Genomic DNA, 72,089 nt, shown 5'->3' with positions numbered 1-72,089 from the left:
TCATTTGACCATTTCCATTTTCCCAATTCCTTCTCAACAAATACAATATAAAAAGTAGAAATTCATATTAAGTAAGTGATGATTTATTTGACTGATTATTATACCAATTTATCAACACATATACCAATCCAAACATTAAACGTCTGACAAAACAGAAAGGATCATAAACGATCCCAAAATCAGGAAAAGGGGAGGGGGTTGGGGAAAATGAATTTACGACCAGTTATTGAGATTGACAAAAGTCTTTTTGTCCCTGGCGTTCCAACGACCCAATTCTATTTACATGTGTATCGCGTTAATGTATGATATGTTTCCTCTTTACAGTGAGAAATATCAAATATAATCATGGAAATATATCACGATAATGATGATAGATTTCTTTTGAAATAGTTTGCTGCTTTACAATGCGAAAGATCATAATCATATTATAATAACAGAAGTTTCTTTCGAAATAATGTATTGCCTTAGTAAAGAAGCTTTAAATAATCTATGTCAACATTAGACCGGGGGTATTATTGTGTTTGCCCATGTAAAGGTATTTTTCTCTTTTTTTCTAAGTACCTTCATCATTGAAAAATAAAAAAATTCCCTATTCCTCTTATTGCACCATGTGTTGCATCGATGGTATAGGTCCAATAAAGGGGATTCCCGTTATGTTATTTTGACCTGTAATTCAGACAGGGGTTTTCCCCGTTGAAGAATTTCAGATTTTTCAGATATTATTGGAGAGCAAAAAAAATGCAAGATATTAATCACCAATTCACCACTTTCACTTACCATCACTGCCCATTATACAATTTGAAATAAGAGTAAAACCGAAAAAATATAGGCCTATGCTCCCTTCCATACAGTGCCACAATTATGACTACTGTGTTGTTCTATTTTTAACATAGGACATTTTCTTGCTCTAACAGACATGCAAAATATGTTTCATAAGTTTTTGCACACATATCAATATTCACTGAAATGTCTCATTCTCTACCGTATTTCGCTGGAAAAAAAAGTCATCCCAATACCCCCATTTAAACCGTTTGTGTGCCCAAACTCCATTGCGCAGTATATATGCGATGGTAAAATATTACATTTTCTACTAAGTTGCTAGCTACCTCGCAACCAATCGTTCTTCAGGCTTCATTGTCTCTCATTGTATGATCAGCTGTTGGGGGTTCAAAGGTTATGTTTAACTGATGGAAATATACAAGCAAATTTCAATCAATGCTATATTTTCATTCCACGGTGTGAGCTCAAAATGTTCAGTTTCACTGGAGTAAATAGCTTATTTCCTTGCTCGTATGCCAACATGATCTGTCATGAATTCAATTGAAGAGATTCGAGAAGCATTTCATGAAAACAAAAATTGTCAGTTGTTTTATCCGACAAAGTATTTTGCATCTGACAGTACCATAAGAACTGCGCTTTCTAACCAATCAAAATCAAGGAAAGGTGCCGGAGCTGACAGCTTTGTTAAACGACAAATGTTGATATTACTGCTCTCCAAACTTTTTTTTTAGAAAAACACCGAAAATTATTTTTTTTTACAATTCATGACAGTCTGGCCTCATTTACCGCAAAGATTATGATATCGCAACTTCCTCAATTGCAAAGTGCTAGAAATAAACGGGGGTTTCCCTGATGTAATACATACAATGTATATACTGTATATGCCTTATACGGTTTTTTGTTTTGTTTGTTGTTGTTTTTACATTATGGAGGGGTGGGTATTTGCTATGGCATAATTTTCGCCCTCCATCAGAGTAAAGAGATACCCCAGCCATCATGTACTTGGATTTACCGAGGACCCGAGCCGAGACAAATCGTTGTAACACAGCATTTGTTCGATTTTGTGGTAGGTCTATGTAGCCCTTCGACTAAAGAGTGAGCATCACCTTCACGACTTAGTTTGATGTCATATCTTGCCGGAAGAAAAATGGTATGAGATACCTTGTTTCAATAGAATCCATTTTCTTCTATCAACCATGCTTGTTCACTTCCAGCTCGGTGTAAGCCAAGGTAAGAATCTCGTAAATTATTTAACAGTCGGCAGCTGACATTATTTTTGTTGAATGCGAAACCGCACCGCACATGCTATGTCCATGATGTCCGCGTAACATCCTTGCTGTAAAAGCAGTGATCATGCAGAGTTTATTTTGAGCGCAGATGTACTCCGTTTGGCGCCGGACGGGTTGCCACTACGTCTTCGCTACGTCCGAGCTGATCGCGACTCTTCATACCTACGTTTTCGTTATCAGTATTATGATCCTTATTATATTTGGTCAACTATCTGTTCACTCATACTTTACAGCGAGAACGTTGCGCGGATATTTTCAGCATCATTTTACGTGTAATATTTTTTATGATATTGAACTTATCGCTTTATATGAACCTTGTGTGTATATTTTGTTAACAAATGACATTAATGAATATCAGTCCGACCGATAAAAATGGTAGAAAGCAACTAAACTTCTGGGAGATTCTTTGTCAGTTGGGTACATATTCACTATCACCAACATAATAAGTTGACACTAATCATTTCTTAAGAGTGTAAAGTTTTTAAGATAGAAAAGTTGTACAATATTGTTTCGCGCTAGCGTACCAGTTATTCATAACTTATATCCACAGTGGAGGTGATGTGGCCGAGTGGTTTAAGGCGCCTGGCTATACATGAAAAAGACCGGGGTTCGATCCCCGGCCGCGGCAGCTATCCCCGTGAGTAAGGCATTTAATCTACAATGCTCTTTTATCCTGCTTTCAAATAAATGAAAATGCTATATGCATTATTGGTAACTAGGTGTGAATTTATTAAAAAGAAAAAAGTTATTCACGCAATTTTACTCCGATGAGTGCGTGTCGAAAAGCTTCAGTATAGCAGAGCGAGACTATAAAGGCGCCGCTTGTACGCGGCGGCGGCGTCAACATTGAAATCTTTACCGACTGTTAGTTTTTTTTTAATTACATCATAACTTAAAAAGTATAGGCCTAGTTCATGAAACTTAGACACAAAATATCGTGCCAGAGTTTCAGGTCACATGACCAAGGTCACAGGTCGTTTAGGTTCAATGAACTTAGACCATGTTGGGGGAATCAACATCAAAATCTTAACCGAAGGTTTAGCTTGTGAAATGTCATCATAACTTGGAAAGTATATAAACCTAGTTCTTGAAAACTTAGACATAAGGGTAATGAAGTATTACTTCATATCCCGCCTGAGTTTCAGGTCACATGATTAATGTCAAAGGTCATTTAGGGTCAATGAACTTTGGCCAAGTTGGGGGTATTTTTTTAATTACCGTCATAACTTTGGAAGTGTATGGATCTATAGTTCATGAAACTTGGACAAAAGAGTAATCATGTATCACTGGACATCCTGTGCGAGTTTCAGGTTACATGACTAAGGTCAAAGGTCATTTAAGCTCAATGAACTTTGGCCAAATTGGGGTAATTGTTGAATTTCCATCATAACTTTGAAAGTTTATGGATATAGGTTATGAAATGTGGACATAGGGGTAATTCAGTATCACTGACAAGTCTTAGGTCACATAATCAAGGTCAAATGTCATTTAGGGTCAATGAACGTATTTATCATTATATGAATGGTGTTTTTGTGAATAAAAATGTTTTCAAATTCAGCACTACTGCTATATTGAATCGGGTACTGCATGCAGGCGAGACTGCCAGAGGCACTCCACTGTCTTGTTGAGGTTATTATACGACACGATTGTTGGTTCACAATATGTGTTTAACGTGTCCTTTTCTGCAAGTCCTATTATATACCAAAGTGATGTGATAGAATTCGATTAGTTACACTTGAATTTTATATAAAAAACATAATAGAGTAAACATCACAATGAATAATGCACCCCTGTAAATAAAATGTTATTTACATTTCTGCCATGCTACAGCCACACTCACACAGGCAAAACCGACTCCTGGGCCCGGTCTTATACAAAAGAGTTGTGACTGATCCGATCAACCTCAACTATATGGAAATCCATCATTGTCATAATTTTCCATACAGGAAATTTGCACAATGTCCTATGTAAAGAATGTGAAACACGCTGAATTATCAAGACAATGGTGAATGTATGAATATACGTCATCTATTAAAAAAATGAACAAAAATGCATTTATAGATGTTTAAGTCGCTGGCTTTCCATAGTTGTGATTCATCGGATCATTCTCAACTCTTTGCAAGACGGGGCTAAGATCGACCAAGGCAGCTATATACGTTATTTCCAATAACATTTAATCGGTCGGTTTTTGGAGTTGGTGAATTAAATGACTGGTTTTGGAGATCTTTGATTAAACGAAGGTAAAGGTCTTTCACCGAAACGTCAACGATATCTTGCTTCCTTGTGCTGCTTCTTAAAAAATATTTATTATACAGTATTTAAAATTGTTCTCTGTTTATAGAGTGTTTTGTAACAGCTAGTATAACCCATCCCATAAATACGCTATAATAAACTAGCTCGTTGTGCATCTCTTCTATTTAGATATAAAGAAAATTTAAACAAAAGTTGGTAATTTATATCATTGTTTTAATCATCAAGTATACAAATTAGGAAAGTTGAAAGAGACGTTCCTTTATATAATTACTATGATTATACACTGTGCAGACTGGTAAAAGCATTATGAAAAAAAAATTATTCCACTGCCATTAACAAATAGCGATTACCTATAAATTTGACATAAATCATTCGGCCAAGTCATTATGCAAATGGTTCATAGACAATGGGGGACATTTTTTTTTCAAACTATGATTATAGCTTTATAGTAGAATTAGGGAGAAGTAGTAGAGGTTAAAGTTACTGTGAAACAATATATTCTAACTTTAATACATTTCCATATCAGATGGGGACTTGATAGGATTTTTTTGTGTTGTTTTAGAAAAAAAGGATTTTTGCCAAATTAATCTTTCGTTTCAAAGAAAAGATATAAACATTTTTGACCAGACACTATTCATTTTTGATAGATATTTTATCAAGTGACCGAATCTTTTTTCATTTGAGTAGTAAAACTGATTGTGTGTATCATAAATTAGAAGGATGGCGTACTTCCTCTAAGTTGGTTGTATTTTAGCCCACCCCAAAATGGCTGGAATGCTTATAACCCCGACCACCATCTAAAAATGATCTAGAATAGTCGTAATTTCATGTGATCATCATGATCATAGCACATGGAATGAAAGGGTCTATTTTGCTAAAATCAAACATTCCAAAAGAATGCTCGTTGCGGTTTTTTTTGCGGGGGATATGTCCCAACTAAAAGACACTGACATCATAACTCAACAGATCTATTCTCATCTGACAAAAACGAACTTTTCTTTTGACTAGACAATAATGCATGACATAGTCTAAACGCAGACATATGAAATACAAATAAATATCATACTCCAGTAATCTGTCGGGGTCAAATAATGAAGAAATCCACTGATAATACACAGTTGTACTACGATTCGTATTTGTTTGATAATCTCGTTTTGGTTTAGGAAATTCTTTGCATGTAGTTCAACTATGACTGTAAATATTAGTTCATTAATAACTGACTTAAACAGAATGTTTGATCAGGATGCTGGATATCACAAAGAAAGGAAAAGAAACATATAATGTAACAGTTCACATAGGGCATAGACCTGGTGGGTGTTTCATAAAGCTGTTCGTAAGATACGAATGACTTTATGCACGACTGGAGGATCTTTTCTTGTGCTAGTTGATATCCCTGTGTAATTGAGTTATGACCTAAGAACATGTCCCAGTCGTGTGTAAAATCGGTCGTAACTTTAAGAACAGCTTTATAAAACACCCACCTGGGGGCCCGTTTCATATAGAGTGACAACTGTTGTAACTTTACCATTATGGCAACTACCATGGAAACCTTGATTCTGATTGGCTGCTGAGCCCTGTTGCCATGGTAGTTGCCATAATGGCAAAGTTACAACAGTTACAAATTCTTTATGAAACGGGGCCCAGGTGGGAGTTTCATAAAGCTGTTGGTAAGTTACGAGCGGCTTTAAGAACGACTGGTGATGCTTTTTTGTGGTAAATGATTAATACGCCTAAATTTAATTAATGTTGATAGCGCCTAAGAAAGGATTTTACCCATGCAGGGTGGATTGTGTTGTCTTTATCATCATATTGATCATGGTATTACACAGGAACTTTTCTTGAGAGTGGGGAGGGAGGGAGGGGGGGCTGTGAAAATGAGCTAAAGCGATCAGGTTGATTATAATGATTACTTCACATTGAAATTTGTAGATATTGTGCAAATTTTGTTACTTTGTGCATTAAGCGCATTGTTGATATTGACAATTAAATAGGAAGTTAAGAAAAAAAAATATATATATATACGAGGGATATTGGAATATGGTTTACGATGCTTTTATTGGTGCAAGATAACCACCGTCTAGTGCATGATTTTTATCAAATGAATCAGTAATTACTTGGATATTCAATCTTTGAAATTATTATCAATCATGCCAATTGAGGGGAATTTAGTTGTTACTCTATCGTTTGAGTGATGTTGATACAAACAAAATGAACAACAGCATAGGGCTCGTTTTCGTGAAAATTAGGGGCGCCCTTCGCCCCTCCTCCTCACCCCTCTCCCCCCCCCTCTGTATGTCTCTCTCTTTATCAGGGCTAGGTATATTCCCATAGATTTTAGAAATCAGTGCAAAAAGGAGGGCAATATTTTGTCAGTTAATGTATATTATTATTCAACCTAATTTGTTTTGCTTTTTAATATATGCATTAATGGCCACATTTTTTATCCGATTTCTTTCATTGCTACCGAATTTCTTAAATCAATGTGTTCTTGTCCTAATTAAGGCTTGCACAAGGTAATTGTAAAAGAGATCTATATGTTTAATTTACTTAGCGACCTGTTATATAAGGCAAGCATTCAGTATTAGCAACCATTGTACTTTATTAAGTAATATCGATACATATTCTATATACAGGAATCAATAAAATAACTTTTATCCATCTTGGAAAGAAATCCATAAATGAAAAAAAAAGATGACATGACAAAGCACTTATTGGATCACATTCTGATAAAATGTATGATTGCATCATAGTAGATGGTAAGAGAAGTGGCGGATCCGGGGGGGGGGGCATCCGGCCCGTACACCCTTTTAAGAGACATAGTCAATATTTTCAATGTAATAATAATAAATAAATTTACACCCCCTTAAAAGTTATAGCATACATTTTGATTTATTGAAATTCCTTCCCTTCATGCAGATGAGTTCTTAAAGATTTTTTTAAAGACAAGAAAGGGCCTTAGAGCGATAAAGATTCGTGAACATACATGTATATTTTACTTTTAAAAAATATTGTTTAACACAAGTTATTTAAAGATTAATTTCAATTTTTTACATTTCACATATTTGAATTGCTTCGTTTAGTATATTGATATACAAATGAAATGCTGACGAATATCCCTAAAACATCGCGGAGGTGTAATTCAACCCCCCCCCCCTCGATATTTTCCGCGATCATTCCTCCGCGCATTTTTTTTCGACTGCGTCGCTCACTGACTTTTAATTAAATTTGCTTTGTCCTGGTACACGGGTGGGAAATTATGTAAAAAAAATCATGTCAGACCCAAAATTGATTCAAAACATGATTTTGTGTTGAAAGTCGATGCAAGCTGATGTTTCTCATCTTATTCTTTAGATATATTTCTTTTTTTAACTTTCATTAGCTTAACTGTTTGTAGGATAATCGTACTACCAAAAGGTTCTACATTATTTTTTTTTCGAAAAACCAATGAAAAACAAGGAAATTTTCTATATTCAAAAGCTACCCGAAGACAGAACTGTACAAGCGTTCGTTTGACCTGTGATTTATTCTTTAAAAATACCATTGGTTAGCCCTAAAGAGCCGTAAGAATCTATAGATAAGGATTAAGAGTATGGTTTATGAAATAAAATTATTATCATTGCAGCTTTAACGAGTGAAACAAAACTGCGTTCATCTGCCAGATAAAGGGTTCAGTAATTATCAGGACTTCTCAACGCTGCAATGGACGTACTGATGAAAGACAAAAGTAACAATCAAACAATCACTGGTAACTTCTTCTACAGTCAACAAAAACCGATCTCCGACGACAAGAGCTTAATTAAGAATAGTGAGAAGGTGTGTGACTTTTTTTTTTATTCAGATGTATCTTTCCGCGTTTGAACCTACACTCTAAAAACAAATCAGAAAAAATGACTAGTTAATAGAATCACTGATGGTGCAACTGTTATTCTAGTCGTATTTTACTAGAACAGAGTTACATCTGACTAGAATATATGTCAGAAATGTGACTAGACATATCAGTAGCACCCAGCTGACTACTGGTCGAGTCAACTTGACTGATTTTTTTTAAGAGTGTATAAACGTTATGCTGACTTCCCTTTTAAAACATTCCGACCTTGGGTAGACTCATTACACGCCATACAAAACTTTTCAAGTTTTAACAAAATTACATTATTTAATCATGTCAACGGCATTCAAACGTGAATATCACGACTTTAACAATGATATCAATTACTTAGTGCTAAATCGTTGACAGTATAGGGGTGATTTACATGCTACCCTCCCGAACGAAAAGTTTGGTTCCCACCCCCCCCCCCCCCCCCCCCCCCGCTGGATTTACGCCAGTGTACAAGAAATAATGTCCTCAGAATAAAAATACCTTATACTATTTCTTATCATAAGTTTTGCAGTTTATTGAACACGCTCTAAAAATCAGACTAGAAGATGAATATGGTCAACCGGATGCAAATGTTAGTCGTATATTTTGATATACATATATTTGACTAGAAAAGATTGTAAAGAAATATAAAGACATATCGGCTGCAACCAGCTGACTAATTATATAGTAATTTCAACTCTTTTTTTAAAGTGAGTCCAGTCATCAAGAACAAGTTATATTCGAATTAATTTGTCTTGTTCTTTCTGTAGAGGTTGTCCAACTTGTGTGAGCTGAACTGTGACGATGGCTGTTTATCCATATATGGATCATGTCAGACCAGGCCGATCCTTATCATACCTAAGATAGCCAAGGTGACGAGGCACAGATACGACAAAGAATACTTCTGCTTGGAATACGGCGAAAAACCAGATAGATATAATAGTTTTCTCACTATCACCGACAAGAGGTATGAAACCATGGTATAATCTACATGTACATCTCTAAATGAAAAAGAGCTTGGGCCTGGGATAGATTTTTGAAGAGGGGGACTGTTTTTAAGGGTAAGTTTGACAACCCCCCGCCCCCCCCCCCCCCAAATAAAAATGGTTTTCAATCCCAGCCGAAGGTAATTTTTGTCAAACTCCTCCCCCCAAAGGGATTTGTTACTCTCGCCTACAGGTGTGTTACTTTGGTAAGTGAAGCTTATAATGATATAGCATATCCAAACAAATATCCAGGGGGAGCTGCAAATCCCTAGAAAATGTATTATTTTTATTAATATTATTATAATTATTATTATTATTATATTATCATTATGATTGTTATTATTATTATTATTATTATCATTATTATTATCATTATTATTATCATCATTATTATCATTATTATTATCATCATCATCATTATTATCATTATTATTATTTTACTATATTCATTATACTTATTATCATTATCATTATCATTTTGCTTAATGAAGTAATTAATTCATTGATTTCATTTTTTTGGGGGGAGGGGGTGTTTCAGCACCAAGTACCTCGGTTCCAAGGGCAATGTAACCCATAATCACGCTCCTCTCGGAGTGAGGCGAATGATTAATCCTTTTGGAGTGAATTTGAATCTTTTGAGAGTGGATTTTTAACTATTTTGGAGTGAAAATGTCAGAAAGATGCAAAGTTAATCACCCAGGAGGAAGCAACAGATGCACTCTATATTTTCCTTGAATTACCTCCAAAGAGATTCAGAGAAATGATTATGATTAGGGATCAGGTTAGCTCTTTTGAACTGAGAAAGTTAATTCAAGATTGATTTTTCATTATTGTTTATTTTTTAATCATTGTTAATTTGTTTTATTATTGTTTATCTCAATGATCTAATTTGGATTTTGTGAATTCATTTTAATTGAATTGAATTTCTTCGAACATCATTGGCATCTGCCATACATTCTATTGGAAACAAAAATACAAAGTATTACATAAACAAATATACAATTTGAGGAACATAAGTAAATAAAATACTAAAGACAAAATAACAGTGTTTCATCAAAATTTAGGTATACTTTTAGTAAATTTTTCATGGCAAAGAAAAGAGAGCATGAGAGAGATGGATGGAGAGACTCAGAGGGTGAGAGAGAGAGAGAGGGGGGGGGGAATGGCGAAGGAGAATGAAAATAGTGATATGAAGAAAATGAACGAAAAAATATATCTTCATTTATTTACTTATATTTTTGTCATGTAGAGTAACAATTTTATAAACATTTTCTGGATGTAAGAGTGGGTTAATCCAGCAATTTCACTTCTCTTTTGATTTTTATTTTTAATATACATGTACCTTATATTGTTTTTAACTTTGCGATATGGAAAATAAATACCAATACCAAGATATGAGGAAACATTGCGAGCAGATTTTAGTAAATAATGATGTCGATTCAATTTTTTTTTTGGGGGGGGGGTGGGGACTGCCGGGCTGGTAAGAATATCTTTGCCCCCTCCTGACATGGTTTGCCAGGTAAGTACAATGCGACGGAATGGTGTGGTGAAAAGAAATGACCGAAAAGAGTCGTGACTATTATTCTTCCTACAAAATGGATTTTAATTTGGAATCTTAAATGAATAGTCATCTGACTTATTTTATTACTTTTAATTCAAGCGATGCAGATGATTGGGAATTTAAACTGTGTAAACTCACGGGACAGACTCCACCTCCTGGTCGCCGTAGAATACAGACTGGAGCTAAAAAACCGCGAAGCAATGGAGCGGTGCCTCAATATACATTGTCAACCCCGAGCGCGCCACACGGTTTCGAGGTAGGTCTGTACCAAATAATTGGTCCACACCAACTTGATGGTGTACTTTATGTTTGTTCTCATTCCACAAGATCTTATCCTAGTCCGTAAGAAATCAGTTCAGTTCAAGCTACGGTCACAAAGGTTCGTACGAACGATGCGTTCGTACGAATTCTGGAGTTCGTAGACATTCGTTGATGGGCAATAGATTCTTACGGCCTTCTTACGAGTTCCGTACGAACACCTTTTAATTCCTTAGAACATCTTATGACCTTCTTGAAAAACGAAATGATTTTCGGTAATTTTATGGCCCTAGAATTTGTACGTTTTTCGTAAGAATGCCTTGAGTTATTCTATCGTCAGACTTACGATTTCTGTTTTCGCAAGATATTCGTACGTACAACTCATGGCACTCTCAAATCATCCGTACGAAGTTTTTACGAATTTGTGTATATTTTGTCGGATTGTAATGTATGTCTATTTTTCGTGCTATCTGTGTACGCCTACATGTTTCACTAACCATTAAAATGAAATAAATATTTCCAATAAAATAAAACGCACATTTCTGTGAGGCAAAGGTCCGACTGATTACTAAACCCTTTTTCTTGTATTATAAATTTAGAAATGTAATAAGTAGACCTATCAAAATACAAATAACGGATTTGAAAGGAAGAACTGGACAGAGAAGCGATCACGCGTATAGGGTGGTATTTACATGCGAGAATAAGACTATTTTCAATGCATACAAGAACAATAAAAGGGAAACTTGATTTTATATTCAACATACTCCTACAAGATATTGACCCTTCATTATTTCATGCAAAATATTATGACCATGAGCAGAGTGGACATTGAAATACCCCCGTTTGGCTTTATATCCCCTAAAACTCGACAATAGCCCTTAATAATCCCTTACGAACGGCGTTTATAAGAGCGCCGTACAAACAACCGTCGTGAGACGTTCTTACAAATGCCGTAAGAACACTTTACGAACAACTTAAGGCCTTCTTACGATCATCGTAAAATTAAAAGGCTTCTAGAATAGCATATTGACCACAAAAAAATATTGCGTGGTTCTTACGATGTTCTTACGACGTTCGTACGGCCGTCTTACGAAGATAGGGTTTCGATAGAAGTTAAAAAAATCTTGGACAAGACCATTGACCGCACTGCGAACTTACGAACGGTCTGCGAACGCTATTTTCGTACGTCCTTCTTGAGAACATCTCTCTTTGGTCTACGTTTGCAATCTCGTTCTTGCCCCCCCCCTCTCTCTTTCTGACCCTTTCTCTCCACATAATCTGCATGTGTGTGTGCCTCCCTCTCTATCTGTCTCTCTCCTCCCACTTTATCTTTGCCCTCTCCCTCTCTCGCTCCCCTTTCAGTACTTTATTCCTTCTCTCTCCCCTCTATTCTTCGTCATGTCTTTGTTTTCTTTTTAGTCTTTTGTATCGTCCCGTATCTCTGTCATCTTTTTATCATTTCTCGCTATTACTCACCATCTTATTATTATTTCCAATATTCTATTTTAACTTATTGTATTTACACTTACGAATGAGTCCCATTTTTCAAATGTTTAATATACTATCTTAGGGGATCCACGCTCTACAAGCAATGCATTTTAGTGGATCCCCTCATTTCCATATCAGATTCTGTTAAACCTATATTACAAATGTTTTGGAACTTGTAATTGATTTGTAATCATTGTTATCAAATTTCATTTGTATTTGTCTATATTTATAATGTATGTTTGATTTGTATTTGCTTATAATGTTGATAATGGAAATGGAAAATAAAACTTGAACTTGAACTTACGAAATGGTCTAAAAATCGTTCGTATCAGTTCGTAATGGCATTTGTGACCGAGCCCTAAATTGCAATTTAACCCGATTACCATTAGTCTAATTTCAAGTTCGGGTATTCCCATTTCGTCTCATATTCACTCGGTCATAAACCACTTAGTCTTTACGAGAGATGAACTGGTAATGCAATACGACGTTGGTCGTCGGGTTGTGGTACCTCATGAATACACTCCCATTGTGTTTTAATTGACAGTAGACTGATAAATAAACTCTTGAATTAATTTCATGTATAGGCCAAGACCGATGAAGAAGATGTTGACAAATCCCTTCCCCCTTCTGACATCGACTCTCCCGGCTGAAATCGGACGGGGAATCGGATTCTGATGGGGATGATGACGATGCTGCCGTCTCAACGTCGTCTTCACCCCCTGAGGCTCCTTGACGTACATTCTAACTTTGGGAACAGTGTGTGGTGCGCGTGTCGCACCGTCGCGTCCCCTTGATAGAGCTGACCTTTGTACCCTTTTGTGATTAATGGATTAATTTTTTACTTTAGTCTGCCCACCTGTGCGCTTCCAAACACCCATATAAAGCGCGCTACAAAATTATTAATATTATTATCTTTATTATGATTATTATTGTTGTTGTTGTTGTTGTTACTACTACAGGAGAGTCAAAGAGATGGTCAAAGTTCCCCAGAAGAGAGTCACATAGGAGAGGTGGTAGGATATGACCAAGTCAGTCCAACTCCTGGAAACTCACCAAGCAATAGAATGAGCTATATGGTCGATGAAGAAGCGGGCAATGTCCTCGAAGAGACGAACCGGAAGCTTCACGAGATGAAGGGGCAACAACAAGGAAAAAACGAACAAGAACAGCAACATGAACAGCAAGTGCGACAGAGACATGAAGGAAGACAAGACAGTCCGACTCAATCCTTTGGTGAACTGACATCCACACAATCACTCAACGTGCTCCAAGCCTACCAATGCACGTAAGGATTATACAGTCATGATATGGAGCGATGCAAGAAACTTTCAATCAATAAAAATATTGCAACTCAAATTTTGATTCCTAAATCTAAATTTCTCTCTTTCTAATTTTATATTTACTATCAATAGTTACACATTGATATATTAAAAAAAACTTACTTCTTCGAAAAATGTGTATGTTTCCAATTCAATGCAAGTTAACATTTATCTTTCAATGCAAGTTATATTATTTCTTCTCGTGTCATTTCTTGTTTCTTTCAGGCACATTGGTTTTGAATGCAGTCAAGAAAAGTTGAGAGTGGCCATTAACAAAGAAGACTTCTTAAAAACGGCCGATGTCAATAATGTCTTTGCCTCCTATCTAGGATCTCTGTAGTAAGTACATTGAAGATTCATGAAGTTTAAGTGCGTGTCCACTACTACTATATATCTTTATTATTGGATGAGAATCTTAAAAACCTTTCAACTGATAACTTTATATTTTCAGATAAAACAAATAAAGAATTAACAGTATTCACGTGCTTGATGAAAACATTATTGATTAAAGTTTGGAATTTCGTCGCGTCTTTACATGTTCCACCTACCATGGAATCCTTGATTTTGATTGGCGGTTGAGCATCGTTGTCATGGTAACTGAATTACAAAGTTACCTTAATGTCAACTTTTATACATTTTGGCCCAAAACGGATGAATTGATGAATGTTTTATCGATTGAGGAAACATAAGAAAAGTTTCTTTTGTTGATATGTTGTCGCATTTTTATAAATCACGTTATTCTTTCGCATGGAACTGTGACCAATGCAGGACTGAAAATCAAGGGTAAGTAAAATGTAAAAGGATACCCCTTGCATGATTACCTTGCCATAAATCATACCAAATCACAATAAAAGTGTTCATACACGGTATAATTGTTCTTATTTTAGTTGCTGTTTTGTATTCTATAAGCACGCTAATTATTACCCCTTCGTTGTTTCTGTTAGATGGAATGCATACCAAGCTCAAAGAAATACATTTGGATTTAGATAGTGAACTGCATGTTTTTATTTTGTGAAAACAAGGGCGTTGACATGGTATTTTGATCAGGGGGTAGGGTGGCCTAAAAGGAGATAAATAGAGAGTTATATGCCTCAGGCTTCTCTATTATATGTATTTTTTTCCAGTTCCCTTGTTTGCCTTTCTTACCCTTTTTCATTTTCATCTCTATTTGCTCTGGCTCCTTTCAACTACTTGAAAAAATAGGGGCAGTCCCTCTGTCCCTTTAGTGCCGCCCCTAAGTGAGAATACATTTGATATTGATATGCATGAACTAACATTTAGGTGAATAAGAAAGTATACATTTGTATTTCATTACATTTAGATTTTTTTCATTTTCGTTTCAAAATTAACAAAATATAACCAATCAGTGACATGTAGAATGCCATAATTTATAAAGTTGTTCAGCAACAAACTCATCACAACGTCACCGCTTAATCAAGAGAAAGAATACTTGGTCACATTACCCCCCCCCCCCATCCCCATCCCTCGCTCCCACCAATTTACGCCATATTTTGAAAAATAACATTGATTAATTAATATGAATTATATTTTCCAATTCATAAAAGTTGCTTATGGTATTGCATGATGTTATCAAGAGCTATAGCAGTCATAAGCTCAAAAGTGGACCTTCTTATCTATCTAGTTATGAAATTATGTTATTAAGTTATTCTTGTTCTAAGGTCTTTTCTATTTTTTGATCAGAACGTTAAGTCTTTACTTTGTGCATATTGTTTGATTTAGTTTATGATAAGCACTGTTTCACTAGGCATTTAAATGCATTTGCTGATATAATATACGATTTTTTTTTACATTGGAAGACACGAATTGATATTATTTGTTTATATTCAGGGATTGTTTCAGTGCACTTCGATATGACCGGGTCAAACTTTGAACGATCGCTTCTTTACCTTCCCCTCTCTTGTTTCGTTTTGGGCGTTTACTTTGTTCAAAGATGATAGAGCCAGCATTCTCTTACTCCTTGTATCCTTCAATTACTCCTTTTAGCTCCTCTGTTATTTGACTTTGCTGTGATTTAGCCAATTTTGGTTTCATTATAAAGTTTATTGAAATTGAATAAAAATTTATTCGACAAAAAGTTAAATGATTGCAAATGATAACAAATGCATTATTGGATGAACTATATTTTACTAAATCTGCTCAATTTGAAGAAAAAGGAAACTCTTCAACTTGTCGATTTTCAGTTGTTACTTTCATTTGTCGCTCACAAAACTAATTTTGTCTTTAAATCTGAACCATTTAAGTATTTTATTGTCATTGATTTCTGAGGCTGATTCGAATCTCACACTTCTCCCGTTTTGCATATGTTTGTTTCCCAGTGTAAAGTCGTGTCCAAAAAGTTTACAAAGTAAGCTGTTCATCGGAACACGTATCCTACAAGTGAACAATCAAGAACCTGCCTCCGCTGATAAGGCCATTGACTACATCCAAACCAGTGCAAGTAACACGGTAAAAATAAGAAATAATTATGGCCCCCTTTGATGATGCATAACACCTGACCGTACGAGTTCTAGTTTCCGTCTTTCATATTCATCTCTGCACCCTATTAGGGTGCTTAAAGATCCAGACCGAACCCAAACTGAACGTGAAATTGACAAACCATATAGGCCTATCGAAGGTTTATAAACTACTTAACACAACAATGCAAGCTTTATGCATTTTTACCGCTTACCAGCTGAGTAATTAACTAAGACTTTAATACATATTGTTAATGAAAAAAAAAAGCAATATTGAAATAAAAACAACAATGCATAAATGCATATAGATAAACAATATACAATGCAGGAGCATAAAAATGATAAAGTAATTGAAAGAGGGTGGGTGAGTACGGACGTGTTCTAAAATTCATCACTAAATGGGCTTTCATAAAATTATTTTAATTTAGCAAACGCAAACAGCTAACAACTCTTTTTCATTCCTCATACTTTCTGGAAGATGGTTACAATATTGAGGCAAAACAATAATTTTAAGGTGATTTGCAAAAAAATTTGTTTTGTTTTGGTACTTAAATAATAAGAATAATAAATGATGCACCAATTGCGCCCCGGCTTCATGGAAAGATCCACATGTACCTAGCTTTATGTCGGAGCATTTATCTAGTGTATGCATGGACCCTACCACAAATTCCAAGGTGTACGTAAGCCATGGGCGGGGGGGGGGGGGTCGGGTTTGTTGGGGTGTCTGATTATAATTGATTATGTTTTGTGTCTGATACGTTGCCATAAATATTGATGCTCAGCTCATGTTATCTTCACTTTTCTAGGCTGTCTAATGATCTTCAATATTAAGATTTTCTTCAGTTTTTCATAAGAGTAAACCGTCGATAAAAAGTAAATTTGTGTCTAGGCATGCTAGATACTTAATTCAGTCGTTAAAAGTTATATTGACTGGCTGAACGACTGACATTTATCAACCACACGAATTATGTCATCGTCTTCTTCAAGAGATGTAATTTGTACCACCCAAGGCCAGTCAAAATACAAATAATGCACAGATGTGAGTGCATCAGTAGGTTATGTGAGCATTATGGAACTGTTAAACCGGTTTATAGTTTCCATGGATAATGAATGCTCACTAGTCCTACTGATGCACAAACAATCCTGTGTATCATTTGTTTTATAGAATGGTGGATTTTGGGGGCTAAAAATCTTTTTTAATCATGCATAAGTAATTACCGATGCGTGGTTAGCCATGCATTCGGTAAATTTGCCACGCATGAGTAATTACCGGATGCATGGCTGGCCATACGTCGGTAATTTCTTATGCATGATACCCAATCTATAATATCCCTTTAGCATTATTTTCTATGGATTAAGATTATAATAAATATATATTTTTCACAGGTGAACTTGCTGGTCCAATTATTTCCTTTTGGTGTTCGTGTCCGATTACTCATCCCGTCTTTTGCCGCTCTGGGCATTGAACTCCACGGTAATGAGGTATGTTACATGTATAACCTCTCCCCCCTCTTCATATAAAAACCGCCAAAGTTACGTTATCATCTTGATGTTCCAAATACACGACATCATTGACAGATTTATTCTGTACTTTCTCAGTATCCATGGTATCATGCACTGGGAAAACCCCGGGTCAGATTGACGCCACACTGCTGATAAAAAATAAACAAATGACCCAGATAAGGTTCCAATGTGACTAATCTTGAGTCTGAACCTTTTTATGTCACATCAGACCTGGTCGTTTTTACCCGAAAAAAATGGAAAGTGTCCCCATATTGTTGGTCAGTTTTGCTAGTGATTGAATGCAATTTTTACGAGAAAACGTGACAGAAATAATCGTGCGCGGGTGCTGTATGAACCTTTTCCACCCTGTAATAATAGCCCGGAATACAAAAAAAATACTCTTGAATTAGAAGATATGCTTATATTCATATATCAAGCATTAATCATTTTCATGTACTTTTTCAGATAACAGATTACGGAGATGGGATAATGGGCAAAATAGCTGAATGTAAAAAGAGTATCAGTACAACTCTCTCCGCTTCAGACCATTCTCCTGTTGAAAGGTTATCAATAACAGCTGTTGGAGACAGGCATGTTCCATACGATGCATACGAAGATGAGGTGGGTAATTCATTCTAAAAAAATAAAATTAATAATGGTGATAGTGATAAAAGAATTTTAACACTTTTATTACCATCACCATTACTAGAATAATATTTGAATATATCATTATTAGGCCTGTATACCAAATCGATATCGTATGACATAGTTACCAATAAATTGAATATTTTAGAGCGCCTATCCCCCTACAAAAGTCTCTATGTGCTCCGTGCTTGGCAAATAGAAAAAGGTCACAATAGTTTCAAAGCAAATTATAACCTTCAATTTCATAAACAAAATATGAATATTAATGATAATTACAACATTTATTGCAGCATTATTTTGGTGAACTTTATTGTGGTTCAGGGAAAGTTATTCCTGGACTGAGACTCCAAAGAGAAAAAAAGCATAAACATTATTTTAAGGTAATCGATATTCATTCCATATCTGTCCAACCTCACTACCTAAAATGAAACTAAATCTATTCAATATTAAATATTTTTTTCAGAAACCAAGTCGCTTCTTCGACTGGCTCGTACGAAATTTACCAAATAGTGTTTCAGCTCCATTCAAAATGGTTGCCAGGTTACGCCACTGGGTTGACTGAAATATTTATCAAAATACACGTCATTTTTCTAACTCATTGACATCCTATCAATAATCATCTCCATAGTGTACCATAAATCAATCACTGAATTCATAATTCTGAAATTGTATTTTGCAACCCCCATCACTTGACCGGTTCATAGCAGTCTTATTACATAATATGATCACATTTTTATTTTCATATTTATATGCTGCCTAATGGTTATTCTAAAATTATATTTATAGCGTTGAATTTATATAGGCCTATTTCAGCCTTAATGTTAGCATTATTTGTCATAAGCACTGACTTACTATTGATCATTTAGCCTTCCTGGAAGTGTTGGCAAAATGAGTGGAAAAAATCTTTAGTGATTCTACACAAAGGAAACTCTAATTAAACACATAATAAATGCGTTTCATAGTTGGCTCATACTAGTAATTTATGTCTCTACACTGTTTGCACCTTCATATTTGAAAAAAAAAACATTGATTAATTAATATTGATGATGAAAAATCTCTCTAGGTAAATGAGATGTTAGCTTCTGCCATCAACGATGTCAACATGCCGGACGGTTACCTAGTTCTACTCTTGCAGCCCTCAGAGTTCTGCCACGCCATGGCTCCAAATGCTTTGCAAAGACGTGTTGTACAAGAAGAAGGTGCTCTCTTAAATCCAACACCAATCCGCAGACCATCACAGCCGGGGATACTCAGAAGCAATCCTCCTTATTAAAACTCACTCGATGGCCGAGATACAACAATTGAGGCTATGCTATAAAGGTCATGGTTCTATAGGTCAATATCATAGAGACATATGATAAACATCGATCATAACAATGGGATTCTTATATTCATCACGCTACACTATTTCCCCGGCTGCACAGCTTCAAATAATGCGTGTTCCCATTTCGAGGATAGTAGTGTCCCACCGGGTATACCGATTTGCTTTACCTGGGTCGAGTGTGGCGAATGAAGGATCAATATCTTGCTAAAGGACTTTACGGTATAGCACCACATGGGGAATTCAACTCTGAATCTTGCACATGTTAACAAATTACCATTTTCACGGGCCGGCAAGGTTTCTGTCGCTGTAAAATTTATAAAGTCGGAGAATGCTGCTGGTATCTGCGAGCATAATATTCGAAATTGTTGCATTTATGTATATTTTTATTTAAATGCATGTGTCTATTTTTTACGAGAGATGTTATGCAATAGCCTAACATTATTTGAGAAATTATATATTGAGAAGTTATTATATTAAGATCCATGTATTATTTTGCTTTAGGTCTATTTGCCATAAGCCATTTGGTTGTAGATTTTGAGATACGCAAAATATTTATATCGGTTAAATAAATGATATTCCAGATCATCATCAAATTCATGCGCTCAGCCATCATCAACAGCATGTAAAAATTGATTTTATTGATTAAATTCAAAATCTGTAATGAATGTATGGATGTTTTGGCGCGGGTTTACCTTAACTACTTCATTTGGCATTATATTATTTCACGGAAGTTGCTTTGCCGTGGGTGTACTCATTTTATTGATATTTTCAATGAGTATGGGATTTTGTTAATTTGTATATTTCCATATAAACACAGAACAGTTATCAGATTCTAATCGAAAGGATATGTTTACATAGTATTATCTAGCAACAGCCAGCTTTACTATACCGTTTTATTCGCATTTACTCAATACCAACTTAAATGTTTAATTTATGACCGAGGTAATTCCCACTTTCCTCTTATATAGACTTTATTTTCCCTCGTTCGTGTGTCCTTTCTCTTAAGATATTATATTTCTCTTACTATACTCAATATGTTTTAGTATTAAAATGTATTCCCTCGGAGAAACCTGCCACATTAGAGTTGAAATATAGCAGGGAAGTTAGTATGTGAAATCGTCTTCACTCTTCAACCGTCCAATAGAAGACATGTCTATTGTTTGTACCAGTACTTATTATGAGGGGAGTGAGTTATTCATGCCAGTATATTAGATTTGTTATTTTCGACTGTGTAACTGAGCATTATGAACGCTAGTATACGATTGATTATTGGAGCGAAGAGAGCCTTGGATGTTTTCTGGAGTATGTACTCAGATTTTTATATATTAACTCAGAATGCGATGTGCACTTTATGCCTTATGTCATGAAAATAAAGAGCGAAATGTTTTCTATTCATTTCAACAAAAGAGTCTTTCTTGTTGTTGCAAGCAAGGTTTATTGGTTTGACAAAATGACACATTAGGTGGCTTCAGACCGCCTCGAAGTTCGCCAGTTCCAGGTATTCTCTGATCGGGAAATTTACCCCGATCAGAAAATACCAGGTATTTTGGCGGTCTGAAAGCAAACTACGCGTAATATCCCCGAAAGAAAATACCCGATAAATAGTAGGTACTTGGCGAAATTACGAGAACTTTCGCGGGGATTTTTCCAAGGTCGTGGGTATTTTGGCGGTCTGAAAGCAAATTACGGGAACTTTTAGCCCAGCGTGTCGTTGGGTGCGGCGCCGTGCATGGGTTGCTGCTGGGCTAGTGATTTTGAATTTCGCGCCTTGCTGCTTATCAGACCATACTGCGCATGCTCGTAACTTCAGGAACTTATCCAGAAGGGTATGTATGTTTCAGGGCGGTGTGAATGCAGGAATAATTAATGGGTATTTTTCAGCCTAAAAAAGTTCTCGTAATTTAACGGGGATTCTTGTGATCGAGGCGGTTTGAAACCACCTAATGCCATACCAGATCACTGGCCTAAGTACATGACGTCACGCGATTCAAGTGTGTGTTAGTGTGTGGGGTATGACACAATGGTTCACCCCCCCCCCCCGAACAATTATAGGTTTGCTGATTAAATTTACGGTTGTGTCTATACATTTTTGTGAAAGAAATGGATGAAGAGAACAATCAGACAATGGTAGGCGGAGGTCAAATCAAGGTTCCCCAGAGCTATCTGCCACTTATGGAAAAATTGGTGATGCCGAAAAAATGTCTCTGCCGGGAATCGAACCCGGGGCCCCAGCTTGGAACGCCGGTGCCTTAACCACTAGACCACAGAGACTGGCTAGTGACAAGGGCGACCCCGATCCGATTGACCGTCAGATAAACAGATTTTCAATGCTTTGCATTGTTTTGTTAAATACCTGTTCATGATTACAAAAGGTGATTTGAATACCCCGTGTATACGGTCTAAATCGCCCCCACAATTCAACTCGCGCTTCGCGTTCTCATCATTTATTATAGCACGTCAATTGTATCCCCTTGATAATGTTCCTACAATGCATGTTAGCTTCAGGATCAGGATATCATATTATTTTTAAACTCGTGCTTCATACTTTCATTAATTTGTTTATTGAGATAAACTGCTCCTTTCTTTACAAAATGTGCTGAAAATGTAGTTTTCAAATAGAAATACAAAAAAGTGTCACCTCGCACATTTGTTTTTATGAGTATGAAAGTCAACAGAATGTCCCGTTTTATAAGTCTAAACCTAAAAAATTACCTCATGCTTTGCGTTCGAAATATTTGTTTATGGATACATTATCTTTAATTGTTCTTTATTAAAAGCGTCATTAAACTAATAAATTATAATTTTTGAGATATGATTGTCTTTTTTTCTTCTTGCACTTCGTGCTCGCATATTTTTGAATTAGATACCCCTCTCGTTAAATAATGCAATAAATGCTTATAAAGAATGTCACATTTTTATGTCTTAATCGATTATTTAAAAAATTGCGTTCGTGTACCTTTTTTCATTATTAAAGCAATGTGCTTTAGCCATCGGAATATTAAAACTTTTCACCTCGCTATTCGCGCTCGCATTATTTGGTTATAAATAAAAACTATAGTGAGATATGTTTCCTCCTCACGAGCCACTTTAAAACAGTCACAAACACATGAAACTGGTCCCTTTCAGGTTAGTATATTACAAATTTCAGCTCGCGCTTCGCGCTCGCATTATGTATGTATACTTTATGAGATAAAAAGAAATAAGATGTACTTAAAACTTCAGCCTTTAGTTAGCTTATATCGGCCGATCAGGGAAAATGTGGATTTAAAATTTTCCACCCTCTCTTATTTAGGAAAGCTGGATGCGCTGAACACGAGTACAAGCCTGCACATAAACTAGAAATGTGTCAAAAGTCCACTTTGTATAAATCATAAAACCGAAAAAAAAAACGATTACGGGCATTATAAAGAACGGAATTTCTTTTTTTTAAGCCAATAAATTCCGAATTGTGATGTTTCAATTTTATTTTATTTGATCATACCTTCTGCATTCGCATCAGGTTAGACAATTCATTTATGTGATAAATACCTTGATGACGACGACGATGATGATGGTGATGATGATGACGGTGATTATGATGATAATGGTGATGATGACGATGATGATGATAGTGAAGATGATGCTGATGGTGATGATGACGGTGATTATGATGATAATGGTGATGATGATGAGAAGGAGGAGGATAATAGGCCTGAATATGGTGACGACAACGATGACGATGATGATGAACATCATCATCATGATAACAATGATGGTGATAATGGTGGTGATGATGATGGTAATGATGATGATGATGATTATGGTGGGTTGGTAATTGGACAGATGAGTGGGAAAATGTTGCCAAATTTTACTTAAGACAATATACTTTAGACAATCAATCATGAAATTCTATTAAAAAATAATTTCATGAGCGAACATACACGCTTGTAAAAAAAAATATCCCAATCGTGGTATAACTGGTCAACTGCCTATATGTTTGGTCAGAAGAGTAGACAAAGTCACTTGAAGCAAAATGGAGTGGCGTCGATGTATTCCTCAGCAAAGTTTGGCTATTATAGCAACATGGAATAACCTCTGATAAAGAGCGGGGGGAAGGATGTTATCATTTTCAGACTTCTTGGGTGTTGTGATGCCACCAGATATCCACGCCAAATGTAAATCTCAATTTGGCGTTAAAAAATATCATCACACAGCAACAAAATTTTGTTACAATTTGATTGATTAAAAACGGGTTGGGAGTGGCAATCCTGACCAAAACTCAGATATTGTAGCACTGTTGTATCACATGGAATAATGAAAAGGGCGGGGCGTTTTCAAAAGTAGAGCCATCAAAATGGCAATTGGGGGCGTAGGCCTAGTAACAACAGCGCTTTTTTCTTGAGAGGATTCACCGATCGAAGTGTAGATTGACATAAAAGCCGGATCCAGGTGTTAATTAGCATGTGAAGCACTTTGATTATAATTATCATTGCATAATCAATAAAATTTAGTCATTTTTCATGGACGATCGCTTCAATGAACCGATATAACCTGAGAAGACACGATTTACCATTCAATTAATAATAGCTTCTCTGCGCGTCGCATCAAACAAACACACGCGCGTAGTTCGTGATTTGATTGATCTGATAGCGTATCACGGATTTACCCTTACGTTGTCTTGTCTGCTCGTTTCAATAAAGGCTAAACAGGCGATCAAATCATAAGACCATTGTTGGGAAAAGGGTAGCCACCCCTGCGCCACCCCCCCCCCTAATATTTGAGCGGCTCAAAAAAAAAAGAAAAAAAAGTAAAAGAAAGAAAAGGCGCTGCTTGAAAAAATAAAAGAAAGAAAAGAAAAGGCGCCGCTTAAAAAAAATTATACACTGATATAATATTAGCAACAGTAAGGAAAGACTATCCCCCAGCAAAGCACAATCATATCATCTTCCTTATCTTTTCTTTTAACTACCCTTTTCCCAACAACTTCGCCGGTTAAAAACAATCAGCAGTGCGCTGCCTGCATATAACTGGCGCCAATCAAGAATAATCAGCGCCACCTTAATCTAAATCGGCGCCGGACAAGAATAATCAGCGCCATTTGGTTATAAATCGGCGCCATTCGAGAAAAATCGGCACTGCCAGAGTCTTAACCGGCGCCGATCAAGGATAATCTGCGCCACCTAAATCTAATTCGGCACCAGATAAAAATAATCGGCGCCATGTGGTTATAAATCGGCGCCGGTATAGAAAAATCGACGCTGCCTGAGTTCTTAACCGGCGCCGATCAAGGATAATCAGCGCCACCTAAATCTAAATCGGGGCTGGTCAAGAATAATCAGCGCCATCTGGTTATAAATCGGCGCTGCCTGAGTCTTAACTGGCGCCGATCAAGAATAATGAGCTCCACCTAAATCTAAATCGGCGCCGGACAAGAATAATCAGCACCACCTGGTTAAAAATCGGCGCCAGTCAAGAATAATCGGCGCCTCCTGGTTCTAAATCGGCGCCAGTCAATTATGAATTGCCGCTGCCTGAATCTTACGTGACGTCGGAAAAATAATCAGCACTACTTGTTCTAAATCGGCGCCGGTCAAGAATAATCAGCGTCCCCTAGTTCCAATAAATAGGCGCCGGTAGAATAATGAAGAAGGGCCTATTGCCAACCAAATCTAGATCGGCGCCGGTCAAGAATGATCAGCGGCACCTGGTTATACATTTTATTGTTGAATGGTCATAACAAAGCTTATCGCATGCCCTTACAGAGTGGACTGGGGCGGGGCAGTTGCCCACAGAATGACAGACGTCATGAAATCTTTAATTTTTTTTTAAATCCCAGAATCATACAAAAGCGTATATAGAGCAAATCCTTTAATTTTGATCTTTTTTTCCAAAGCTTTAATAAAAAGAAGGTCAGTCACTTTTCTTCTTTACACATTCTACATTGTGCCACCTCTATGGCCTTTAGTTTAAGACAGCTACTATAATGTTTTATGAAGATGATTCAATATTTTAGCCGAAAACTTTGCTAAAACCCGTTGCTAGTACCGGGAGTGTATAATTACGCAACCAGTCGTATACTGAGATTGAGCTACACAACTCGTTCTTTATTTAAAATCGTGCTTAAATTATCCGCTCCTCAGATTGGAATATAAAAATTTTCAGCTCGCGCTTCGCGCTCGCATCATTTCTTAAGCAAACCCCATACTTTTCATGATTAAATAGGTGAATAGAATGTCCCTTTTTCAGGACTAAACGTCAAAAGAACTCCCGCTTCGATTTGCAATAATCTTTTGCTGGATATAATCTTGTTCTTTATTACAAACGTCCATTAAACTGTCATTTTTTTTTCAGATCGAAATATCAAAATTTTAAGCTCGCGCTTCGCGCTCGCATCTATTGTTTTTTTTAGATACCCATCTTAATCATTGGTACCAAAAACGCATAGAATATCAAGCTTTCTGGTCAGAATATAAAGAAATTTCAGCTCGCCCTCGGAACTCGCATTGTCTGTGTAGTGAGATATGTATCCTCCTCATGAGTTACTACAAACAGTCCTAAACAGGCACCTTTTCCTGTTTTCAGGTCAGTATACTAAAAAATTTCAGCTCGCGCTTCGCGCTCGCATTAATTTGTTGGTGAGATATGTGTTTCTATCTCATGAGTCATATAAATATATATATATATATATATGCATATGTGTGTGTGTGTTTGTGTGAGTTTGTTTGTTTTGTGTGATATCGAGCGCCTTTGGAAAGTTGATTCATGATGTTGCCCCCCCCCCCCGAATCTTAAAAAAAGGATCGACGCCCCTGTGTATATATATATATACATATAGTAAAAAAAAACTTGTATCTCTATTAATATACAAAAGTATTGGCCTCATCGCAATAAAAGGGTTAATACACGAGATTTTGAAGTCGCACATAACATGCATAATTTGTGTTACTTTTTGCTTGTTTCTTTCTTTAATAAGTTTTTCAATCTCTCTCTATATATGTTTTAGAAAGATTATATGTTTAAATTGATGTATATTTCTGTTATAATGAGATATGTTTAAGTGGACTTCAGGGAATGGTCGTACGCAGCAAGGGGGAAGGGGGGGGGCACATTCGCGATCTGCTGTTGTGAAAAAAAAAAATTTCCTTAACATTTCATGAAAACTATGAAAAATTTGCAAATGTGAGATGTGCACCAAATTTTCGAATCTTGCCCCCCCCCCCCGGAAATATTATCTGCGTGTGGTCATGCAAAATGGCATGACTGGAAATTCTACATTTTGAAAAGAGCATTTGACAGGGTCAGATTTTACCCCTTTTTCAACATTTTCTTTTATGGCGCCGGTGAAGTGCAAAAATATGTGCGCCGCTCGGCAGTGCGCCCCCCCCCCCTTTCGCCAAAAGCTGGATCCGCCTATGATTGTTTGTGTATGTATGATTTCCTTCAGTTTTTTTTTCACATCATACTCAGTGATGCTGGAGGAACACCAAAAGAAACCATCTCCTAACCGACCGATAGTCTGTCATTGATAATAATGCATATAGCTTTGATTGGTCTGGAGTCAGCTTCGCTGGTGTGACTATTTACACCCATTAACCCGATGACTACTGAATTCATTCATTTTCATAGGCTTTGTAAAGGGAGCACCTGGTTCTGGTAAAGGTAATGGGTTAACTGCAAGACTGATGCAACTTTGTTCCTCCGAATGATTTTTCCCACTATATACATGTATTTTACGGTCACTAAAGGCGCAAGGTATTACCCAAATATTTGCTGGAAGTTGTGAACTTAGAATATAAACCTGATTATTTTTTAGACAAGCAAGTCATTTCGGGGGAAAATATTTAAAAATCGGCAATATAGGCCTTCATCAGATAAATAACAAAGAAGCCTAAAAACGATGAAAGAAGGATATGACATTTTGAAAATCAATTACATTGAAGAGAATGAGTGGAATTCTAAAAGTACCCCAAAGTCGGTTACAAAATGACAAATTATATCGGTTTGGAAAGTCTATGAAAAAATAATGAAAATAATGGTACAGTCTTGAAAGTAATACCGAAGACGAACAATAATAACTCGGTATTATGAATGATAAATAGTTATTACTTATTGAAAAACATAGGCACAGGAAAGCCAGTTCAAACAAAATAAGCGCAAATGATACCGAAAAAAGGAGAAAAGTTCATTTTGAGCAAAGGTTTGTTTACGAGAACATAGAATATTATTTGAAGAAATAACATGGATGTTATGTTGATATAATAATGTTTACTAAATTTAAGCAACTAGCCCTGCCATTGCGAGGATCGGCACAAAGTTTCAATTATAAAGAATTTCTGGGCACCACAGAAAAATGAGGGAACGGAGGACGTCACTCGCTCACTAAGCTTCGCTTTTCTCGGTATTCATATCATTCGAGAGTGTGGATATAATTATGTATTTTATTGTATGCATTTTGAATTTTTACTCAATAAATGTAGAAAATGGTGATATTCCGCCGTGAACATGTGAAAATGCTATTGCGGAAACGTAAATCAACAGCTTTCTTTAATAAAAAAAGATATCTCGTAAACGGCGAATTAAAAATCGAGTGAGTTTGTTACGTCATCGCCTTGATCTGTTGATCTCATTATCATGATTATAATATACTATCCGTATTATGCGCTAGTATTTCGTAAAAACAAGCAAAATTTTAAAATGTCAATCTTTTATAGACCTAAATCTGAATTTTATCAATTTTCTCTATAATCTTATGGATAGGTCTATAATAGACATAACAATTAGACGGCATGATATAACTCGGTCAGGATGGTGAAAATAATACACTGTTAAAAATAAAACTGTAAAAAAAAGAACATTAATTATTACTGGCAGCTGGGACTCAATTCAATTCATCTTATTGATGAAACAAACAGTATGAACTGTTAAATTACGATGGGCAGTAAAAATGAAAAAAAAATAGATAACTGTAAAAAACAACAACACAAAAACATCATTTTAACATTCATTTAACATGAAAATCGCCATTAATTTACAAATACGAATACTATTTATACGATAGATGCACTGCAATCATCGTAAAAACAAGATAGTTCGTTGGTATTTTTACAAAGAGTAATATATTTTACTTTGTTTTACATTTAACTTGTGATCCTACGTTACATATCCCTGCATAATTTTCGGAGTATTTCATTTCATGTCTATTTCGAACAATAAATTATGGATTTTCATTTTCATTTTCATAAAATACGTTGTTTTTTAATCATTGTGTCGTCTGTTTTTAAAAGGTAAACATCCTGTAAATTTACGATTTTTCTTTGTAAAATTACTAGTATTTTTAACAGTGTAGGGATAACAATTATGGATGGATTGTGGATATAATAAGAAGCTTAATAACATCACTGGGCCTAAAATAACAACAATAAGAATAATGATCAACAACAACAATAACAATACGTAGTGATATTAATGATAATAATGCATGCTAATGATCATGATAGTTTGCATGTTTTGGCAGGGGAGGGGCGGGACGTGATGTAGGCCTATTATTTCCATTAGGCCGATATGGCATTCAGTAGGCCTAACTGATTCAATTGGAAGGTGACTCCCTTTTATTCTTTTAATCATCTTCCTCAGCCTATTTTACCTTGTACTGACTTTTTTGTTATGAAATTTCATTCTTCTCATTGCACTGGCGTAAATTCGGTAAGAGCAGTGGGGGAGGTGGGGGGGGGGGTGAAAGCAATATTTTGACCTCAAAATAAAAAAAATGAGGGGACACCCCCACACCTATATAGGGCTAACAATGTACATATTCCTTTAATCTTTCAGTTAAAGGCCTCTAACGATTTCCTTTTATTTGCTATAAAAATGCATTTGTTGTGTTATAAACTACTGAACTACAGTTAGTATCCAAATAAGAACGAGCGAAGCGAGCGAGAAAATTTTCCATAGTTGGAAGACAGAATGATAACCGAATCGTTTTTCAATTAAGGAGTGTAATTCATTGCGGTGGTGAGCGTAGTTAGCGAGCCTTTAAAAGTTGCTTCATTATGATGATAAGGGTATTATCAATAACGTAAACTTTAGAATAGAATGTGAACAAGAAATAAAAAAAAGCAAATAGGGATTAAACAGTCGAGTCTTGTTCTATGAAAACTCATATGCTCACTGATTAAAGTGAGATGAGAATGAAAAGTCAGTAGGCCGAATATATTTTTAACAAAATCCCCCGCTTCCCACTGGGCAATTTGTTACCGATTACCAATTTTACCGGTTATTACCGGTAATATCACCCGGAAATTTGAGTAACACCAAATATTACCGTTATTACCATGTTATTACCGAAATTATAATTCCTGTTGATACCTGTTACTGTTATCACCCTGATGAAACCTACATTTACCTAGTTACAACAGGGTGATGAGGGGTAATAATGGTAATGTTGAATGACTTTGATTGGTTATAACATTGCAAACTTTAGTAATAAGAGCAATCTTACAGCAATCCCAGCGAAATTTTCAAAGTCCAAAAAATTACTGTTATCACCCTGATGAAACCAACATTTTACCCAGTTACAAACAGGTTGATAAGGGGTAATGGGTAATGTTGAAACGCTTCCATTCCCAGACAGCAAAGTATCTGGATCACATACGGTTCTTATCTGGGATATCTGGGTCCCATATGGGCCCACATGGAACCCAGATGAAAACATATACTTGAATCCACATGGTGCCCAGATAGGACTCAGATGGAAACGAGACCTCCAACCCATGCGGAACCCATTAATATTGGGTAAATGGAGTAATATCAGATGGTAATATCAGGAAAATGCTGGGAATATTAGTTACTCATGAATATTCATTACTACAATAAATGGCCAAAATTTTAGCTAATATAGCTGTAATAATTAATGTGTTTATGTTTATGCAATTATTCCACCCAGAAAATTTTCAGAAAAATGTGTAGTTTATATATCATATTAGTCATAATCATGACATTAATTTTAGAAAAATGTTTTAGGGTTGAATAATTGTTAACCATAATTTGTCAAGTGTTGTAAACTCGCTCAATATATAGAAGTAAATGACAGGGTTTGGTGGATAGGTGTAGGATAGGATTAGGATTAGGATGTAGGATTTTAGGATAGGATAAGATGATATGGCTTAGAGTATGGAGTTGTAAAAATGTGCTTCAATGACCCTAATGACACTAATTGTTTTTTTAATGAGCCGACATTAATTGGGTAATATTGGGTAAACAGAGTAATATGAGGTGGTGATATCATTAAAATGCTGGAAATATCGGTTACATCATACTGGGTAATATTGGGTAAATGGAGTAATATCGGGTCCGGGTAATAACGGGGAAAGATTGGTCTACTATTTCCCCGTTACTACCCACTGGTGTTACCGTGGTAATAACTACGTTATTACCTGCATCCACTACTAGAGATTTCCCATATTACTTAAAGGTGTCACGCGCATAAAACATTCCCCATAGACTTGTGTGTTAAAATGGCACTTTTGAAAAATTCATAAAAAATAAATGTGAAATTAGAGGGTGGAATGTTTACTACCAATGGATAGGATATATATCTGACATTCCAAATCTGACCAGGAAAGGGTACCGTAGCCAGCTCATTTTAAAAATAAATCGCCATTTATGAAGATAACTATGAATCGATCGAATTCATCAACTGAAACAGTAAAATAGCCCTAATTATTCCGCCAGTCAAAAAATAGTTCCAAGTCACTTATTTATCTTCCCAATTTGGGCGAAGTAAGTTCAGTAGTTACCATTTCTAGAATCAGTGTTAGATTTTGAGTACATTCATACATTTTTGTCAATCAGCAATATCAAATTGACAAAAATTCGAATGGGTTGGGTCGAACGAATATCTTTAGCCCTCCTGATGTAATTAGGCTCGTGGGACCTATATTATATGACCTATGTATTTTATTTATTTGAATAGCTACTTTGCTATTCTTTTATATCTGTACACTCACACTAGTACAAAGAAATGCATTGAAAATGCCTATTTTCTATGCAATCACCCATTTTAATGTGTTACCCATACATGTTATTTTCACTGTATATGGATGTATACAAATCCTACCTGCATATAGCCCAACAGTGAATGCAATGACAAAATAGGTCCCTATTAATTGTAATATAAAGGTGTATGTAAATTATGTGTAGATATCAGGATAACAGAATTGCCCCAAACATAATTACCAAATATACATGAGATTGGATGAGGAAACAATAAAAGAATGAGATACTACTTAAGTATATTTGCATTTGACCTATTCAAAATCTTGCTAGGGCTGTTGCCTCTCAGATGTAAGAAGGAAGAGATACATAAATAGATAGAGAGAGAGAGAGAGAGAGAGAGAGGGAAAGATAATTTTATAGATGGCATGGCTTAATAAAGGGGGGGGGGGCTATACTAAGATTGCAGCACACAGCCACCCCCCTCCCTCCTTAGTTGAGCACTATTAGATACCTTACCTTACTCTGTGCCCTTTTCTATATACCTTCTTGAAGGTACCACTCTAGTTCTCTTCAGTAAAGTTCTCAAAGTTCTATCTCCTCTCTTCCTACCCCCTTCCTAAGAACAATTTCAACATGAGCAAGTTCTAAAGGTCTTTCTAATGCTAAGTAGGTGATGTACACTAACACAAAACAATGATAAATGAGAACATAAAGAGGCCTTGACTCTATACATTGACCAATCTACATACATTCCTAGGCTACACAGACCTACTTACTAACTTTACCTGATGTAGCCCTGCTAGCCATTAAATCCATTTTTTGCACCACTTGATGACTAAACATATTGATATCAGTGAGAAATTGTTTGATACTGAAGAGTTTGGCCAGGTATTCCATATCCACTACTAGAGATTTCCCATATTACTTAAAGGTGTCACGCGCGTAAAACATTCCCCATAGACTTGTGTGTTAAAATGGCACTTTTGAAAAATTCATAAAAAATAAATGTGAAATTAGAGGGTGGAATGTTTGCTACCAATGGATAGGATATATATCTGACATTCCAAATCTGACCAGGAAAGGGTACCGTAGCCAGCTCATTTTAAAAATAAATCGCCATTTATGAAGATAACTATGAATCGATCGAATTCATCAACTGAAACAGTAAAATAGCCCTAATTATTCCGCCAGTCAAAAAATAGTTCCAAGTCACTTATTTATCTTCCCAATTTGGGCGAAGTAAGTTCAGTAGTTACCATTTCTAGAATCAGTGTTAGATTTTGAGTACATTCATACATTTTTGTCAATCAGCAATATCAAATTGACAAAAATTCGAATGGGTTGGGTCGAACGAATATCTTTAGCCCTCCTGATGTAATTAGGCTCGTGGGACCTATATTATATGACCTATGTATTTTATTTATTTGAATAGCTACTTTGCTATTCTTTTATATCTGTACACTCACACTAGTACAAAGAAATGCATTGAAAATGCCTATTTTCTATGCAATCACCTATTTTAATGTGTTACCCATACATGTTATTTTCACTGTATATGGATGTATACAAATCCTACCTGCATATAGCCCAACAGTGAATGCAATGACAAAATAGGTCCCTATTAATTGTAATATAAAGGTGTATGTAAATTATGTGTAGATATCAGGATAACAGAATTGCCCCAAACATAATTACCAAATATACATGAGATTGGATGAGGAAACAATAAAAGAATGAGATACTACTTAAGTATATTTGCATTTGACCTATTCAAAATCTTGCTAGGGCTGTTGCCTCTCAGATGTAAGAAGGAAGAGATACATAAATAGATAGAGAGAGAGAGAGAGAGAGAGAGAGGGAAAGATAATTTTATAGATGGCATGGCTTAATAAAGGGGGGGGGGGCTATACTAAGATTGCAGCACACAGCCACCCCCCTCCCTCCTTAGTTGAGCACTATTAGATACCTTACCTTACTCTGTGCCCTTTTCTATATACCTTCTTGAAGGTACCACTCTAGTTCTCTTCAGTAAAGTTCTCAAAGTTCTATCTCCTCTCTTCCTACCCCCATCCTAAGAACAATTTCAACATGAGCAAGTTCTAAAGGTCTTTCTAATGCTAAGTAGGTGATGTACACTAACACAAAACAATGATAAATGAGAACATAAAGAGGCCTTGACTCTATACATTGACCAATCTACATACATTCCTAGGCTACACAGACCTACTTACTAACTTTACCTGATGTAGCCCTGCTAGCCATTAAATCCATTTTTTTGCACCACTTGATGACTAAACATATTGATATCAGTGAGAAATTGTTTGATACTGAAGAGTTTGGCCAGGTATTTTATGTTACAACCCAGGTAATATCGGGTAAAATGCCCAGTGGGTTGGGCCATTCACCCTCAAAAACGTTTTACGACCAAGAAAAGAAAAGAAAAGAAAAGGGGTATAAATTTAGAGGCTGAAATATAATCCTTTAAATCAGAATCTATCTCAAAGATTTTCGTAATAAAGGTCAAAATTTTCTTGCTCATGCACTTCGATCGCTAGCTGCCCGCTCCCACGCAGCTTTTCAGAAATATTTCCCCTTTTTGGCATGTTAACCCCGTAAAATTGTTGGCTCATTACGCCACTGACTCTAATGAGTGATAGAAAAGTCACCAAAACAATTTTGATAATAAATAGGTCAGTTATTGTATCGGTCTATATGATACCAAGTATCAAAGCGCAGTTGTGTATATGCACATAGTAACTGCGCTATATAAATGGACATATTATTATTATATTCTTTCTTAATTAGGCCTATATGGGGGCCTATCTTTTTTCCTATATAGGCCTACGTTTCTCCCCGCGTTTCTCTCCCGCCCGGCGAAATTATATGCGCTTCCAACGTTATGTGCGCATATGCCTTCATTCACTGCGTAGACGTTATCATGAGTGCGATTATTGTTTTGATTTTAAAGAACAATAAGCATTTTTTTTTCTCAAAATCAATTCACTCTTCCACACCTCACATTCTATTGACATGAATGATGCGACTTCGTGCTGAGTAACTTCTTTGGTATGCGATATCTCGGTGTGCTTTCTACTATCATACATCCCTCTGAAAATTAAGAAAGTGATTTCACTAATGGATTTAATTTTTTTAATTTTCAAAACTTTTATTATTTCAATGAGACCTTATTTAACTAATATAATATTAAAGTTTCTTAAGTCATATTATCTCTTTATGGCAGGCGATGAGTCCTTAGTTAAAAGAAAGAAATATGATTTGTTTGATAATATGACAATCAAATGGAACAGCCACAATACAATCAATTACGTTTATTTTATATAGACGAACGTACCGTACCGGTACGTTACGTTTACACAGGCCCACTTCTTCAGTTCTCGATTAACGGTTCTACTTGGAAGACTGAATATTTATTGGAAAATAGGTAATTATGTCTAACATTTATTTTTCTGACACGTTTTGTGTTCAAAGATGAAGTACAGTGTGTTGATAAACTGAAGATGTATGTATACTTGTTGTCATACGCGGTGAAATTAAGCATTTTGTGATGCAGGGCGCAGTATGCAGTCCCATTCGTATAAATATGTGCTGTAAATTTGTCAAAAGTTTTGCCTTATTTTTAAAACCGAAATCATGCAACGACCCTTTGATTAAAAGAAAGAAACACGATTTGTTTGAAATACATATGGATAATTTATTTTTCTGTTTCAGTCATGAAAAGGGAAAACAGAATTTGCCTATGCCATCGCGTTTTTAACAATGCAAAACTTCGTACTTATTCCAGTCTGCGGTGACCGATGGTGATGCTACTCATTTTTGGCGGAACTGACATGACTGAGTCTAACGTTAAATAGTCTTGGACATAACCTTGTTCATGAATGTGTGCTCTTGGCTTGCAAAATTAATGCAATTGCTGTAGAGTAAAGTGCCCAAATATCTGACACTTAAGCATAATTGGACCAAAACAAAAATACAATCATCAAATCAATAAAAAGCATGTGTATTTCCTTTTTAGGCCTACTCTACAAATGTTGAATATTAAGTCATAAAAAATAGAATTGAAAAAAATATCGTAAACAGAAATTATTTACTCACTACCAGAAGCTTGTTTTTTGTCACATATCGGGCACATAAGGTTGTGCGCCGCGATCAATTTCGGCGATTTAAATTGCGCTCGCGCTCTGAACCCCAAAGTAATTGCTTGATTGTTGAGAAAATAACTTATATCAGCTGCGCAAATGCGGTTTTAATTATTACTATCAATAATTTTGATATAGACATTGGTAAATAATAATTATTTACTTACCAAACGGACCTCTTTCGGCTCTAAATATCGGACGTCTTCGCTCAGCAGCATGCGACTTCGTTCTGAAAATGAGCGCGCGCGCCTCAACAGCACACATTTCCAAGTCAAAAACATAGATTTTACCCCTGGAATATTTTTTTAGCAGCAACCTGGATTGACTGTATGCAGTTCAATAGCAGGTATGTTCATGTATCTCATGCATGCAAGTCCCCCGCCAGTGCGGGTACCTGTAGTTGTGGGGAGGGAGTTGAAGTCATTTTCGTCCGATATTTGGAACTGTCCGACGTTTGGGGGTTTTACTCTACTGGATCAACTTCATGCACGGTCACTGAGGCCTTGCTAATAATATACGGACTGTGTCACTGTTGACTGTCAGAGTGTGCAAGTCAAACTTTGACTGACTGCGCTAAACTCCTTTATATTTGACAGGATTTCGGCCTAGATCTAGTTCATGCTAGTTAAATAAAGTAGCAACATTTCAGGAAATTGCGCAGATGAAAGGGGAAGTTCACCCTGACAAAAAGTTGATTGTAAAAATAGCAGAAAAATAATAAAAAATATTGCCAAAGGTTTGAGAACATCCATCATAGAATTGAAAAGTTATTAGAATTTTCATTATATGATTTGTGACGTGATATGTGAGCAGCATCCCCACAATATAGCGAATAGTAAAAAATCAATGAAATTTCATTTTCTCAAAAAACGGTTTTTATTGTTCCTTTTGTACTATATGTCAAAAGACAAATAATTTCACACCCAATCATGGATAGAAAACAAAAATAATTTGTCAGGAACTAAAAAAAATGAAATTCATGCATTTTATATTATGTAACATATGGGGCAGCTTCGCAGCTGCTACGTGCTCGTTTGTGAAGTCACAAATCCAAAACTTAAAATTCAAATAATTTTCTTAATCTTTAACAGATTTCCTCAAACCTTCACCAATATTTTTGATTATTTTTTCTGCTATACAGCAAACTTTTCTTCAGGGTGAACTTCCCCTTTAAAGGTCAAGTCCATCACAGGAAAATGCTGACTTCAATAAATAGAGAAAAATCAAACTAGCATAGTGCTGAAAATTTCATCAAAATCAGATGTAAAATAAGAAAGTTATGACATTTTAAAGTTTCGCTTATTTTTCACATAACAGTGATATGCATAATTAGGTGACTCGGTCGATGATGTCCATCACTCACTATTTCTTTTGTTTTTTATTGTTTGAATTATACAATATTTCATTTTTTATAGATTTGACAATAAGGTCCAACTTGACTGAACCTTATATAGGGACAGTGATTTTCCGCGATCGCGGAAAACGGACGGAATTCACGGAATCGGCCTTTTGAAACGGAAAGTGGCTTTTCAAACGGAAAATCACAGAAAACATGTTTTTTCTCAAAATGCACAAAATAGCAACAGAAAGTACTCCCAAATCCTCAACAAAATACAAATATCAACTGAAAACACGATCTCACTTTGCTACAACAATCATGACAATCAACACATCGTATTTACACTTGAGCCCCTCGATCGTATCTAAATTAGTTTACACTCACGTCCGCATATAAGGCAGAATACGGCCGTGTGTTGCTGCCCTCTGCGTTCAGTCATAATATCATGATCACGGTGATTCAAGAAATCCAAAATGGCGGATAAGTGGAAGTCGTCGACTGATCAAAACCATGTCCGAAAAGTCCCCAAATCAGTGATAAAATCTCATTTAACCATAGAATAATGCTAATAATATGAAAGGTGAGGATTTATTAATGTTGATTATGTTTCTATAAATAGTTTTTGAGCTCGAATCTCTTTGATTAAAATGGATTTTAAAGTGATGTTAGTACATTGGCAGATGCAAATTTTGACAGTGCTAGCATTTTGACATCATTGCGTATTGGTTTTCTATGTAAACGGAATTGTCACTTTTTCATGTACCAGTACACAAAGTCTATGGGGAAACAGAATTTCCGTTTTCAGACATGCTGAAACGGAATTTGAGATTTTCTGAAACGGAAAAGGCAATTTTTAGAAACGGAAAATCACTGTCCCTACTTATAGTATTAAACAATGCTAATTCCACATGTTCAGGGAGGAATTAATTGTTGTATCACTTGACAATGAGGAGAAAATTAGAATATTTCATATTTCACATAATAAAATACAAGAGAAATAGTGAGTGGATGACGTCATAGTCTCCTCATTTGCATACCAGCCAGGATGTGCATATAACTGTTTTGTGAAATTAAGCGAAACTTTAAAATGTCATAACTTTCTTATTTTCCATCCGATTTTTGATGAAATTTTCAGTGTTGTGCTCGTTGGATTTTTCTCTTTTTATTCAAAATTTTTGTTGGGGTGGACTTGTCCTTTAATAGCAGATGACAAAATCCATCTTTCAACATACATGTAGCGAATAATTTCTAGAACCATTTTGGCAAGGCAGTGCAGTGCCAGGTGAATGGGACAGCATCAGTCACGTGTTTGCATCTTCTGTTAGACTTTCAATAAACACCAAGCCCAAAATGCCCATCTTTTTGCTTACTCTAGAGTAAAGTACACAACTATTGGATGCTTCGCACTTCGCAAGTAGATAGGACAACAAAAATTTGGAAAGCTCTTAATTTGTCCAAAAAATAATACATCAAAATAATCCTCAACACCTAAAATATAATGAAATGTACTTTAAAGAATTTCTATAGGCCTATAACTTCTGGAAAAGTGGCAAAATAGATCATGTTTAATAGACGTAATGGGACAGGTCTCATTCAGCTGTATGTCGCACGCATGTGCGCGACCGCGTGCGCACGTAGTATACTCATCTAATGTGTAAACATTGCATTAAGCTAGTGATACCTGGTAATCCATGAAATTCATAATGCAAGTCTATAATATCCATGGCTTCAGAATGCATTTTGTGCTGCACTGTGCTGGCTGGCTTTTCACTGCCACACAAGGAAATTTCAACAATTCAAGTTTAAAAAACGATCAATAAATTTGGATTTTATTGAATGTCAGGTTATTCTTCAGGCCGAAGAGAAAGCAAAAAAAGTTTAGAAAGCCTGCTCAGGTACTAATATTTTCATAGCTCTACTTAATACAGTAGTTGATTTATTGTGTAGAAATATAGTATCATGTGTAAGTCTAAATCATCTAGAAAATGAAATAAAGGCCTGAAAAAAGGTTGATGTACATGTAAGGGCATTTTCACAATTACTTCTACAATGCACCAATTCCTTTAAAAATGCAAGTCAAATCACAATGGATAGCTGAGAGGTTGTGTCGAAAGTGGGTAGACAGGGACATCAGATCCTCCGAAGATTCGGACCGGATGAAAAATTGAAAATATGTTTTTTATCCAGAGTCCAGGACGACACCACTGATTTTATTCGCCAATTTTTGACAAAGGCTTTTGACGAAAGATTCTCTGCATTATAGAATAGATTGCAAAAATGCCCTTATCATAGTTTTTGGTGGCACTGCATTTCTGATGTATTTCTTTATTTTGGCGGTCCATCGATTTCTGGAGAAAAAATTCTGGGCGGGCACAGGTTAAAAAAACACACACAAAAAATGGATGGCTCAAGCCGACTACAAATAAACCAAAGTTTGCACTAACATCGATTCTTTACTCTATCGTTGTCTAAATCTGACCCATCAATGAATGATTCCAAGTTTTTCCCATGAAAAAAGAGAAAGAATTGGCATCCAGTCCGTCCAATGCAAAAAGTAGATTGAAAATGATGAAGATTGCTGTTGAGAGAGCTTGCATGCATGAGACTACATGCTTTTCATTTGTATTATTTTAGTATGAAGGGGAACCTGGGATTCCCTGGGGAAAAAATAACGTAAATTCATCCAATTATTGTATGAATCTTGTTTGTTTTTATAGACAGAACTACCAGACATGTCAGGCAGCATGTCACCTCCAAGGGGTACCCTAACCCTAAAATGGGACCCAAAGAACCTGGAGATTAGAACATATTCAGTGGAGAAGACGTTGGAACCATTAGTTACACAGGTAAAGTAGTAAGCACTGGCGTAAATCCCGGGGGGGATGGGGGGGATATATCCCCCCCACTTTTCGAGGAGGGGGGGATGGCCTGTACAAACATCCCCCCCCCCCACTTTTTACGAAAGAAATGAAAAAAAAAACATCACAAGAGATAATTGTTTTATTGGTGAAAATTCTTCCTGAAATACCTACTAAGAAACCTTAGAATGCCCCACTTCAGGTCTGAATTATCTAAATTTTCAGCTCGCGCTTCGCGCTCGCCATATTTGATTAGTGAGATGCGTATGATAATCATGATTGCAATGACTACAAAAAGTGTTTCATGTGTTCAGATGTAATTCTTATAAACCAGCAAGCGCTTGGCACTCGCATTAGATGACTATGGTGAGATATGCATACTCTTAATGGATTCCTAAAATATATTCCTCAAAATCTTGCTGTTTGGGGTCAAAATATACGAAAACTTCAGCTCGCGCTTCGCGCTCGTATTGTTTAGCGAGACAGGTACCTATCATGATTACACAAATTTGATTATAATGTCTCTTTTTAGGTGTGAATATAAAAAAATTCAGCTCGCGCTTCGCGCTCGCATTATTTGATCAGTGAGATGCATATATCCGTTTAATGACATTGTCCAGAAAATGTCTCTATTAGGTCAGTATAACTGGCAACTGAGCGCGCTCACTCAGTGATTCAAACATTTTGCTGGTGCCCCCTCCCCAATACCGTGACCCACGGTACGCCACTGTGGACATATCAATGACAATTCCTTGCATATCTAAAAACATGACTGCAAAAAAAAGCCAAAATATTTCAGTCATCCCCCCCACCCATCAACACGGATTTACGCCAGTGGTAGTAAGACTAAATTATGTGTGAGTTTTCACCTTTGAAAGACTTGCATCCACAAAAGAGAGGGAATATGATTTTAAAATCATTTTTTTTGATTGCGAGTAAAATTTTATTATTTTTGTTTGTGAATGTCAATGTAAATGTGATATGGCCTAGACAAAGGATTGTATCAGCTAGATCTAGCAATGTAGTACTCCTCCCCTCTGAAATCATTGAATACAAATTTGAGCAAATTCTTCGCTGAAATTTGACAAAATTTGTCTCACAAAATTTTTTTCACTTGTATATTTAGGGTCTGCTAAAAAAATTAATAAAGATAGCGGGCCTGATTTTATGCAGTTTACTGTCGGTTTGATGAGGGCAACATTTATTTATTTTTTAGGTCTAATGTCTTTGTTTTGTCATTCAACTAGGTGACTACACTCGTCAACACCAAACCGTCGAGTATGAAGAAAGGTCGATCTAAGAAAGCTCATGTTTTGGTGGCTGCTGTGATCAAAGCAACAGAGAAGTTCATTGAGCAAGGAGAAGAGATAGCTCATGAAATACCAGAGATTGAAAGGGAGATGTTGACTGCTGTTGAAGAAGTCAGAAGCACCGGTGAGGTTTTCCGTAACTTAGTAATTCAAAGGGCATTATATTGATTCGCAATAGAAAGTTGCTGTAAAAATATGACATCATCAAAATGGGACATGCTTGTAATACCGTCAACTTTTCATTGTTTAAGGTCCTTAAAGGTCAGTGTTGTTCAATACTAAAAGTAGCTGTTATTGAACCGAAGAGCCGAAGAGATAACTATTGGAATGAAGGAAGAAAGAAAGGAAAGGAAGGAAAGGAAGGAAGGAAAGAAAGAAAGAAAGAAAGAAAGAAAGAAAGAAAGAAAGAAAGAGGAGAATATCTTTTAAGTTTAAGATACTATTTAAAATAACTCACAAAATTATGTTTTTAATACTGAATATGTTTTTAATACCGTGCAACATGTTTTTCTCTTAAATGCAATGGCTAATATTGCAAAGGTATTATTTTTAAAAAACACAGAACTTTGATTCATGTTGTATTTAGTAATGATCATATCAATGAAAAAAAACACCCCGGAAGAAAGAAAAAACATCAAATTTGTTCAGACACTTTCAAGATATCTGAAAAATCATCATTTACTCAATCTCCTCAGGAGACTAATATAACTCATGTTAGTGTATGGGATGAAATTAAGAAGGTGTTTATTTTGGGTCACTATATATTTCACTCTTTTATCAAGCACTAAATAACGATTTTCAGGTCCATTTTTTCTGGGCTTCATTTTTATGTCATCTCACAGATACCAGAGACAAGTGGGACCTTGCAGCTCAGATTTTTTTACTTCAAAAGTCAAATCAATGCCTTTAATGAAGGAAAAATAAACAAACAAGTAGAAAAGTGTGTATGTTTGTTCAGAAAGAGGCAGAACTGTACTTTGCAGAAGTACTTTTAATTCTATAGACCATTTTCCTTCCATTTACCTTATAAACTATTCCTTATGAGTACAAATCCCTTCCACTTTGTCTGTTCTAAAGGTGAAGATATGCGTGTAGCATCAAGTGAGTTTGCAGAGGATCCATGTTCTTCCGTAAAGAGAGGTTCCATGGTTAGAGCTGCGCGTGCATTGCTCTCTGCAGTCACCAGACTTCTCATATTAGCCGACATGGTTGATGTACATCTTCTACTTCAGACACTCAGAGTTGTAAGAATCTAATATGATTTTCAAATTTGATCAAATGATTTTATATTTAAGATCGATCAAAACAATGTATTCTTAAATACGTTTTGGATATTTGTAAATAATGTTCTGTATCGGCCGCTACATTATATCAATTCATAATGATTAAAAACAAACATTTTGTGGCTGGGCTGATAAAACCTTGTATCTTAATTTTTTTTAATATTTTGATGATAGCTCAGATAAAGTTAGTTTTAAGAGTCATAACATGAGTAGCAACCTTCTTTTGCCTTAAAAGAGTTCGTTACAGGCATCAGGAGACTGTGTTTCAGACAATACGAGACTGCCACCATTGCTATATTTTTTTTTGATACAGCCTATTCTAAGCTGCACTCAAAATTTTGATACACAGGGTTTTATCATCCCAGCCATGATTTGTAAGGCAGTGTTTTCATATTTGTAAAAGTGTTCAAATGTCCAATTGTTACCAAAAGTTGTTCCACCCCACCCCCAAAAAAATTCAGTTGAATAATCTATTTGTCTGCTGATATTAATAATACCCTGATAGACATTTTATACATGTTGCTTGTATTTTCAAATGCATCAACCTTTTTTTCCAAATTCCACATCATGATATTTTTTACCATGTAGTTTTATTTCATTCTGATTCTAGGTTGAAGATGATTTGGATAAAATCTTGCGATCACAGAACCCAGAAGATCTGATGAACAACTTCAAGCGTTTTGGACAGAACATGATGGAGTTCAACGATATCTCTGGTCGCAGACAAAATGTAAGTTGAGCATAAATGCTAGTTGTGGTAACGATCCCAGAATGAGTTTGGACAGAATCCAATAAAATGACCACCCAGTGTTATATGCGCTGAACGATTCTGGTAGGAATCCATAATTGCTGTGAAATTAGCTCAGGTGTAGGGGTTTCTTCCAAACAAGGATAATAATAAACTGTCCCACATGTGCTTATCTTTGTTGGTGATCTTCAGTGTGATCGTTTTTCTGCTTAGATTTCATGATTTGACAAAGATAGGGATTATGTAATGTGCTATGGAAAGTGTAAGGCATATTATATCCTCAATGAAAACCTGTATGAGCCCTCTAGGACCATTGAAGAATTACAAGTTCTTAGTCAGTGATAACAGAAAGGTATGAACATTTGCTTGATCACCCATATCTGTGCATGCATGAATGAACAGGATTCTTAATGTTGATATAAAAATCAAAGGCAATTGTCTTGTCATCAATTCACTCCACGAAAGAAAAAGAAGAAGAAGAAGATATTTTCCAAAAATATATATACTGTTATACCATGGGGGTTGAATAATTCTGCTGGCAACTGTATTTATTATTGATTTATTTTGATTAATACTGGTAGAACTTGAATATGGATCACAAAAAAGCACAGAGATAAAAAGAAAGCACATTTTTTTAATTATAATAACTGACTTCAAAACATGTGTACTGTAGTACTTAGACATTCACTAACAGTTTGATATTATATCTTTTAGGATTTGAAGGATCCTCGACGTCGTGATGAAATGGCTGCTGCCAGAGCAGACCTTAGGAAACACAGTACTATGCTCTTCACTGCTTCTAAAGTAAGATTTATTAGTATACAAATAATGCACGTAAGCGCGTACATGCAGGGCCAAATAATGAACGATATGCGAGAAGAGCCAATGGATATACCGAGGTCCGCAGGACCGAGTGCGGTATATCCATTTGGCGAGTCGAGCACAGAGTTCATTATTTAGGTCCTCTATGCACAAGAATGCATGCATTGTTTTATACAACTCCCCATGTTATTGAGTTGCCCCAAATGCTATATTTGATCTAAATTCTAGATAATTCTAGATAATTCCAGACCTCGCACTATCCTGCACTCTGATATCAGAGTGCAGGATAGTGCATTTTGGGTGCAATAGTGCAATTCGCTGAATATCATGTGATCCGATTTGGACCAATCAGATTACAGAACATTCTTAAGAGTTGTATAATAATATCTGGGCCTTGTCTTACAAAGATTTGCAACTGATTCGATCAACTATGGAAAGCCAGCAACGTAAGCATCTATTAATGCATTTTTGTTCAAAATATTTTTGAGATATGATGTGTACTCATCATTCATCATTCTCTTGGCAATTCAGTGTGCTCTACTTAATTTATATACTGTAGGACATTATGCAAATTTTCTGGCATGACAACGATTGGTTTCCATATAGTTGAGGTTGATTGGATAAATCACAACTCTTTGTAAGACAGGACACTCATTTTAATCTTTAGAACTGCACATTCAGAGTCACTAAATGATGACTGGAATCTGTACATAGTTTGCCATATACTTGTAATAGTTACACTCTCAGTTGAAAAGTTGATTTGATATCTTCTTGTGTTCTGAATGATAATGACGAATCTGAACCTAAAGAAATATTTTAGACTAGATCCTTTCGATGATTGTGACTGAATCAGGGGTTTGAATCTCAAGCCATGGCATAATTTCCTTCAGCAAGAAATTGATCCACAATGTGCTGCACAGACTCAACCCAGGTGAAGTAAATGGATACCGGCAGGAAGAAATGTGAGCACCGGAATCGGTAGACTAGCTTAGCCGGGGAAATAGGAGCATATATAGGACAGAACAAGGTGGATATGTGGGTTATTAAAATATTCTATATTATTAATAATGTAATGCCTGTTACCAAACAAATGCATTTTTTCCATACCCTTCCATTCTTTCTTCCATGCCTCCAGGCTTGGTTGCGACATCCTGATGTTCCAGCTGCTAGGGAGAACCGTGACTATGTTGTCAAACAGTTAGAGGATGCAATGAATGCTATCTCTAATGTATCTCAAGCAACAGGAGATTCTAGCGCCAATCCTAACATCGAAGGATCAGGAGAACTCATTGCGGCACTTGATGAATTAGATGTAAGTTAATTATGTTTTTGTATGTGTCCTATAAGTTACAAGTACATTTTCCCATTCAGTGATTGAGTTCTTTTTTGTCTCACCTGCATAGCAGAGTGAGACTATAGGTGCTGCTTTTCCGACAGCATCAAATCTTAACCGAAGGTTAAGTTTTTGAAATGACAGCACAACTTAGAAAGTATATGGACCTAGTTCATGAAACTTGGACATATGGTAAATCAAGTATCACTGAACATCCAACCGAGTTTCAGTGGTGGTGATGATGATGATGTTGATAATGAAGGTGATGGGGTTGATGATGAAGATGATCACGGCGGGGGCTCGTGGCCTTGAACTTGTTTAGCAGTTGTGGGTTCAAATCCCAGCCATGACATGTTTTCCTTCAGCGAGAAATTTACCCACATTGTGCTGCACTCAAACCAGGTGAAGTGAATGGGTACCAGACATGATTAATTCCTTGAATACATAGCACTGAAAACTCAAGTTAATGTAGGGGGTAATAATAATGGTGCTCCTTGGAATAAATAATTTTTTGATTAGCTGGTGCTGTCTAAATGCCTATTAATGATACTGTTAATGATAATGGTAATGAAGAGTCTTTGTGTATAAATTAACGCTTATTACTACTCTTGGATCTGTTTTTGTTCTTTTTTGCAGAAGAAGATTAAGATGAGTCCCGTGGAATACAACGAAGTGCGTACGCGCCCGTCCCTAGAGGAGCGTCTTGAGAGTATAATCAGTGGAGCCGCTCTCATGGCTGATTCATCATGTACCAGGGATGATAGAAGAGAAAGGATTGTAGCTGAGTGTAATGCTGTGAGACAGGCGCTACAGGATCTACTCTCAGAATACATGAATTGTGTATGTACACGAATGGCCCCGGTTTCATGGAAAGTTTATGAGCGATTCAAATGAATCACAGCTATAGAGAGCTACAGATGCCATGATTTGTCATCTTGTAGGCTTACTTAGTGAACAAAATTCTAAAATGGATTGGGGGAATCAATGACATTCCCATTTCGGTGAATATGTGTGCAATCTGTGTACACATATTGTGTGGGAAGTTTCCTGGCGAAATCAGTTGGGTAGACTGACCATGAAAATATTTTTTTTAATTGACTTATTTTACTTATAATTAATCAGAATATTTGAGTGAAATGTCAAATTTTGAATGTTTTTGTGGAAATTATACAATATGAGATCACTTTTGATCAGTTTTATGTCAATTATCATATAGCTACCATAACTTTTCATACCGTTACTGCTCTATACTCCTCTCTATTAATGTCTACTCAATAATACTATAATCAAGCTACTTTTATGATTGTTATTTCTAATCATATGGAAGAAGTACATAAAAAATGATTTTTTTTTATTTTTTTTTAAATTTTTTTTTTGGTTGCTTTGCTTTTTGAAATTATGCATTTGTGATATAGTTAGACCAGACCTGACTAGCACCTGTGCTATTTATGGGTCCTATTTTCCATTCAATTATATTCCATATGTGTACTCCCTCTACCTCTTTGCTATATTTTGATTCGCTTTGTTCTCTTTTCTTGAAGGCTGGAAGCAGAGACCGCAGTGATCCCTTGGATGAGGCTATTGAGAGAATGTGCAAGAAAACCAAAGATCTACGTAGACAGGTACTGTATATCAGCATCATGATGATTATACTGCAAACTTGCCCAAGAGATTCAAACATTGTAACTTATTGGGTTATTTGAGAGAAAGTTGGATAGTAACCTGAATTGTTTTTATTATAATGGGGTTATCCTGTTGAAAGAAAGCTTTGGTAAAAGGTTAATAATTTGAATTAAAGGAACATTGATTATCATCTAACATCCCAATCTTACTAAAGTCAATAGTAGACCTGCTAACCAGTACGTTTTAGCCGTATTTAGTACGTTTTTGCAACCAAAATACGGAAGTATGTTTTTTCTTTGAAAGATACGTTTTTTGTAAAAAAAAATAATAAAAAATAAATAAATCGTAATTTATTGAGAAAAATAATCTCTATATGTCTCTATTTCATAAAACGTACACAAATATGGTTATTAGATCAATGTGATTTCAGGTAACTTGGTTTTTTTTTCAATCATTTTGTTCAAACCAGGGTGAAGATATAAACATGTTTTAATGTTTTTTTTTTCATCTGCAAGAGCAGTGCGCATTTTAGCTTGCATGCAGCTTGAGCGCCGCGATGAGCGAGTGCGCCAAGCATTTTATTATGAAATACACTTTTTTTTGTGAAAAATACAGTTTTTTTATCACAGAATACAGTTTTTTATTCCCAGAGGTTGGCACGTCTGCAATAGCAGTGGTATCTTTTTTCCACCATTGGTTCTCTGTGAAAATTTGAATTTTGAATCTGTTGATATCTAGCACCCCCTCTCTCATAGGGGATCTATGAAAACTTAAGTAAAAGCATGAATGAATGAATAAACGAACGAACGAATGAATATGCAAGCAGTGTAAGCAGAAGGTCACAGGACAGATGGAGGTTTGAGCAGCATTATACATGTGACATCTTTGTAATAGATTTATTGGCATACTAGTGCATACAGTCGGTCTACATGTGCTTTATCAGTTGAGTTGAATTTTTCTTTTTTTATTTGTTTGATTGACAGCTCCGTAAAGCAGTTGTTGACCATGTATCCGATTCCTTCTTGGAGACCAACGTACCTCTTCTGGTCCTGATCGTGGCAGCCAAGAGTGGTAATGAGGCGGAGGTAGAGAAATATGCCAAGGTCTTCCAAGAACATGCCAACAAGCTGGTCGAGGTAAGAAACATCCTCATTATTTGCAATAAAAGAGAAGTAACTTTTATGCACTTAAATACTTAGTTTCTCTCCATTTTCCCTTTCAAGGCCTCCATCAATTTCAAGCATATACATGTAGCGTAAGATGGTGATCTCCCCTATTTGTAATATAAAATTTTCCATTAAAAAAAGATACATTAATGAAGAAATGTCTGCAGTTTTTATTATGCACTTTGTTTAAGATTATTATTATTTTCTTATTCTGTTCATTGAAACTTAATGTGCCTCATTGTTAATTATTATGTTATGAAAGTCAGAATATATCAGATGGTGGAAAGGAAATTGTATTTCTATATTATCCAAAGAAGGGATGTGAGAGTTAAGCTTTAAGCTGGCTTTGTTTTGCTTTTGCAGCTTATTTTCATTTTGCTGTAATTTCTACTGTACAAATTGTAGGATCTTTTGAGATTTATTTTCTTTTGATCTGTTCATTTGTGGTCTCTCACATCCCAAATAATGCCAGTTTATCAACACTCAGCTTTCATTCTTTTGACTTTCAACAATTTCTATCATTTTTTTTCTCCCAGACATGAATAGAATCAATAAAACCAGAATCATAATCAGTCAGTACCAAAGAATTTCAGTATTCTGGTAATTACCGAGTAATATTTTCTTTAATGTTTCATTTTGATTTTGTATCTAAAGTTAGTTAGGTATTTGTTTCACCTCTGGTATGGAGAAGAATCCAGTAATTAAAAAGGATGTGGCATTTGACCACTTCACCAGGGGTTTTACCATTTAGATCATTCTGCACCAAGCGTGTTGTATGATATGTAGTATTTAGAGATGATACCAATGCCTTCTTATCTTTACCAACATAGAAGTAACCACTGTTCTTTCCCCGTTGTAGGTTGCCAATCTGGCATGTTCAATGTCCAATAACGAGGAAGGTGTGAAGATGGTCCGTATGGCAGCAACGCAGATTGAGAACCTATGCCCTCAAGTAAGATCCCCCCTCCATCTTTCTCTCTCTTTCTCTTGTGGATACCTTTTAGCAAAAGTTATTTTATTTAGCTGTCTTTAATATATGAACTACATGTCAAATATTTGGAATCTAAATTGCGTACTTCACTAGTTACTGTATCAGACAGGCCAGGGGAGCGTTTCATGATAGGATTTTATCCGACAAGTCCTGTTTTATCCGACAATTACCATAGCAACAGTACCTCTCAACCAATCAGAATCAGGGAAAGTTGTCAGATCTGACAACTTGTCGGACATAAATGTTGATGAAACTCTCCCCTGATACAATCTTTCAGGTTGTGACTGCCAACTCTTTTATAAAGTACTATGTATTAAGTTTGTTAACCTTTTTATTTAAGGATCTTACATTAACCAGAGTTGCAGGATATAACAGTAATATCAAATCATTATTACACTGAAACTTTAATGAATGGTTCATAATTAAGTACACAATATACATGAATCACCTCTCATGGTGTTATAAAAAATTGAGTTTTTGACATTTTAGACAATAAGAGAAGATCTTGAAACGCAGACGTCATTCCTGCAATATTTACCTTACTCTATTAAATCCCCAGGGACCGTGTGGATGAGTCGTAGCAGTATCTACTCTATTTCATTGCTCTTTATTTATAATATGTTCATCTTAGCTGGAGAAAAATAAAGTATTAAATTATTAAACAATCATTCATAGGGGGCATTAATAATAATAATGAATGTTACTTGTATACCTCTTATCACTCACATGAGAGAGCCGCAATGCGACATATTGTGATATGACTGGTGATGAAAAGCAATACCCCAATCTAAGATATACATGTAGTGCAGCAGTAACAATCACAATTAAACTTGATCTTTGACCCCATGTACAGGTAATCAATGCAGCTCGTATCTTGGTAGCCAGACCACGTAGCAAGGCTGCTCAAGATAACATGGATGTCTTCAAGGATCAGTGGGAGACCCAGGTCCGTCTTCTCACCGAGGCTGTGGATGAGATCACTACCATTGATGACTTCTTAGCCGTATCAGGTAAGACACGCGATGCTGTCAACATGGTGGATCGCACTGGAAGGACCTGTTCACCACAGAAGATAATTCTGACTGGCGTTCAATGAATATCTCACCAACCTGACCAGCACTTGTTTCCCCCATTGTCAAAGAAAGTTATATCAAAATTGTATTCTTGATGTTGGAAACCGGTTAGTTTTCTCCGAAATACCCCAGCTGCAAGGTATCGGGCAATTTTCCAACCACTACTAAAGAGTTTATGTTAAACAACCGTGACCCTATTACTGTACATGTCATATGTTCTCAAACAATAAATTCCATGTTTTTTTTTGATATTGTGAAACATACAAAAGTGTTTTTTGTGTGATTCTGTTTGTTTTTCATTAGCTTTTTATATACATATTTTTGTGATATATTAATTTTTTTATTCTCTTTATGTACAAGAGCAAATTTTCATGATTTTATTCATTTTTCATTCGCTTGTACTAAGTGTATTTCTCACAGTTTTGTATGTCAGGAAGTGAAAATGTTTGTAATTGTTCAGTCTCATAAATGACTTACCAAAGGCCTTTAAACAATTTAAAGGTACTTCTTACAACCCACAGTAGGATGTATCAGTGTAAATGTCTTGATATTCTACATGCAAAGAGTAAGTCTAGAATGATCTTCTCTTTGATGAAATTAATATTTCAGAGAGTCATATATTGGAGGATGTGAATCGTTGCGTGATGGCGCTTCACCAGCAGGATTCTGAGACGTTAGACCTGACTGCTAACTCGGTCAAAGGACGTTCAGCTCGCATCTGCACCGTAGTCAACTCTGAAATGTTAAACTATGAATCTGGTCTGTACACAGATAAGGTCAAAGAAGCAGTTAATATTCTCAAGAATGAAGGTGAGTCAGGGCCTGGTAGAACAAATCCTAGAGATCAATTGCAAGATTGAAACAACAGTTGTGATTGGTCTTCGGTCAAAGTTTAAAGGAGAAGTCCACCCCAACAAAAATTTGATTTGAATAAAAAGAGAAAAATCATACAAGCTTAACATTGAAAAATTCCTCTAAATTTGATGTAAAATAAAAAAGTTAAGACATTACACATTTTTGCCTAATTTCACAAAACAGTTATATTCACATCCTGGTCGGTATGCAAATGAGGGGACCGATGACACCACCCACTCACTGTATCTTTTGTATTTTATTACATGAAATATGTAATGTTTTAATTTTCTGCTCATTGTCATGTGAAACAAAGTTATATTCCTCCCTGAACATGTGTAATTATCGTTGTTGTGATTGGTCACTGGTTAAAGTTTGAACGAAGTACAACAGAGATGAAGTTTTTTCAGTCACAGATATCTTGAAAGTATCTACACAAATTTGATTTTTTTTTCTTTCTGGGTGTTTTTTCATCTGTATGAAATACAACACATATCAAAGTTTATGATTTTTTTTCACATAATGTTAAGTCTTTCCTAATATTAACCTATTTTTTAAACCATTATTGATTTCTTTTCTTTCAGTTATTCCTCATTTTTCCAACATGGTTGAGATAGCTGTTGATGCGTTGAGCTCTCAACCACCTAAAGACACGGAGGAGAATGAGTTTGTTGATGCGTCTCGTATGGTGTATGATGGTGTGAGGGAAATCAGAAGAGCAGTACTAATGAATAGGGTAAGGAATTTCTCTGAGGGGGTGTTGCAAGAAAATATTTGCGATCAATTGATAGATTTTACAACTGATAGATCAACGTTAGTTATAGCAAATCAGATTAAACTTCTTGTTTCAAGGAGCAGATTAGCAATCAATCACTAATTTGCAATTAACTGCAAGACATATATGATTGATTTAGGGACCAAAAATAGACTTGCAATTGATCGCAGGTTTCTTGCAACACCCCATAAGTCTTCAACATCTTTATTTCATCATCTCATTTTTCTTGTCCGTCTTTTGCCATTTTGTGACTTCGGATTCAGAAACCAATTGATGTGAGGGGCTTTAGCCTCTCTGATTGAAAAAAAAAGATCTCTTAATTATTGACATGTGATTAGTAAAGATTATTGAAGCTAGCCTGTGTAAAAATAGTATTACTTTTGAATGAGTGGAATTTCTGCAGTGCCCTTGTAAAAGTTTGATCAATTTCTTTGGAGCTTAATTTGTTTTGCTCTTCACTTTTTTTTTTTTAGGAATGCCGGTAGAGAGAATTTAGATCTATGGAATACATTTGTCCTTACAGTTGCAAGCCTAGAATTAATGACATTCCCTTTTTTTCCTTCTTTTGCTCCCTTGTTTATTTTTTATTCGAAAGAATCCTGATGAGATCGAGACCGACACTGAAGTGGACTATGAAGAGGAGTACGACGTCAAGAGCAAATGTAAGTAATCAGGTGACCTGTGATTAAGACAAGGCACTTGGGACCCGTTTCGTAAGGACTTACAACTCCGGTAACATTTGCCATGGGACATATCTACCATAGAAATCTTGATTGTGATTGGCTGCTGTGCCCTGTTAACATGAAGGTTGGCATGATATCAGTACACCGTTTAATTCTCTGGAATAATATTTCAACTGCAATAAGAAAGGCAGCAACCTAACAATCCTTCATTTCAACATATTGGAGAACCCTCAGACCTTACCCCAATATATAAGACACAATTCTGCAAACTTTTTCTTTGTATTTTTGTTGTCCTTTGATTTTTGCATTTGGTCATTTTCAAACGTGAGTGACACGACAATCGGAGAGGGTTAAGGGCTCATATCTTTAAACTTAAAGGTTATGAATCAACCATGACTACTTTATTTTATACAATGTAGGACTGGCATGGGCCACTACCAGTTTGATTTGAATTCTACAATTTGTTTAGTAGATATGATTGAAAAATGATGCGTGAGTGACACGACAAATTTTGGACATGGGTTTCTGACCATTATCACTTATGATTGGATTCGTGCCCAAGTAGCTGTCCAGGAGTACTGTGAGTACCCATACATGTACGTAAATAGTGTACCTATCTAGCACATATAGTCAGAATCAATCAAACCTTCTCTATGGAAAATGGTGCCCTCCTATATACCGTGAGTGACACGACATCCAAAACGTGAGTGACACGACAAGTGAAAAAATATAACATTTATCTCAACAACGAAAGTATTTTTGGCATGATGTACAAGAGTGAAATCCCATCAACCAAAAAACAAGCTTAATTACATAACAACTGCCTTCTTCAAAGTTGATAATGTGTCATCCTAATGATTTATTCTTGGTTTATGGTCATATTTGCCCATCAACTCACATTCCCTATACCATACCGCATTATTGTCACACTCGGGCTTCTACCACTCTCCTCTTTGGAGGAGGAGGCACTTGAAGGAGGTGTTATGTGGTCTTAGCATTGACATCAACTCAAACATTCTTTTTGTGGCCTGATTTCATTCAAAACTTTAACTCTTTCTCCCTATCTGTATATGACAGTTTACGGGTTAACAATTTAGCATCCACAACTAATGGAATAATTTTTCCTTGTAAGAAAGGTATTCTCAATAGTCACTCGCATCATCTGGCATGGTCTGGTAGCCAATGATGTCATGTATGACTCCTTTTTCTTGAAATATTGGATTACAATATTATCCTCCTTAAAAATAGGCATTGTCCAAATTGTACACTGTTGCAAACCAGTTACTTGGCTGCACACTTCAGATGGACTATTAGCAAATCCTTGAGAAACTTTAATAGGGATCAAGTTCAACTCATCAAGGATTGGTTTTCTCCTGAACACTGCTTGTATGTGGACCCCTCCAAAGGCACTATACCAAAATTCAGAGCTATGATTTTCAGCAGGAATCTTGCAAGCTGCTTTTCATTGCTAATTATCATATTTGATAATAAACCAAACCACGGGTAATACATGGAAAGCCACAAGGTGAAAGACGCATAGTCAGTACCTGATTCTTGCAAAAAGCCACAGCACAGTCTGTTGGTATTACCTACAACTACAAGTCATTAGCCTTTCCTTTGATGAGCCCTTGGATGTTACACTGAAATTCAATTCAGCATCCCAAACCATCAAATACTCCCCCTATACCTCCATATGGCATAGCTTTTTTCCCCACGAGGTCCAGCTCAGTTCTAACCAGGGTACCCCCCAAGAAAAATTGATCTACATGAAAACACGGCAACTCACATTGACAAAGTTGCTCAAATGCAAATTCGGTCTTGGTTTGGACTTGTCTTGTTGGGACCTACATAATATACATAATTTACTCTATCAATTTGTTGTGTGTAATGCAAATCTGCTCTGAACCCACATCGGCCCGCTCACGGTAGTTTGCTGTGCAGACCCTAGTTCATCACTAGTGGTACGAATGGTGGCCGAACAAAGAATGATTTTGAACCAGGCATGTAGCTACTTCAAGCAATATCCGAATGCTCTTTTTAATCTCAGTATATTCTCACCTGAGATGTTCTTGCAAAAATTTGTTTATTTCATGTCCTCGAATACAAGCTTTGTGGCAAAAAAGGTTAATTTCAATTCATAAGAAGGGAAAGAGTTTTTTCTGATTTTGAAAGAATGTTTGGTGTTCACGGAGATCTCTTCATACACTTTTCTACCATTAGAATATTTTATATATTTCTGCAAATTTCAAAATAAGATCCGAGACCTTGCTAGCTTTAAACCTTTCTTAATTAGTAAGACAAATAAATAACATCCCTAAAAAGATAGGTGAACGTTCTGCTCAGTTCTGTAAATGGAGACAGAATATTCAAGTCATACCTGACTATTAACTTGAACCATTCCCAAATCTTTATGCACTGTAAATATGTTCATTACTATGTATAGTGGTTTTTCTCTTGATATTTTCATAATTTTGTGTTGATTGATTATGTTAGTATATTCTTTTATCTCAGTACATCATTAAAATATGAATTAGGATCTGAGTCTTCACACAAATGGAAAGTTGTCAGGATTTTTGAAACTGAGGAAACCATGGAGAGGAAAGAAAATAGATGAACTAAACGTCAAGTTCAATATTTTCATTGATAGGGGTGAAGTTGGGAAAATGGAAAAAAAATTAGCCTTACATAGGCCTAAATGATGTCAGGAACAACATTTTGACTTCATCCCAGAATTTATCTCGTAAAATGCTTTAAAAATTATTCGATGTCCTTTTTTATACTCAATATGAGACTGTGAGTGACACGACATTGTGAGTGACACGACACAACTTAAACAGATAATTTTAGCTTAACCTTAACACATTGGACCAAGTTACTTTATATACAATAAGGTATGGGAAAACTGTATTTGCTCCTGTACTGGGATAAATTAATTTTCAGAATACACAGCTCTAGAAAACTTTTTGTCTTTAAAACGTGAGTGACACGACAACCAGTTTTGAAAACTTTAAAGATCTACTTTTTTCAGAAAAACACTTCAGATAATATTTTTATTTTATTTAGAAGTTAGATACAATACAGAGCTTGTATCTTGCCAACAAATATGCTTCTAATACAAATTTTATATTGTGATAGGCAATATGTGAATTTTAATGCAAAAATCAGCATTTTGTAACATTAAATTTCCCTTGCACTAAATTCACTGTATTTCAAGACACAATGAATAATTTTATGTAACTGAAATGGAAAAACATACTTTGAGATGTCTAGTTTCAAAAACCATTGAAGCCTACCGATTTCTAGCAAGTTTTAATTTTCACCCCCATGTCCACTTATGTTTGAAAATGACCATTTGCATGTGTTTACATGTAACAAGGCCTTCTGGGAGAACAGTGTGTGTCACTGATGAGGCTACCCTGTATAAACAAGACTTAATAAAAATTGTAAATTTACAATAATAGTAACTCTGTATGACACATGCCCCAGAACTCAAAGAGATCCCCCATAATCATTGAATGGGAAGCCATGGAATTAAGCATTTACAATTCCTTATTAAAAGAAAGGGTGCTCTTCTTGTGTGAGTTTTTCGCTATTTCAATATAATTAACATAAATGAACGTTTACATTTCTCATTAATAGGACAGGAATGATTCTGGCATTTGCTCTTTTTTCAGTAGCATAGTTTGAGTGATTCTGTACAATTTTCAATATGTATTATATCATCTTCTTGTAATTTACATACCTGTAATTATCTTCTAACAGCAAGCTACCAGACTGAGCCTTATGAAATTGAAGATGTACAGGAAGGAGTCACATCTAGGGTAAGCATGTCAACATACCATGATTATAGAGGATGAACTCCAATCCGGGTGGGTGTTTCATAAAATTGGTCCTAAGATACAAATGACTTTACTAATGTTGTAACCCGCACCCGTTGCGGTACGGGTTAACCTGCCGGTATGCCCCCGATCCCGGGTTGCGGGCCGGGCCGAGTTCATTCTCAAACCCGCAGACCGCCATGCCAAAAAAAAGGGAGAAGTAACGACGCATAATAAAAACATTAACAATGAATATTGAGTTAGGATCATGTGCTTCTTACGTGGTGGATTCTTTTAGAGACGTAGATATTTCCTTTAAAAAAAATGCTGGCGTATTTTTGTCTTGTGAACAGTGAACAGGACTGAGACAGTTCGACATAAATACATCAGTTGCTCTTTCGAAGAAGGAGCGCGCGCCAGTGCAGCGCAGCACAGTAGTCGATCTAGTCAAAAGCAATCGCATAGGCCAATGAAACTCGATGTCGAGTTTCCCGTCCCATTTTTTCCAGCTCATAATGAGGATTTCATTATTCATTATTTTCCAGAAGATGAAAGTTTGACCTTTTGTAACCTTTGAACGCACGTTTATTCTGTGGAACTGTCTTGAAGCCAGGGAGCAAATCAATCATTTTTTTTGGGGGGTTCCATTTTCATTTTTTATAATAGTTCAGGGTCTCCATTTCTACCGTTTTGGAGGCTACTTTTTTCATTTCGGGGGCTCTTTTCAAATGCTACGTTTTTGTATTTTGAGGAATCCCTGTTCACTTATTAAATTAATTATTACTTATTGTTTAATATTGCATGATTTTAAAGTTATTTTTTTCATGCTTAGAATCTTGGATGTGGGTGTGTTTGTGTGGGTGTGACTATGAGTTGAACTTGGATATAAATTAATTCAATATCTAATTTCTACTCCATCTAATTCCAGTACTTGGCCATGTAATAAAGGCCCACATACCCTAACTTTTCCTGATGTTCTTTGAAAACGCAGATCTCCACGAAAATTGCATTTCTCTATGGGGGAGTCTAAATTTGGTGAGAATGAACTCATTAATAACTTAAATATACATGACAATGAAGAAATCATCTAACTTTATTGGCAGTTTTGAATAATATTCCCGAAATATAAACTCTGTCTGAAACATAAAATCACCATCATTGAGGCCTTTACAGAGCGAATTGTCCCCCAGAGCTCTGGCAGAGAGACAGAGCTCAGACTGGCTAGCTAGTACAAGCGCCAATGCGTACGTGCGTGAGCCTCCCGTCGGCCTTGTAAAACAGATTGAGTTTTGTTTGATGATTTTTTTGTCTGATATGCCGTATGACAACTCACCAATGCGAGGTTACTAGACTATGGGATTTATTGAGGTACATGTAGCTCGACCAAACCTCGAGCGATGTTCGTGCAGGCTCCACTCCACTTCACTACCGCTACATCGGGTAGGTAGAGCGTAGTGTAGCAGAAGTGAAGTTGAGTGGAGCCTGCACGAACATCGCTCGAGGTGTGGTTGACCATGCAGTGTCATTCCATTCACAAGAAAAAAACAAGAAAAGAATTACAGGTATTTACATGATATACAAGTAATTGTGACTGAAAAGCTTATATTAATGTTTTATATCAGTTCTGAATCTAGATCTATGTCAAAATAGTAAAATAATGAATTATTTTCAGAATTTGATTTTAAAACGCGGTCCAAATTTCATAACGCGGGCGGGCGACAGGAAACTGAACATCGAATTTGCTGGGCAGCCTGGGCTACATGTAGCTAGCGCGCGCTGAGCTGCGGCTCCGATCCGAGGAGTTAATTGCGCAATGCTTTCGATTACGAGATCAGAGCGCGAGCCGACCCATTTCGGGTACAAAGTAACCCAAAAAACATTTTCTCTCCGGAATAAAAGGCGAATTTGCAAATTGTAAGTAAATTCACTCTAGGCTAGGTTAGTAGTTGGCATATATTTTCGTGATTTGAGCCTGTATAGTGTGGGGATTGCAGAAATAATTTTCATTTTTCAAAGATAAATTTACTTGCGGGTTAAAACCCGACGGGTCAGCGGGTCCCGCTTGCAAATTATTGGATTATACGGGACGGTACGGTTCGGGTTTTCACTTGCGGGTTACAACATTAGACTTTACGCACGACTGGTGATCCTTTCCTGCGTTATCCCTATAATTGATTTATGACCTAAGAACATGTTCCAGTCGTGCATAACGTTTCAAACAGCCTTATGAAACACCCACCTGGGGATTATTTTATAAGGCTGTTTGTGAGAGACACTTGATTGGTGATCCTTTCTTTTGCAGGATTAAATACTCCAAATTGTCTCACTTTTGACATAGTATAGGAGTTCATATCACTATAATGGAGTGTCTGCAAAGCTTTCATGAAGCCTGTCGGTACAAAATTGTAAATCCAGTTTTATCCGGAATCATCTTACACTCAACGGCAATCACTCTTGCCCGCTCCCTCCACTTTGAATGATTCACTGTATCCATCTTTAACCCAACTCTCCTTCTGAACTTGCTTCTCCCATGTCTTCTTGGGCTTTCCCTCCTCAAGCCACCCATCTCGCGTTCGCGTGGATTCCAGACTAGGAGTTGAATAGGAAACTTTGAAGAGTTACTGACAGATCAATGGCCTCTTCCAATATGATCTTTCAACGTTGATACAGTGGTTTCGCAGAGTGATTTAATTGGGTCTTTTACAGTAACACTTGTGTTAGAGATGCTTTGATCCGTAATGCAAAGATATAACATTGGTTGGAACATATGCTAAGAGACTTGCACTTGCATGATCTGTTCAGAGATCTCATGCATTTGATGTCATGGATGCTCTCAGGTGGGGATCATGTTAATTTATCTGTATTTTGTTATTATTACTATTACTTTTCATATACAGTGCAGCTGCCAACAGTAGCCTTTTGGGACTCCAATCATAATTGGTGAAAGCTGTAACTAGTAATCAACACAATTGTAATCCTAAAATATGCCATCAAAATGCTTTGATGTTGCATAGACAAACTAAAAGGAAGCATTTATCTTTTCCTAACTATGATGACATCTTAATAATTAATTGTTGGTCCTTTATCTCCAGGCAATGATGAGGGATCTGCCAGCAGAGGAGAGAGAGAAGATCAAGGAACAGGTTGAACTGTTCCGTCAAGAGAAGGAGAAGCTAGATCTTGAGATGGCTAAATGGGATGATAGTGGTAATGATATCATCATCTTAGCTAGACAGATGTGTATGATCATGATGGAGATGACAGATTTCACCCGGTAAGTACATCACCTGTATACCTGGGCCCGTCTTACAAAGGCTTGCGATAAATATAAATCAATTTCAAACTGAGATTGATCGGAATTTGTTTGTTTAAGAGATAGTCATTTTTATCAGTCACCATTTGACGTTTATTTGAATTTATCGCAAGTCTTTGTAAAAAAGGGCCCAGATATTCCTTTGCTATTTTTTTTTCAAACCACTCACCCCATCTTAAGTTGATATACTGTTACTAGTAGTTTTATAAATCATGTTCACTACCTGATCACTTTCTTTCTATCATAACTTCACCTTTTATAATATTATTGGTCTTATCACTCTGATGCAATTTGAATTGTTACATTGGTATATTTCTATTTACTTTTTAGTCTTATCTTTCTTTAGATGGTTGTGTGTGATAACATTTTTGTCTCGCCTGCATAGCAGAGCGAGACTACAGGCGCCGCTTTTCCGACGGCGGCGTCGTCAACATTGAAATCTTAACCAAGGTTAAATTTTTGAAATGTTGTTATAACTTGGAAAGTGTATGGACCTAGTTCATAAAACTTAGACATAAGGGTTATAGTGTATCACTGAACATCCTGCCCGAGTTTCAGGTCACATGACCGAGGTCAAAGGTCACTTAGAGTCAACGAAGTTTGACAATTTTTTGGGTATTTGTGGAATTGTCATCATAACTTTGAAAATTTATGGATCTAGTTCATGAAACAGACAAGGTTAATCAAGTATGCTTTGCATAATATGTCTTAGGTCACATGATCATGGTCAAAGGTCATGTTGGGTCAATGGACATAGTATTTATTATCATATGAGTGTTTTCTTTTGTGAACAATTATTCAATAGCTGTTTTCAAAGTCCGCACTGCTGCTATATCGAATCGCATAATGCAGGCAAGACTGCCAGAAGCGTTCCACTTGTTCCCAACTAAAGTGCATTCCTACCAGCAGACTTATTGGAGGACAAACAAAGACCTGTCCATCACACCATGATAAATCTTTGTCTTATGCAAAAGTTTCCCATTGTTATTCCCACTATTGTAACATCATCTGAAACTGCTCTATAGAAAGAGTCATTGACAGTGATAGTAACATCTTACCGGTATTTCCCATAGATCAAAATTGATCGATTCATGTCCTGGCCACTATGTGCAATTAATGATGAAAACAATAGTACAGTCAATTAATTGCCTTGCTTTGTATTCCAGAGCCCTGGGGGTAAGGGGAGAGAGTTTCATTAACATTTTCGTCCGACAAGATGTCAGATCTTACAACTTTCCTTGATTTTGATTGGCTGAGAACCACTGTTACTATGGTAACTGCCGGATAAATTGGGACTTGTTGGATACCAGGTAAAATGTCCAACAAGTCCTTTCGTGAGACGCTCCCCAGGTGGGTGTCTCATAAAGCTGTTCATAAGTTACAAGTTATGAAAGACTGGAATAATTTCTTAGGTGGTAAGTCAACTACTTAGGGATGATCACATAGCACGAGAAAGGATCACCAGTCGCTTATAACTTTCAAACAGCTGTATGAAACACCATGCCGGTCTAGCAATGCATATACGTAGGATGAGATCGTCGTATGAGATAGTAATTGTATCAATATCTGTTAACTTTCAGTGGAAAGGGTAAGCTAAAAACAACCATGGATGTGATCAATGCTGCTAAGAGAATTGCTGACACTGGTACTAAACTGGATAAACTTGCCAGACAGATCGCCGATCAGGTATGATTTATTTGGACCTGCTGAATGAATTCACATGTAGACACACTTTCGTAATGCAAATCCTTAATCCCCTCTACTTTCCAGGCCCTGGTTTTGGTTCATGTGAAAATATATATTAGTCCATAAACTTAAAGGGGAATGGAACCTTTGGAACAAGTAGGCTCGTGTCGAAACAGAAAAATCAAAGAATAAGAACAAAGAAAGTTTGAGAAAAATCAGACAAATAATGAGAAAGTTATGAGCATTTGAATATTGCAATCACTAATGATATGGAGATCCTCCAATTGGCAATGCAACAAGGATGTGTGATGTCACATGTGAACAACTTTCCATTTGATGGACTATAAAATACCCCCAAAATGTATCGTTTTGCTTTTTCTTATGGTGATACAAACTCTTTATCCATAATGTATCCTTTAAAATCTGTATTACATGCCATCCTATAAAAAGAATACATGATCTACTGAAATATGTGATAAAAGAGGCATTTTAAGTGAAATATATACTAAAGTAATGGGGAGAGTTGTTCACAAGTGACATCACAAATCTTTGTTGCATTGCCAATGTGAGGATCTCCATAGCATTAGTGATCGCAATATTCAAATGCTCATAACTTTCTCATTATATGTCCGATTTTTCTCAAACTTTCGTTGATCTGTTTCTTTGATTTTTCTGTTTTCACACAAGCTATCTTGTTTCAAAGGTTTCATTCGCCTTTAAGCGCGAATCTGTACACATTTTTTAAATATGAGCATTTATATCAATACCTACACATACATGTACCTTGTTTGTGATTTCCACAATTTATTGTAGTGAACATATCTTATCCAAATTTATTTGATGGATTGAGTAGGTATCTTTTGAACATTATACATTATTTTGTAATGAGCAGTCAATTATCATAGTTATGATTATTGATCCTTGCTATTATATATATATATATATATAATAAAGTAAAAATTCATGGTGAAATAATTGTAACATTGCACATATCTGCTGTCATTATTCCCACACAAAATCAAGGTGTGTTCAAATTTTGATTTTAGTTACACTGCTGTAAAGCAGACAGAATTTAAGAAATATGTCAGTTAAAATGTTTGTAATGAATCCCTTGTACTTAGTCCTTAAAGCATTGTGTTGATTTAATCATGAACTTTTGATTTGAATGACCAACAGTGTCCTGACTCTTCATCAAAGGAGGATCTGCTCGCATACCTCCAACGTATCGCCCTCTATTGTCATCAATTGAACATCACCAGTAAAGTCAAGGCTGAAATTCAGAATATCAGTGGGGAGTTGGTCCTTTCTGGGGTAAGTAAATCTCTTTATTTTATCTCTTTTGTTTAACCATGTTTGATTCAATGAAATAAGTAGCATTAAATGCTTTCCTCGCTACAATCACTCACCATCAACAGCAATGGCGCATACAATTGACTGTGGTTTACCGTAAGTAACGGTGTATTAACCGTACCCGTGTATTAACTGCACCCCCAACTTGGAACAAAAAAAACAAAAAAACAAAAAAACAAAAAAAAAATATCCTTCTCACATTTACATGCATATTTGAGGTACGAAGAAACAAAAACTAAGTTAAAGATTTCAAAGTATTCAAAGAGATTACCGGTATGCGGAAATCTGCTGTTCTTGATCAATTCATCTACAAATGTTAGCAAGAAAGAAAGGTCCCGACAATATTGGCCACTTACACACTCACTCACCTCACAGTCACAGTGTACACACACACAGCACTGCCGTTCTTGTACATGTACATTGCAAACTTCTATACGGTACCACTACTAGTACATCTTATCAAATTGTGAACTGTGTCTTTCACATTTCTTGCATCACAACCTCACAATCACTTTCAGAATTTGTCTAGCATTCGATGGCTTAGCATGAATTTTGGATACGGGATTACAGGAAGGTTCAAGAAACAAAGAAATTTGCATTTTTCCACTTGTTTTACGGCTTCGTGCCGTCTCTCTCATACGTGGTGCACGGTGTACATGGTATCTTATGAAAAGCAAACAGGAAAGAAAAAAATAAGCTGGCGCGAAACGGGACTTTGAGGGGTTAAAATGAATAGCGCCAGCTTAAGTCGCACTAAAACCACAATACAACGCAAGCTAGCTCTCGGCTCTTGCTCAGCTGTGACAAATTATTACCGAGAATGCTTGGCGTCTCTTTGAACTTAGCCAGGGAACTTCGCTGCTTTGAATCGAGAATAAAGTCTAAATTAGTGTCATGAAGGTAGGTGCATTTGTTATGGACACTATTTGATTAAGATCGTAATAATCGCTTCCCATTACCCGCGGCTCATACCCCTCTAAACGACATTGCCCTGGGCGGCTACGCCCGGCCACTCGATGTGTTGTAAACTGGCAGACTTCTTATATGTTCGGGAGGGGTTACGCGGGCGGGCTCAGACCCGTCACCGTGGATAAACCGCACCCCCGACTTTTGCTTATATCCCGCCAAGAAAAAGGTGCGGTTAATACACCGTTACTTACGGTACTTGTTGAATTAAATCTTTTTTATTTCTTGAGAAGAAGAAAGCTTATTCATATATGACAAAATAAGTCACATCACATTTGATAATAAATATACATTACATTCTCAAGTCTAAAACATATCTTAAGTTGAGTAGACAAACTCACAACATAATGATTCCATTTTGATGTCAAGGCCTATATCATATGATCTCATATTTATTTCATTATTACGTCAGGAATTATTTTGAATGATTGTCTTGCATTATGCTGTTTTCATTTGTCCTTACTTTTGATTTTTTTCCAGTTTTTTTATAGCAATGTAATAAAATAGTTGCTTGCCTCTACGGACATGTGTCTCTTATGATCTGAGTGCGCAGTCTCTTTTGCTTCCCAAGTCATTGTGATTCCATGGTGATATTGAGGTCTCTCCTGATAAAACAAAGATTTTTGTTATGAAAGGAGCCTTACAGAAATGACAGTCAAGGACATGGAAATTCATATAACATGAATAATATTTGAAAGAATTATTGGACACATCTGAAGTGAAGTTCATATGGTTTTAAAACTGAACTGTCTCCTTGCAGTGATGCTAGAAAGTTAGTGAATCCCACCATAAAATTTATTGTACTCCTTCATGCTGAGTGTTGAATGTAGACAACAACACAACAATGTCACGCGAGCCCAGAAAAATAGACTTTATTGAATGTAATATTTTATCACCCGACTTCACAATTAAATATCTATGACATAGCAGAACTTGAACACTTTTAGATAAGTTCATTTTCTTGTGGGGTTCACTAACTTTTTACCATCACTGTATATGTACAGATATATATACTGATAAATGAAGATTTAAATCGATAGCAAGTCATTGATTTTTCTATTACTAGACATATTAAATAATATAATAATATAGGATTTGTATAGCGCACGTATCCACCTTGCTAGGTGCTCAAGGCGCTCCTATATTACCCCGGCTAAGCTAGTCTACCGATTCTGGTGCGCACAGCTTTTTAAGGAATTACTTCCTGCCCGTACCCATTTACCTCACCTGGGTCGAGTGCAGCAGTGTGGATAAATTTCTTGCTGCAGGAAAACACGCCATGGCTAGGATTCGAACTCACGACCCTCTGTTTGAAAGGCGAGAGTCAGAACCACTAGACCACGACGCCCCCATATTGTAGGAGATTACAGTGTCATTTGTTAGACAGGGGATTTAGTCCATTCATTATTCACTTTAGAAACTCTCAATTGAATGAGAACAATGTATTTCCTGCTTCCCACCTTTACCTGATCATTAACCAGTACAAGTACAGGATCCCTCATGCATGGGCTCATCTGCTACAATGCATTTTCTATCAGGAATTAGAGAATCTGCTAAAATGAGGAGTTGATTTTTATTTACTGGTGCAATGCAAATAATAATCATTTTTATGCAACAGGGTTAAAGATTGTAGCCATTTCTAAATGCTTAAATTTATCACATAAGCACTCTTTAGTTTTGTGCTAACATGCATCAGGGTGTACATGTATGAAGTGCACAGTAAAAAAGGCATAACAGGCACTCTAATTTGTTTATATATTTCTAAATTGTACAAATAAATACTGGTTGACCACACTACCATTGAAAATGTTCCAGCAGTCTTTGGTTCCATAATGCATGATTATTCTCCATAGCTTTACATAAAGGATGAAGAAGATCACACTATATTTCTTAGTCTTCAAACTCTTTCAATTATTATTCATGCTATATGAACTTCAGTGCTCTAGACTGCAATCTCAGTGAGGTTTCTTTTAAGAGAGGATCTTCATTATTAGGAGAGTATTTGACATCACCCGAATAGCCTGGAATCATTAAACCTGTTTGCCTCATCATTTGATAAATGGTTGTTTATCTTCCAATCAATTTTATCCCTGTACGCAATAAGACGTGTGATGTAGCTTGGGTCTAATCAGCAATATTGTTTTGTTTTGTTTCATGCAACAGTGCTAATATTACTTTATTTTGTTTTGTATGATAGTTGGACAGTGCTACTTCCTTGATCCAAGCTGCTAAGAACTTGATGGGATCTGTAGTCCAGACGGTCAAGGCTTCCTACGTAGCATCTACAAAATTCAGATCCAAGATGCAAGCAGCTGGAACAACTGCTGTAAGTAAATCTGTTCATGCCTAGGAATACAGCTATAGGATGATTACAAATGGTTTCTCCTGTTTTTGTAGGTGTCTGTGTTTGATACAATCAATCAAATAATATAAAGAATGCAAGTTTTGGCTTGTTACACCATGACGTCTTCTCTTGTAAAATTTTGTGACTTCAATAAATCATCGCAAAATTTTCTCACATTCATCCCTTCATTATGGAAGTTGTATTGTGATTTGTGTCTTGCCTGCATAGCAGAGCGAGACTGTAGGTGCCGCTTTTCCGACCGCGGCTGCGTCAACATTGAAATCTTTTCCAAGGTTAAGTTTTTGAAATGTCATCATAACTTAGAAAGTATATGGACCTAGTTCATAAAACTTGGGACATAAGAGTAATCAAGTATTCCTGAACATCCTGCTTGAGTTTCAGGTCACATGACCAAATTCAAAGGTCATTTAGGGTCAATGAACTGAGACTATGTTGGGGGAATCAATATCGAAATCTTAACCAAGGTTAAGTTTTTGAAATGTTGTCATAACTTCAAAAGTATATTTACCTAGTTCATAAACTTATGCATAAGGGTAATAGTGTATCACTGACCATCCTGCTTGAGTTTCAGGTCACATGATTAAGGTCAAGGGTCAGTTAGGGTCAACAAACTTTGGCCATGTTGGGGTTATTTGAGGAATTGTCATCATAACTTTAAAAGGTTATGGATCTAGTTCATGAAACTTGCACATAAGAGCGACCACGTATCCTTGAACATCCTGTGGGAGTTTCAGGTCACATGACCAAGGTCAAAGGTCATTTAGAGTCAATAAACTTTGGTAATGTTTGGGGTATTTGTGGAATTGTCATAACTTTTAAAGTTTATGGATCTAGTTCATGAAACTTGGACTTGAGCAGCCATGTATCCCTGAATACCCTGTGCGCGTTTCAGGAACATGGCCAAGGTCAAAGGTCAATGAACTCTGGCCGTGTTTGGAGTATGTGTTGAATTGGCATCATAACTTAAAAAGTTAATGGATCTCGCTCATGAAACATTGACATAAGGGTAATCAAGTATGAATGATTGTTTTGTACATGTCTTAGGTCACATGATCATGGTCAAAGGTCGTTTTGGGTCAGTGGGAAATAATATTTTATTATCACATTCTTCTGTGAATAATTATTCTTTAGCTGTTTTCAAAGGCAGCATTGCTGCTATATCAAATTGCGTAATGCAGGCGAGACTGCCAGAGGCGTTCCACTTGTTCTTTCAATTCTTTTTGCATTCGCGATGTTTAATGAGCCAATTTTTTTTACATCTGTCATCTTTAGGCTTGTAGCATGAAAATAAAAAATGATTTCTGCATATTTTTAAGTTTCTTTAAATGTCTATTTTATGTCACAATTACATGTTTCTTACAGTCTCCTGTAGTTAGGTAAGTGATAAATTTGCATTGTTTTCTTAACAATTCTCTGTTTCTTCTTCACAGTCTCCTGTAGTCCTATGGAAGATGAAGGCTCCAGAGAAGAAGCCTCTTGTCAGACGTGAGATCCCTGATGAATTTGATTCTAAGATCAGGAAGGCAGCCAAGAAACGTGAAGTCAATCCTGTACAAGCTCTCAGTGAATTCAAGGAGAAAGGTCCATTTTAAGATGCTGACTGATTATACCTACGCCCCGTCTTACAAAGAGTTGTGATTGATCCGATCAATCACAACTATGGAAAGCCAACTATGCCAACATCTAAAATGCGCGTTTGTCAAAATGTTTTCTAGATACATGTATGATGTACATGTGTATACTAATACATTCATTGTTGTCTTGATAATATGTGCTCCTCTTTGTTTCCAAGTAACTGTGCAAAACTTTGGTAGGAAAATTATGACTATGATGGATTTCCATAGAGTTGAGATTGATCGAATCAATCGCAACTCTTTGTAATGTTATGAATGACCCGTGATCCTTTCTTAGGCACTAAATCCACATCATTGAAAATTCAATGTATATCATGTACCACAAGAAAGGATGCCAATCTTTTGTAAAGCTGCACGTAACTTACGAACAGCTTTATGAAACACCCACTCGGGTGTGTTTCATAAATCTCTTCATATTGAGTTACGCACGACTGCACACATGATTTTACGCATGACTGGTGATCCTTTCTTGGTTGCTAAATCAGATTCTCAAACATATTGATTCCCCTCAGCTACAGTTGGAATCTGATCTTTGTAGATTGAAATTAACATTTTAACACGAATTTGGGAAAAGTGGGAAATGGATCTCATTATGTTAAAATAGGGATAATATTTGGTGTTTCATTAAGCGCAATTAAGCGTCAGTAGTCGTATTGTGTGTAAATTAAGAAAAGCTTTATGAAATGGCCCTCTACACGGGATATCTCTGGTCTTACTTCAGTTGTTGAAAGCTAGTTTTAAGCGTTGTCTTGAAGTAATTGGTATTCCTTATTTACAGACATCTTACCTAGTCCATTCTCATACAAGAAAACAGTAATAGAGGTAACTTTTGCTCGGTGATATATGAATATTTACAAAGACTATGCTTATTGTAATATGCATAATTCTTTGGCTGCAGAATATTGAATGATAATAGATAAAACAAACAATTTTATAATATATTAATCACTTTTTTTCCATCTGCAGAGTGATCAAGATGACTACAGACTTTATTTCTTCTGTCCAAAATTAATCAATTGTTAAGGCCAATACTTGTGTTAATAGTATTAGTTTTTAATCACTCACAGTACTTGTTTTTTTTACCAAAGCTGGACTGAGTACTAACAAATAAAGTATTGTAAGAAATCCAAACTTGGCATCATTTGTAGGTTAATGAAGTTCATTTTTAACAGTTAGAGAAAGAATGATTGAGCTGAAAGTTATCAAAACAACATACATATAGATCCAAAGAGAATTCAGTTGGATTTTTTTTTTCATTTAGAATATATAAAACCAACAAAATAGCTTGACCATATTTCCAGAAGTGTTGTATTGTCAGAGACAGTAGTTCTTTAATACCATGTTATTCTGTAATAATGATAAGTTATTTTATTTCAGCAGATGTGTAGTAATTAACTTATTGGATGAGCCTGCGCCTATGTATGTTTTAATAGAAATATGGCACAATATAAATGCTGTGGAATCTTCATCATCATCATCATGAGAATGAGGACTTGTGAACTTTAAAGTATTATGCAGTGTTTTAAAAATTCAAATAAATGAATTGCTACGTTTTGATAGAGTTAACATTATGGTAATTGAATGTTTATTTATAGTGATTTTATAAAAGATGACTTAAGCATTTCCTGTATTTAATTATCTTAACATGTGTGTGTTAAATGTTTTAAAAAAGGCATATTTGGGATAAACGTATGCTTCTTAATTTTTATGTTTTTCATGTAAATGACCAATTACTACAGGCGGAAGCATTCATCTCATCAGTACTAAATTGAAAAATGGTCCAATATCATTTACATAGATTACTTACTAGTACTAAAACACCTCTTACCAAATCTGTAATATAGTACTTCCTAATGAATTATGTTTTTTTAAGTATTATTTTTTCCAAAGGGCCTCTGCTAAGAAATTGTAATCTGTTTTCCAATTTAATTGAAAAAAAATAATACACAAAAGCATATCGTGAATTGAGTTACACACTCCCTATATGTTATCATTCTGTTTCGATGCATTGTACACAAGACCTGAAGCGTGACAAACATTTTATTGAACTGAACAAAAATGGATACAGGATTTAATATCAACCTGTGTTTCTTCTCAATGATCTTAAATTCAATTTCGACATTGTATTTATTTTTCTTACCGTATGTTGGTGAGTCCAAAGGCCATAAGCTTTTCTATATATTTTAAATGAAATTTTTGAAGAATGCCTAAAATGACTTTTTCAATTAACAAATAGTGGGGAGTATACGTGTGTAAATATCTTAGAGGTGTATGGATATGGGAGAGAGGGGGTAAGACCTATATAATCTGATCAAAGTATTTGTAATTGGTTTTCAAAGTAACAAAAACATATTTTAGGTGAGTTTTTCTTTAGTTCTTTATTATCATTGTATGTGATGAAGGGTGCTAATGGTGGAATTGAACTATTGAAATCTGTGATTACATAATTATGTGTAAATTGAAAGATAATGCGTCAGTGGGTGATGTCTGATATAGCGTGCCTAGATAGTGCCTTCTAGAATTAAAACATGATGGCTTCTTAAGTGAAGTTATAATTTCTTGAAAATATGTTTTTAACCTTGCTAAAAGTCTACTCACTTCATTTTGATTGCTGTTATGTCTTTTGCTCTTTTTTTCTGCCTTCATATCACCAAAACAGAAACGTTTATAGCTACATGAATGTTTTATAGTTCACACAATTTGTATCCTTATCTACACGCCAGAATCATAAATGTTTCTTACAATATGATATTCTTGCCGTGGCAATTTTAAGATAATGAAAGCCAAAAGTTAATCTAGTTAAAATATGTATGCATGACTCACATGCATACTGGATTGTTACTTATTATGGTTACAGTATAGAATATTTCTTCTCATGAAGTAATACTACAAGAGACTTTGATCCTTTTCACCTTCTAGGAATGTGTGATGTTTATTCGGGCATTGGGAAGGTCAAAATATTGAGATAATTTTGTGATTGCTGCAGAGATCAGGTTTAAACAATTAATTTCTGGTTAAAATGTGCTGTATTGAACCTGGGTCGCTACTTAATCATTCTGTGCTTGTGTGTATGTTTTGCATTCCTTTGCTATGAGAGTTATTATGCTTAAATCAACGATTTTGATACTTATGTTTAGTTTGTGTACATAAAACAGAACTCCAATATGCAAAGTTCTTCCGAAAAAAAATCTTGAAAAAAGTTTTCTTGTTTGGATATTATTGTATCATTACCCATTTCTAGTCATGTTCTGAAATAGTGTAGTTTTGCATGGTTTCTTATTTTATTTTTAGCTTTATTTGTTTTTTCTGATATTTATTGAAGAATCATAAACTTCTGCACATATGATACTTATCAACCTAGAACTAAGATTTTTATATACATCGTGAACAAATTGAAATGTATTCAGTTAGTAATGTATTCCTGTCTTGTACATTGTATTCTGATATTTGCATCTGGCTTGTCTATGCTTCTGCTAATTGAATTTCAAAAAAATAGATGAATAAAACGTTATTGCATAATTTAACCATACTATTCTTACATTTGTTTTTTTTTGTATTGCTTGATAATAATTGTCAACAATGTGTGCCCTCTAATTCTCGGACTTTTACAAAGAAAAGCCAATAATCAAATTCAAAGTTGCCCCTCTTATATTGCTGTAGTGATGATTTTTTAGCACTAAGCAAGATGCTATTGCAGATGAATGAAACGGGAATAGTTACTTATTCTACCCATTTTAAATTCAATGGGCTGAACACACCTGTAATAAAAGTTTGGAAAAAAGAGGACAGTAGAATGTCAAATATTAATTTTGTGGGGGAGGTGCAGAGGACTAGGCAGAGAGGGGTGGGCAAATAATGGAAGTAAAGAAGAACGAATGATAATGAGAGTGGATTAGTGGGATGGGTACTCTCTTAAACTGCGAATTATTTGTAAGCAAAATAGGACGTACAAACTAGGGGGTTGCGGGGTTAGACCAGTGGCTTTGGTAGATCCAGCCGGATTAGACGCAATACCGTTTACCGGCCCACATTGAACACAATGGTGACCCAGCAAAGGTATATGTTTATTCATTCATTTGTTTCAGCGAGATACGCTGTCACGATTACAAACTAGTACTCTTGACGAAACGGTTACACTTCGTAATTCCGAAGGTTCGTAATTCCGAAACGCGTAAATTGCCTATACCTCGATGTTCGTTAATCCGAAAACGTAAAAGGGTTCGTTAATCCGAACA

The 72,089-nt window shown here is 35.9% G+C and overlaps 2 protein-coding genes and 1 non-coding gene across 4 annotated transcripts; 2 read left to right on the top strand and 1 right to left on the bottom strand.

Moving 5' to 3' along the window:
* The first annotated feature begins 1,517 nt into the window (after positions 1-1,517).
* LOC129273517 (uncharacterized) lies at positions 1,518-21,147 on the top strand. 2 transcript variants are annotated; one of them, XM_064107654.1, is made up of 10 exons: positions 1,518-2,010; positions 7,945-8,135; positions 8,949-9,145; positions 10,825-10,981; positions 13,431-13,756; positions 14,016-14,129; positions 16,127-16,256; positions 17,651-17,746; positions 18,233-18,388; positions 19,476-21,147. In XM_064107654.1, the coding sequence occupies exons 2-10, from the start codon at positions 8,022-8,024 to the stop codon at positions 19,683-19,685; spliced, it is 1,500 nt and encodes a 499-aa protein (XP_063963724.1). In that variant the 5' UTR covers positions 1,518-2,010; positions 7,945-8,021; the 3' UTR covers positions 19,686-21,147. The 2 variants fall into 2 exon arrangements, with proteins under 2 accessions (XP_063963724.1, XP_063963725.1); XM_064107655.1 differs by having other exon boundaries at positions 1,728-1,846.
* Positions 21,148-21,935: 788 nt separating this feature from the next.
* Positions 21,936-22,007, bottom strand: TRNAG-UCC (transfer RNA glycine (anticodon UCC)). The gene has a single exon. It is a non-coding gene; the product is annotated as a tRNA-Gly (tRNA).
* A 12,726-nt stretch (positions 22,008-34,733) lies between these two features.
* LOC129273516 (catenin alpha-2-like) lies at positions 34,734-71,378 on the top strand. Its single transcript, XM_064107520.1, has 21 exons — positions 34,734-35,151; positions 39,923-40,051; positions 41,311-41,497; positions 42,451-42,617; positions 43,267-43,386; positions 44,119-44,208; positions 45,362-45,538; positions 46,196-46,399; positions 47,101-47,181; positions 48,166-48,318; positions 49,208-49,300; positions 50,193-50,349; positions 51,022-51,222; positions 51,849-52,000; positions 52,635-52,701; positions 56,485-56,543; positions 59,633-59,814; positions 61,434-61,539; positions 62,716-62,850; positions 66,053-66,181; positions 67,651-71,378. Exons 2-21 carry the CDS (start codon positions 39,938-39,940, stop codon positions 67,810-67,812), a joined length of 2,736 nt encoding a protein of 911 aa, XP_063963590.1. The 5' UTR covers positions 34,734-35,151; positions 39,923-39,937; the 3' UTR covers positions 67,813-71,378.
* The last annotated feature ends 711 nt before the right edge of the window (positions 71,379-72,089 follow it).

This window comes from Lytechinus pictus, chromosome 12 (assembly GCF_037042905.1).
Source record: "Lytechinus pictus isolate F3 Inbred chromosome 12, Lp3.0, whole genome shotgun sequence".
NCBI classification, from domain to species: Eukaryota; Metazoa; Echinodermata; class Echinoidea; order Temnopleuroida; family Toxopneustidae; genus Lytechinus; species Lytechinus pictus.
Note: the sequence above shows the minus strand (reverse complement) of the source record. Positions and strands in the feature narration are given on the sequence as shown.

Excerpts from the sequence above, each read along its gene's own strand:
- LOC129273517 (XM_064107654.1), top strand. The coding sequence starts at position 8,022 with ATGGACGTACTGATGAAAGACAAAAGTAACAATCAAACAATCACTGGT. Across the intron at positions 10,982-13,430 it reads GCGCGCCACACGGTTTCGAG|GAGAGTCAAAGAGATGGTCA; the intron begins GTAGGTCTGTAC and ends TTACTACTACAG. Across the intron at positions 17,747-18,232 it reads TTGAACTCCACGGTAATGAG|ATAACAGATTACGGAGATGG; the intron begins GTATGTTACATG and ends GTACTTTTTCAG.
- LOC129273516 (XM_064107520.1), top strand. The coding sequence starts at position 39,938 with ATGTCAGGCAGCATGTCACCTCCAAGGGGTACCCTAACCCTAAAATGG. Across the intron at positions 42,618-43,266 it reads TACTTCAGACACTCAGAGTT|GTTGAAGATGATTTGGATAA; the intron begins GTAAGAATCTAA and ends TTCTGATTCTAG. Across the intron at positions 47,182-48,165 it reads CCAAAGATCTACGTAGACAG|CTCCGTAAAGCAGTTGTTGA; the intron begins GTACTGTATATC and ends TTTGATTGACAG.